This window comes from Gopherus flavomarginatus, chromosome 1, assembly GCF_025201925.1.
Source record: "Gopherus flavomarginatus isolate rGopFla2 chromosome 1, rGopFla2.mat.asm, whole genome shotgun sequence".
Lineage (NCBI taxonomy): Eukaryota > Metazoa > Chordata > Testudines > Testudinidae > Gopherus > Gopherus flavomarginatus.
Window position 1 is genome coordinate 50,647,494 of NC_066617.1, and position 72,089 is coordinate 50,719,582.

The following is a 72,089-nucleotide window of genomic DNA, read 5'->3' on the forward strand; positions in this document are numbered from 1 at the left end:
GTTTCATGCCCAGGTATATCGAATTGCTGTAGTCCAGCTGAGAGGCAACGAAGGCACAAACATCTAGGCCAGGTCTAGCAAAAGAAGAGAGCCAGGCTGGCGTGCTTGAGAAAGTGAGCTCGTTACAACAAAACACTGGGCTTCAGCTTGACAAGTTTCATTAATAACTGTCAGTCAGTCACTCATTGAGAAAATGAATGTACATTGCCTCAGTTTGGCAGTTTTGTCTAACCCCTCCACCCCCCACAGTGTCATCTATAAACCTCAAGGTGTGCAACTATCACTTATTCATCACTACAACCAGCTCCTCTGGGATATCTGAAAGTTGTCATTGCCCTGGGAACAGCAAAATCACATGACAGTTGAAGGACAGAAAGTGAACATCTTGGCCAATTAAAGAATCATTTAGGGAGATCACATACTATATTACTAGAATGGAATTTGGTTAGACATCATGGCAGATTCACCCAACACTTGCAAAAAAGCAGCAGTTACATCTTTAGAAGCGACTGGGACCTTGTTTTATTCTCATCCAACAGATGGCGCCTCCACCAGCATAACAGGTCTTTGGTTCAGTACTAATTCCAGTTGTTCATGGGAATCACCCTCACCACTTCCTATGGCACATTTTTTTCCTTGGATGTCTCCCATCTAGCTAGTGACACAGTCTGAACCTGTTTAGCTTGCAAGATCACAGTCCATGGTGGTACAGGTTCAGAGACATGCACTTTAGGTATGTCCTCTTGGGCTGTTAGGATGTCTCAAGCCCAAGGAGAAGGTTGTACAATTTTCCATAATAAAGGGTCCAGGGAACCTATGTTTGTGGTCCTGCTAGACCAGTGTTTCTCAAACTTCTGTGCTAGTGACCATGTTCACAGAGCAAGCCTCTGAGTGCAACCCTTCCTTATAATTAAAAAACACTTTTATATATTTAACACCATAATAAATGCTGGAGGCAAATCAGGGTTTGGGGTGGCAGCTCACGACCCCCCATGTAATAACCTCACAACTCCCTGCGGGGTCCCAACCCCCAGTTTGAGAACCCTTGTGCTAGACTGTAATACTAAATTGGTTACTGTTCATGTAATTCCAACTGTGATATTTTGAAGCACACTCACAGGCTCTCAAAGCACTTTACAAAGGCCTCAATGCTTTTGTGCTGTTCTAGCATATCATTCTCACTCAGCAGACAAGCTGAGAGAAATTACAGCCCTGAAGGCTCCCAGTCCTGTGCCTTAAACACAAGACCTTTGATACAAAATTGGAACTAGTGGTATTTGAACAAAGTTGTATACATTCATATCAAGATCATGATCAATACATGGTTTGAACAGACCTTTCCCTTCCGTATTCTAAAGTGCATAAAAAGACAACAGGAACAAGTATTGTCTTCAGAACAGTGTGAAGCTTAAAATTGTTACCCAAAGACTACTTTTTGTCCTTGACATTAACTCCCCCTGCTGCAGTAAAGGCATAATTACAGCAATTAAAAGAGTGGAATAAAAATTATGCAACTGAAGTTGAGCAAAGCTTTTTTATTTGTGAGCATTAAGGTACATACATGACATGTAATTCTTAAAGAGATGAATTCGAAAATTTGCATAGTTTTTTACAAGACCAACATCTCTTTCATTCATGTTTGGCACCTGTATTACACAGATTAAGACATTTCAGCATAGAACTTATTCTTAGAAAGTAAACAAATGTATATTTCAGCCCCCCCATCAGATCTGTCTACAAAATAATCACAATATTTAATCCATTTTGAGTTCTAGAGTAAGTAAAGTTAGTATGCAGCTGTAAAGTTTTTGTTCAAATACAAATACTGAAAGGGTCTTGTGAGAAAACTATCCATTTGTTTCTGCTGCTGCTAAGAATTTACAACATATGCCACTAACTTCTGGATAAAAATTCAGATCATTCAAAATGTAAAGTCCTTCACCTTTCGTAGAATGCCAGATTCTCAGAATAAAATGGGTGTTATTGTGTGCCATGCCCCTTGATAAACTGTACAAGTTAGGAAAAGGGCATTCACAAATACTGGAAAAGCCAGTTTAAAATTCTTTACAGAGGAGGAGAAAGGATATGCTCAAAAATCAGACTGGCCTAATCTTGTTCAACTAGAAGAATGAATCCTCACTCATATATTCCAGCTTGACAACAGTTTTCTTTAGTTTTCATGTACACCTACTAAAAAGTTAAGTTGTTTTCAGGGAGAGTAAATTAAGAAGATTAAGTGACAGATTGCATTCCGCTTTTATTGAGTTATTCTATAAATCTGGGTGCATTTTTGTTTTAGACAAAATGTGTGGCTTTAGCAAAGTGCTTGATGAAAGCTGGAATGCTTTTAAAACCGTTAAATTTAATTTACTGCCCTAACTGGAGTGAGAAACCTGTATGATTCACTTACATAAAGAGCAACACCCAGGAAATATGCTCTGTTAGTTCTAAGCTTGTTTTCTATCCTACATTTTACAAGAGAAGGATAAAGGAAAGTCTTCTTGGTGAAGACAGCTCTTAAGGTATGTAGCTCACATCATATTTTTCTACATATCTGGGATATGAAAAAGTTAGTATTAAGTGCTCAAAAGCAATACCATAAAGAATAGAGAAATATGAAACTTTCACAAAAGTTTACTCATAGTTAAAGAAAGTAAGTTACAGAGCAAGTTTCTTGGTTATTCATTCAGAGTCTTTGGGAATATGCCAATTTTTAAATGCTCAGCTATTGCATCTTACAGTAGAAATGCAATGACTCTGAAACACGGGGATACTTAGTTTCATGTACATATCCCCCCTCTTAAGACATCATTTTTTTCTTACATTCTACTGAGCAGAAGACCATTCCTTCTATCGGCATGAATTTCTGGCCAATTAGACTCTTGCTACAACAGGAACACAGGAAGCACTCTGTTGTGGCATGCCAGTTGAAGTTGTTGTAGGTTACACGCTGAACTTCTGGATCAATAGCATTATGGCAGCCTTGGCAGACCTGATGAGTGAAAACAGCAATCAAATTATAAACACAGTCTCTCTCCAATTTGAGGAAAAGATAGAATTCATGGAAGGCAATAGAATTACTGGCTGGGAATGACACAAAAGGGAAGAAATACTATAAGAACTCTTCTAGGCCAAAAGGAAGCTTTAAAGCCTAAGTCAGCTATCAGATGGTTTCAAGGAGTCAGTGTACATGTTTAAAAATAAGCGAACGAGCAAGCACTAGTGTTTAAAAATTAAAAAAAATAAAAATAAAAATGTGAAGAATCCATTGCAACAGAGCCTAAACTTAAACATTTATATAGCGATGGTGACGTGAGGGGCCAACCAGGACAAGCCCTCATTGTGCTGTTTGTTGTACACAGCACCATATTAAATGCCATGTCCAGGGTCATTGTCATTATTGGAACAGCTTGCCACTGACAACACAGCACAGAGACCTGATGAATTGCATAGCCAGCGTAGGGGAAGTTACCTCACCCCATCACTGACCTCTGCAATTACTTGCATTTTTCACCCACTGATTTCTGTAACACAATCCAGTACGGTCAGTAGCTCCTGTTGTGACAGAAATGGCAATTTCCTGCAGTTTTCTGGACAAACCGTACTGAATTAAGTTTAAGTATCTTAGGAGTTCATTGCATTACAAAAGCAAACGTGTTTGTATTATTGTGGGATTGTATGTAAGGTCCGTGGGGGTAGACCTGACTAATGTAAACCCTGGAAAGTGTTAGGAACATCAGAGGACTGTTTGAAACAATGTACCCTCTCCAGTTATACAACAGCTCAGCCTTTGGCAACCCCGCCCTAAGGGGGCCTTTGTCAGCTGACCACCTGTTACATGAGGACAAATCAGAGTCCCAAACTGTATAAAGAAGTGACTTAGATTCATGAACATTCTTGGTCAGAGCCAAAAGGTGTTATGAACTTGTGACCACAGAGCACTCTTCATATGGGATTTAAGGACGGTTCATCTGCTAGACCCCTTGTTGGAACTGGAGTGAGTGTTGGTAAGCTTATTAGCATGTGTGTCGGTTCTTTCACCTTAAGAATAAATGTGCTTGCTTAGAAAGGGCGGTGCAGTAGCCTAACCGTGGGTAATTATGCTGTTTATAGCCTCAGAGGAGAAAGCAAAGCAGGGCTGCCTAGGCAATCTGATCTGCTGGTGAACTCACTTCCTACTTCATGATGATCTGCACTATTACTTTGTGTGTAATCAGTAATACTTGAAAAGTAATGATGACATCTGAGATAAAAAACCACTGATGGCGTGGTGATGAAACTGACAGTGTGAAAGTGTGAAAATGGAGGTAGCCATAGTTTATGTTAGCAAAATGACATAATGTCTCCTATATCTTAAAACCATCCAGCTAGCCTACTAAGTTACACAAGTCGTCATCATTGTATACAGCATTGTTGTAGCAGTGTTGGTCCCAGGATATTAGAGAGACAAGGTGGTGAAGTTAATATTTTTTACAGGACCAGCTTCTGTTGGTGAGAGAGACAAGCTTTTGAGCTTACAAAGAGCTCTTCTTCAGATTTGGAAAATGTACTCAGAGTGTCAAAGCTAAACACATTTCCCAGATCTGAAGAAGAGCTTTCTGTAAGCTTGAAAACTTTTGTCTCTCACCAACAGAAGTTGGTCCATTAAAAGATATATTACCTCATCCACAAAATCATCACTAGCCCATTTTCAAATCTTTCAGTTTCTAGGTAGTCTTGGCTCAAGTTTACATACTAAATGCACTGTAAGTTGTCTAGTAGGTTACCAGATTGCATTCTTTTAAACTGCTTCTATATATACACAAATTAGAAAATTATTTCAGTATCAAGTGAAAGTAGAAGACAACTGATGGACTTTGACCCAGACTGAAACAATTCATACCTAAGATCGTATGGATGAGAATGTGATTGTATACTGTACCATCAGAAGTTATTGTAGTCATTCTCATGTCTTACAAATCAAGATAACTTCAATATCTTACCACAGCATGGTTCTTCACGTAGCATGGTTTGCAGACAGGCTTGTCATTTACCATGACATAGATTTCCCCAGCCAAGATGCAGTCACAATCAAAGCAGCAAAAGTGTTTCAGGTGCCAGTTTTGACCCTCTGCCTGGGTATATTCATTGCTGAATATCAGCTATGGGAGAAAAACAACACAAATGTATGATCTGAACAGTATTTTTGTCTAGGATACTTCATACCACTAACAAGGCATGTTTCCAGTTTTCTAAAAATTGGTCATTTGAATCCACTGTTTCTGAATCCAGATGGTTCCTGCACATTTAAGTGTCTATTTCATGGACATTTAAAGTTACATTTGCTTGGCTTTGTTTCAGAAACCCTCTATTGACTCCTTTAATGCAGCAGATTCCAATGGCATTAATCAGTCTGCTCTCTGCATTTTGCATTAAGATATTTGTATAATTTAGCAAGGCACTCCACCTAGCGTCCTTAGCAAGAAAGACTTAAACAAGACCAAGCTAATTGCATTGTATTCCACATATATGTCATCTCTCATTTAACTTATGATTAAAAGGTATCATTCATCCCTTTGTAAAGGACTGGTTTGTTAATATTCAATTATTTTCAGAAGGAAAGACTGGTTTGCAGTAAAAAACCTGTATTCTAAATATGAACACGGGAAGGGGACTGGGGCTTTCCCTACCTCATCACATCCAGCACATCGGGGTTTCTCACTGTCACAGTAATGTCTTCCACAATATAGGTTTCCATTCTTCCAGAAGTAGATCATGTCCACTAGAAGTTCACTACAGGTGCAGCAGACAAAGCAAGCGGGGTGCCACAGTTTGTCATATCCAGCACGCTCAGCATAAACAGCTGGATCGCCTTCTTTCATGTTTAATTTGCAGCGGTAGCAGGACTACAATGAAGCCATCCAAATTAAGTTAGATATAAAATGAGGATATATAAAATATCTATAAAAAAATCCCACAAATTTGTATTTCAGTAAATCCTAATTTCCCAGCCTAAAATTAAGGAGGTGGAGTTACTCCCAAGGTCAAGGTTAGAAAGTTTGATCCCAGGCCAAACAGTAGGTTTAATTAAGCAATAATACAAGAAGAAAAGCTAATTCACTGGATGGTGGTTTTTGCAATGTATATATTTATCCACTAGAACTGGACTGAGACCACCAGAAAATTTCACATGGCTCATGGAACAGGATGAAAGTAAATTAGTACATATTACTACAGGTGTTCAGAGAGTTGTGTCATACAGGAGGTTAGACTAAATGGTAACAGTGGTCCCTTTTCTGGCCTCAGAATCTATGCAGAATCAAGAACAGCACCCAAAAAGCGAGTGACCATTATCCCATTAGCTAATCTAGTATTCTATGGACCAACTCTTTGTGAGAATGAGGAATAACTAGTGAAACAGCTGCTGGAGTAAAACTGGATCACACAAAATAAGAATAAGGCCATTACTTTTAAGTCTTGAGAAGAGATTATAAAATAGTGGCTGTATCTGCCAAACATAGAAGGCACATATTGTTCTTACTTCAGAAATCTGTGTGTTAAGCCTACACTCCTGTGCTGCTGGGCCACTCATGGCTGTTCTCCAATTATCTATCTTTGGGGAGAGGGAAGGAAGAGAAAAATATAAACACAATCATACTACAAATAGGTGCCAAGAAGTCTAGGCATATTGTTTTACTAATATTTATATTCTATACTGAAGTGGTTTTGTCCACCAGTTGGACATTATAGATGGTGTATGCTATACTGTTTATTTATCACTTACGCACTTGTCTGTATTGACTGGTTTTGTTTCATGGTGTGCCTCTTTTCCTCCCTCCAATAGCTATACTGTGAATATGAAACTCTCCACTGACTAGCTGCTGCAATCCCTCTAGTCTGATTGGCTCCTTTCATTTTCCCCCCAAAACTGAAGTCAATAAAATATTCTACTCTGCTTTTCACTCCTTTCAAATAAAACATCTCCAGGAAGCGTTCATGAAAGGGAGAGTCCAAATAACAAAATGGGGCTGTGAAACTGCTGAAGGGGAAAGCACTAGAAGTGCTATTCTTTTGGCTCATATTCTTACTTCAGGCCTGCTTCTGCTCCCATAGGAAAACTTTCCGCTGGCTCCAATTAGTTTCAATTTGAGCCAGAGTAGGATCTCCATGTACTACACTTCCCCTACAACCCACTAGCCCCTGTGGGACAAAGAGGGGCAAGATTTTTTCCTGCACCTGACAGATAAAGTTTGATTCACTGAATCCTGACTATCCAATCTCCCTGCTCTATAAGACTTCTTATTTATAGCAAAACAAAAAGTTCATTTTAATGAAAATATGTACTTGGGTGTGCCCTGATACAGGTAAAAATTAGGTTTCATCAAGATATTGGAAGAGTCCCAACCATCCCCCCTTAAATTCAGTTTGGAAACACACAAATATATATGGGTCACAATGTCACTATCTGACCCCTTCTTACCAGGGCAAATCATGCTACACTGAGGTGCTTCAGCTTACACACTTCTAGGAGATTTAAATGGGAGAGAACTGCCAGCAGGGCATTTTCTGTAAATGCTCCTCCACAGGGGGTTGTGAGCTATGTTTCCCTTGAGCCAATGTAATCCAGAGCAGTTTATCATTAGGGTGTGTTGCAAGGTATCACACTTTGCACAAGGGGGTGCTACTAAGAAAATATTAGAGAATTTATTCTGTAACACAAAAGATATTGCTGCTGCAGTATCACAAGAAGGTGGTTCTGACTGCATGAAGTATCTTGTTGTATTATAGCTTAATTTTATCAGGGCCTGTCAAGAGGTGATTTGCGACACATGAGCACGTTATTTTAACACGCGGCAATAGCAACCATTATTGCAATGGCAGTCTTATTTATTTATTTCAAAAAGTTGTTACCAATATCTAGTTTGCTGCAGCAGTTGAATAAGGATTGCAGAGAGGGTCAGATAGAGTTCCTTAACTGCATCAGTTCACACTTAGTTTATAAGCTTTGAATACACTAGACAAAATGCTACAGAATCTAGTCTTATGTTAGGAATAACTCTTATGATACACTTATAGAGAATAAACTCTAAAGTTACAGATTCCTTCCCCACCAGCCCCATGCCTTATTCCATGTTTTTTTCCGAGATATTCTGAAGTTACTAAAAACACTTTCATTCAGTTGTAGCAGTTCCTTGTAAATAGTTCAGGTGAATAATATGAATTCCAGTAATTTCACTATCTGCTCTTTGAACTCCAATACCAAGGGTAGGAGGGGCAACAAGTAAAAAGTAAATGGTAAAGTCCTAAATTCTAGTAACAAGTCACCTGTGGCTCAGTTTAACCCTCAGTTAAATTGAACTTCTTTATACACAGGTATCAGAGATACACACAGCAGGAGTTTGCAATCTCTAATCCTAACAAAGCAAGTATGGTTAAAACATACTTGTATAAGAATATAAAGGAACACAAGAGTAGTATTTATTTGCTTCATTTTTGTGGAATTGTCAACTAAGATATCTTATTCGGATCCTTGCTGAGACAATAAAAATTTACTACCAATACTGGCAATTAATGCCTTCCCTTCAAACTGCATAGAACTGAAGACCATACTAGAGAAAGAAAATGTAGTTCTCAACATGCAAATCTGACTAGTCAAAAATCAATTACTTATACAGTCTGACTGGTGAGGAAACTTACTTTATTAGGAATATATAATATTTTGGTCTTTTAGTTCTAGGTAAAAATCAGCAAGTTAAGTTACCTCAGAAAATCTTCCCTTCCCAGCAAGAAAAAAAAGAGAGAGAGAGAGAGAGAGAGAGAGAGAGAGAGAGAACAGACTACTAAGAATATTCCTTTCCCTTGGGAGATTAGTTTATAGCATAAAGAAAGAACACTATTCTCATCCATGATCACCTCATTATGAACCACACTGTTATATTATTTATGAGAATAAGGTATAATAGTCTATGTAGTTAGGAGGCTTAGAGGTATCTGCTGTATACTTTATTTAATACTGCCAAGAGTCATGCATTTCAATTAACGGATATTTCAAATACCTCCAATGTACAAGCTCAGTAAGTTAAAATAGTAGTTTGAATGGTATCTGACAGCAGTCTACCTGCAGCCTTTGCTATTAGCTGCTGCTATCTTTATACTTACATACTGGGATCCTTTTTGACCTGATGACTTGTCCTCCATTGCTCCTACAGCTGCTGAGGTGCTTCTGTCACCATTATTTGCATTATTCTTGTCAGTGGTTTTAGCTTCCACCTCACTAGGGAACTTGACATCTCCAACACCAAGTGCCTCATTCTTGTATTTCTTCACAAACTGTTCCATCTGCTTCACCTCATTAGGAGATAACTCATGGCATTTTGAAGGATCCTGATCATGAGCAGGCAGCTGCTTAGCCAACTGTTTCTTCCTGTACTGAGCACCTTCTGAGCCAGCCACAGGCTGCTTCTCCTTTGGAAGCATCTGCATATACTGTCTAGCCTAAACCAGGAAGATTTAGATATCAGATGCCACTTCAATTATGGAATCTAGCTTTTTAAACATGTGGCTAAAACCAGCAACAGTGAAATTAACCACTAGCAAAATCTTCTATATAAACATTAAGCTCCCAAATTTTAGTAGATCAAGATGAATGCAGTAGATTAACTGATTTCTGCCCAACATGAAAGACATGCTTGATTCCAAGTGTATTACTACATTAAAAAAAATAGTATTTACTCCTGTAAGTAGTCTCCAACAATGCTTAATATTTATATAGCACTCTGAAAACATTGGCAACATGTATGTAAAGTAGCTAAGCATTTTACAGATGGAAAAACTGAACCAAAAGGCATTAGGCAGCTTGCTCAGGGCACAGAACTGGTTACAAATAACTGTAGCAAAAGAGGAAGATATAGTTTCAGGAAAGCAAGTACAAAACGAAAAATACAATCTGTAAATGAATGTTAAGTACTGAAGGGTTAAGCCTATGTAATTTTAAGCAAGTCACTGAAAAAAGATACTGCATCCTATCATAGTTAGAAGCAGGCCATAAAGAGAGAATCTCCAGCTACGGATCAGATTGCACTCCAGTACATAAAGTCAACAATTCAGTAAAATAAAAATCCCCAAAAGGCTATCCAAGTGTCTCATCTGGTTGAGCTGCTAACAAACTGAGGGGAGCTTTTCTTTTAGATGTCAACACTGAGCTCGTTCTTACCATATACAGTAACAGAAACGTGCAGCATTGAGTGTTTCCCTTTAAACAATGACATAAATTATATATATTTTTTAAACAGTACATCCCATTTCTTTCAGTCCTTCTAGCAAGGACAGATTTAGAGATTTGTAAATTCTCTTAAGCGCCATTACTAAAGGCATATGCCTAATGCAATGTTTAATCCTAACTATTAGACAAGAACATGACCTCTTCCCCACCACTTCCAAAGTAAAAACCTCACAGACGGACAGTGTGCAGTAAACTATAACATACTGAGATCTGTATGAAGACATAGATGGGGCAGGCTGAATACTAGCACACTTATTTGAGAGGTGGAGGGGGAAAGAGGAAGAGAAAATCAGGTTTTGAAGCAACTGGGAATTTTAAGAGCTATAAAAAAAAGATCAGAGATACAATCAAATCAAAAACAAGGACTTGATCCTATGCAAGATCCATAAATGCTGACCCTTAGTGTGGATTCCTACTGCCTCCTCCTCAACCATCAAAACAGAAAACAAACAAACAAAAACCACAAACCCACACCCCAGGAAAATGTTATCACTAAGCAGAAAGTAAGTTCTGCATTTCTTACCAGTGTCTGATTCTGAACAGGAGGAGCCCATTCATATGTCACAGTATTGATGGATATATTCTTCTTGGCAGACACCGGATTAGTTAGTATCATTACGTTGCGTTTATACATGGGAATTCCATCAGTTTTCAGCTTTGCAATAAGGGTCGTGTATTTTGTATCTTCAAAGAGCTTCCCCACTTTTCGATCTTCCTCGTTGCTTGTGAGGACATCATGTTCTTCCTGGCCACATTTGCAGTTTCGACATATTTTTCTATAAATTTGGAGGAATATAGGCAGTTAGCACCATAACTGCAGGCCACATCTCATGTTAGTTACACGCATCAAAGTGAACCATTCAAAAAGCATATCTGCTGCCTTCCAAAAGTGTACATCTACACCTATAAAAATTTAGTGTTTTTAAAATAGGAACAGAGCAAAAACTGGGTGACCCTTCTGAAATTAAAGAGGTTTTCCATCATTCCCGTAGTAATCTTCTTTGCCCCTAAAAGACCCAATCTTTATAAACTTCAAGTGGTAATTTCTTTACCAGTTTCCACACTTCCCTTTTATTGCACATGCCCACAGTGGTTTGTTATTATAGAGTTACTAATAAGTACTTAAAAACAAGGTCAGATATTGCAATATTCCCTCCAGAGGACAAATGCAAATCTATATCTGAAGTAGCTACCACAAGAACAGAACATAAGAATCGCCATACTGGATTAGACCAGTGGTCCATCTAGCCCAGCATCCTGTCTTCTGACAGTGACCAGTGCCAGATGCTTCCGAGGGAACAAATGAAACGGGAAAATTTATCGAGTGATCCCTCCCGTCATCCAGTCATAGCTTCTGGCAGTCAGAGGTTTAGGGACACCCAAAGCCTGGGGTCCTGTCCCTGACCATCTTGGCTAATAGCCACTGATAGAACCTATCCAACATGAACTTATCTAGATCTCTTTTTGTACCCTGTTCAAAGAACTGTGGCCTTTACAACATCCCCTGTGTGTTGTGTGAAGAACTTCATTATATTTGTTTTAAACCTGCTGTCTATTAATTTCATTGGATGATCCCTGGTTCTTATGTTATGTGAAAGGGTACATAACACTTCCTTATTCATTCTCCATACCATTCATGATTTTATAGATCAGTTCCCTCAGCCTCTCCTCATAAATCAAGTGCCCCAGTCCCTTAATCATTTCTGTTGCCCTCCACTGGACTCTCTTCAATTTGTGCACATCCTTTCTGTAGTGGAGAGGCCAAAACTGGATGCAGTACTCCAGATGTGGCCTCACCAGTGCCAAAGAGAGAAGAATAATCCTCTTCCCTCGATCTGCTGGCAGTGCTCCTACTAATGAGGACCAAAACTCCATTGGCCTTCTTGACAACAATGGCACATTGTTGACTCATATCCAGCTTTTCTTCTAGATTGGATATGAATAGCAATTCTCACTCTAAATGGTGATTCAAGCAAGCTACAGAGATTCTTAAGGGGCCAGCTGCACTTGCTTACAGTTAAAAAACCCCACGTGTTCCTTTCACAGGCTAAAAATCACTTTAGGACCCCTCCTCCCCCCAGTTCAGTCTTTGTTCCTCAGGTGTTTACTGACTCCCTGCCCAAAGAGACTCCTGGAAAGAACCACGCTGATGTCACTCCCCTGCCTTAAATAGCTTTTGCATATGGCAAGAACTCTGTCTCAAAGCTTGGTTCCCATGCCAGTGGAAAAACACTGGTATTCCAAGATGGAGTCCAGTACCAGGTGACCTGGTTACATGTCCCTGTAGTGCCACAGCAGCCATTGCTCGGAGGCATTTGTAGCATCCTCAGGAAGACCCTCAGGTGGGAAATAAGCTCCTTCAAAGGCAGTGGGTCTCAAACTCTTTTTTTACTGGCGATCCCTTTCACATCGCAAGCCTCTGAGTGTGACCCCCCCCCTTATAAATTAAAACACTTCTATATATTTAACACCATTATAAATGCTGGAGGCAAGAAAGGTTTGGGGCTGACAGCTTGCGACCCCCCCATGTAATGACCTCATGACCCCCTGAGGGGTCCTGACCCCCAGTTTGAGAACCCCGGTTCTAAAGCCTATTGTTCTCCCTAATGGTTTGTTAACTTGAATGGGCCCTTCCTAGTCAGCCATCTAGATTGACAGGTTTTTTGCCTAATGGGTGTTCCCCAGGTGTAAACACATTTTGGTACAGATACAGAGTCAATATTCCTAACTTCAGATACAAAAATGATACATATATAAATAGGATAACTATATTCAGTAAATCATAACCTTTCCAATGATCTCATGACCTATCTTGCATAAAATACATCAGAATTATGCCATAAATCATATTATAATATCATTGTGAAGAATATGGGGTGCAGTACCACAAGAGGACATCCCCTCCTATCTCATGACGGCTTACTTTGCTTAAGAACCATTGGTGAGGGATCTTGTCAAAGACTTTGAGAGTCCAAGTATACTCCATCCATCGGATCACCCTTCTGACCATAGAAGAAAACCCACCATGGATAAAAATCAATAATTTTTTAAAAAATTGATATTTTTATTTAAATAAAATGTTAGGATTTAATGTAAATACAGGTTTATTTCTAAGAATAAACCTATATTTAAAATTAAAATTGAAATAATGATGACCTATGTTAAGGCCTAAAGTCACTGTAAACTATTAAGATCATGTAAAAATAAAAATATGAAGCAGTACGTTTGCTGCCAAAGCTGCAAAGAAACCCAAATCACAGAACTGGTGGAAGTCACTGGCTCAGCACCTGGACCCAGTGTTTCTTGAAGTGCTGCATCAGTTTTGACAGCAGCAGCCTGTTCTGGTGCTGAGTAAATGTTTTCTTCATTTCAGTATATTCAACTAGTTCAGACAGTACGAAGTAGCACTGTTCGGTTTTCTTGGCCATAGGGGCCAGAGAAGCGGGGGTCTGCCACAGATTTTTGGACGTGTCCACTACTGTTTTTATCAGTGGCAGAGCAACCCTGGATGGGCCGGAGGGAAAGAGGATGTCCACAGCAGGGTCCAATTCCTCCTCCACCTCCTTGGCCTGTATCCCCAGGCTTTGAGTGGCCCATCTCAGTAGCTGCTGGAGAATACGGTTGTTCTCGAGGATGAGAGGACCAGTAGCGGACCCTGCATGCTACCCTCAGCCCATTTGGGGTCCCTTGGCACATGGTACATGAGCTGCGGTGCAGGTGCTGATGGGGGATTTGGCATTGTGGCTGGTGCCGAGGCACCCAGGCCAACCCTATGGACTCTGCTAAGGGAAAATCTTCTGGCTGGCATGTACGTGGCACACACACACCTGGTTGGAATGGACATGAACAATCACTCAAAGAAGAGGTGTTCCTTCTCAGGAGGAAGCTGCGTTGAAGATGATGAAAGGAACATGTTTGAACATGCAGGATCTTCAGGTTGGTAAACTTTTTTATTTCATACTTCATAAGGACTGCCTATCTTCCTTCTGGACTATTCTTGAATTCTCATGTTTGAGCAAAACATATAGTTGTTACTCTATGCTACTATCATTTTAGATGCAGTTGTGATAAAATATAAATAGCAGTGAATACAATGAGTAATACTAAGTTATTATTACCATACTGCTAATTAAGTAATTGCATTGACTTATTTTGTTTAGGAGAAACTATCCTCAACATGCAGGATTCTGAAGACTATCCACCTTCAAGATCACCATCGTTTTCTATAGTTTCAGAGTTATCTGCCAATGATGGTATTTCAGTATGTCACATAGCCACAGTATATCACGTGTAGAAAAAAAAATCTCCATCATCCACAAATCATAGATAAGTTTGTGATAAGAACCAGCAGATTACAAAAACTGATGAAAAAAATGCCCGCTTTATTTATGCAACAAACTCTCCTTTCTGTATGATTGAGAACCCACACTTCAACAACATGGTTCAGTCATTAAGACAAGGATATAGTCCACCCAACAGAGCGGATATTGCAGGCAAATTGCTGCATAGAGTGTATGAAAGAGAAATTGAGCTATGTGCAAAAAGTCTAGAGGGTGAAATTGTTAACCTGAGTCTTAAGGGTGGAGCAATATCTACAATGATCCTGTTGTATGTGCTTGTGTGACAACAGAAGAAGGGAATATCTACCTTACAGAAACAATTGATACATCAGAAAATGCACACACAGCAGAATACTAACAAGAAGTAGCAGTAAAAGCTATAACAAACTGTGAAAAAAACTCAAATGTTTAGTATGCAGCTTGGTCACAGACAATGCTGCAAATGTATCCAAGATGAGAAGAAATTTAGAAGAGAGTCCCAAGCTAATAACATATGGTTGCACCTAGCCAAAGACTTCACTGCTCCAGAAATACAGTAATTCCTTGCTTAACGATGTCGTTATGTAGTTACGTTCCTAAAGAATGCTACTTTAAGCGAAACGATGTTAACTGAATCCAATTTCCCCATAAGAATTAATGTAAATGGGTGGGTGGGGGGTGGTGTTAGGTTCCAAGGAAATTTTTTTCCACCAGACAAAAGACTATAATCTATTATATATATATATTCATTCCCAGGGAATGCCTTACTGCTAAATGGTGAACTAGTACTCTGCTGTGCCCTCAAGGGTTAACACATTCTTGTTAATGTAGCCTCACACTTTACAAGGCAGCATGAATGGAGGAAGGGGAGACAGCATGGCAGAGAGAGACAGAGACACACACCATGTGAGAGAGAGACAGACACTCGCATTGCCCCTTTAAGTACGCTGACCCCACTCTAAGTACCTTGCCTTTTTAAGTAGATCAGAAGATTGAGACAGCAGCTGCTGCCAGCAAGCTCCCTCCATCCGCAGCCCTGTCATGTACCACCCCCGCTCTTTGGAGATGGGGGTACAGGGGTGGGGTGCAGGAGCTGGGGGGGAGCAGGACACCCTGACATTAGCACCCCTTTTTCCCCCCCACCCCTTGCACAGCAAGCAGGAAGCTCCCAGGAGCAGCTCCAAGGCAGACGGCAGGAGCTGCACAGGTCAGTGGGGGGAGGGACAGCTGAACTGTCCGGTAGTCGATAGCCTGCTGGGTGGCTGCTGCACAAGGAACTTAGGAGGATGCAGAGCTGATGGGGGGCTGCCGGTCCACTCTGGTTCCAAGCCCCCACTAGCTAGCTCCAATGCGCTGCTCTTTCTGCAAGCTGTGATCAAAGCAGGCGGCTGCCAAACAATGTTATAAGGGAGCATTGCGCAACTTTAAACAAGCGTATTCTCTAATTGATCAGCAATGTAACAACAAAAGAACGTCAACCGGGATGACTTTAAGTGAGTTGCTGTAAAGGCTAATGTTGTTGAAATTGCAAAATACTTCCGAAACAACCACTTTGCAACAGCTACTCTGAAAAAAGTGGGAGGAACCAAGCTAACTCTTCCACAAGACGTGCGATGGAACTCAGTAGTGGACTGTTTTGAGCACTATGTCAAGAACAGGCCAAATCTGATGATAGTTTGTGAACAAAATCAAGAAAAAAAAATAGATGGCACTGTCACAGCCAAAGTTCTCAACATTGGGCTTAAGGGAAATACTGAACACATGCTGAGTACCCTGAAGCCTATTTTTGTAGCTTTGAACAAAATGCAGGGAAATAGCAGTTTTATTGCTGATGCTGTTGACATTTGGAAGGAAATGAATGAGATCTTATAAAGAAATACGCAATGACAGAGTTAAATTACAAGCATTAAAATAACGAATGGGCCAAGCACTATCTCCAGCTCATTTTCTTGCAAATATTCTCAATACTTGGTACTAGGGTCAAACCTTAACTACTGAAGAAGAGGAGTTGGCTATGACATGGACATCCAGCAATCATCCCTCCGCAATGCCAACTATAGTAAACTTCAGACCTAAGGGTGAACCATTCAAGAAATATAATGTTTGCTGATTATGTTTTAACGAAAAAGTCACACCAGTGAACTGATGGAGGTCACTTAAGGACTTGGATTCAGAGACTGTTCAAGTGATAATCTCACTTTTAACAGCACTAGCTTCTTCTGACTGTGCAGAAAGAATATTTTCTTCCTCTGGACTAATTCATTCCAAATTGAGAAATTGTTTGGGACCTGAAAAAGCAGGAAAACTTGTTTTTCTTTTCTAGATACAAACAGGAAAATGAAGGTGAAGATGACTGAGTTAGCTGCAGAAGCTAATATTTTAAGTTTCTCATGTTAACCTGGTTGACAGTCACTTTGAAATATTAAAGAAAAAAATTATTCAACTATAGTAGTTAAAAACAAAAACAAACCTGATTTTAAAAACTTTAATGTTTAACTAAATTCAAAAATTCATATGCTTGTTTTGTTAAAATATTATAAGTTTGCTGTTGAAGAAAGAAATCCAGAATACACAATATTGTTTTAGTTAAATGAAACAACTTAAATGTCTGTCTGGTGATATTCTCCCCCTAATACAGCATGGCAAGAAAATCCTCCAAATATTAATCATTAATTAACCTGTTGAAGTGGAGATATTTATGAAGTCATTGGGAGGTGAATTATTTGCTTAAATTACTTTTGGTAAATGAAATAAGCAAACAATCACTCATTTTCTGATATAACTGTAAAATGAATCTGAAAAGTTTTCAAAATAAATCACTTTAAAAATGTATAGTGTGTACCTTCTAAAAATGAAATCTACATCTATCTCTGAGTTGTGAAGAATATGTATTAAGGTTATAACAACCAACAAGAATGCACTTTCATGTAGAAATCCATGATTAAATCGAGTCTTCCTTACCAGTGATTTAAATGATGATTTAAAAATCAATATGATTTAAAATCAAATCCACCCTATTGCAGAGCCATTGGCCATTATTTTTGAAAACTCGTGGTGACTGGGGGAGGTCCTGGATGACTGGAAAAAGGCAAATACAGTGCCTATCTTTAAAAAAAGGGAAGAAGGAGAAGGAGAAGGAACTACAAACCAGTCAGCCTCACTTCAGTCCCTGGAAAGATCACAGAGCAGGTCCTCAAGGAATCCATTTTCAAGCACTTGGAGGAGAGGAAGGTGATCAGGAACAGTGACCATGGGATCACAAAGGGCAAGTCATGCCTGACCAACCTGATTGCCTTCTATGAGGAGATAACTGGCTCTGTGGATATGCGGAAAGCAGTGGATGTGATATACCTTGGCTTTAGCAAAGCTTTTTACATGGTCTCCCACAGTATTCTTGCCAGCAAGTTAAAGAAGTATGGATTGGATGAAAGGACTATAAGGTGGATAGAAAGCTGGCTACATTGTCGGGCTCAGTGGGTAGTGACAATGGCTCGATGTTTAGTTGGTAGCTGGTATAAAGCCGAGTGCCCCAGGGGTTGGTCCTGGGGCCGGTTTTGTTCAGTTAAATGATCTGGATGATGGGATGGATTTGCACCCTCAGCAAGTTCGTGCGGGAAGAGGGAGATTCGCTGGAGAGTAGGGACAGGGTCCAGAGTGACCTAGACAAATTGGAGGATTGGGCCAAAAAAAATCTTATGAGGTTCAAGAAGGACAAGTGCAGAGTCCTGCGCTTAGGACAGAAGAATCCCATGCACCACTACAGGCTGGGGACCGACTGACTAAGTGGCAGTTCTGCAGAAGAGAACCTGGGGATTACAGTGGACAAGACGCTGAATATGAGTCAGCAGTGTGCCCTTGTTGCCAAGAAGGCTAATGGCATATTGGGCTGCATTAGTGGAAGCACTGCCAGCAGATCAAGGGAAGTGATTATTCCCCTCTGTTCGACACTGGTGAGGCCACACCTGGAGTACTGTGTCCAGTTCTGGGCCCCCCACTACAGAAAGGATGTGGACAAATTGGAGAAAGTCCAGCGGAGGGCAACAAAAATGGGGAGTGGGGCACATGACTTATGAGGAAAGGCTGAGGGAACAGGGCTTGTTTAGTCTGCAGAAAAGAAGAGTGAGAGGGGATTTGATAGCAGCCTTCAACTACCTGAAGAGGGGTTCCAAAGAGGATGGAGCTAGGCTGTTCTCAGTGATGGCAGATGACAGAACAAGGTGCAATGGTCTTAGGTTGCAGTGGAGGAGGCATAGGTTGGATATTAGGAAAAATTATTTCAGTAGGGGGGTGGTGAAGCACTGGAGTGGGTTACCTAGGGAGGTGGTGCTTGACAAAGCCCTGGTTGGGATGATTTAGTTGGTGTTGGTCCTGCTTTGAGCAGGGAGTTAGACTAAATGACCTCCTGAGGTCTCTTCCAACCCTATGATTCTAATCCTTGAGCTGGCAACAGCACTTACAGTGTGTATGCTTGGGAGTGGAGGCATGAGGAATGGAAATCAGCTTCTTTCTTATACTTTCCACCAGATCTACATGTTGCAGAAAGTGTTTTCCCTTCCCTTCTACTCTCAGGGGATAAAGGATGGGTTTATTAGCTCAAAACAAAATTAAAAATTCATGAAGGACAGGTTCAGTGCCTCTGCCAGCACCTTCCCCCTTCCTGGATGTGTGTGTTAGGATGGGGTGGAGGGAAAGATGGGGACTGAAGAAGCTGAGACAGCTGACCTTTTAATACAATTCTGGGCCACATTCTCATTTTTACCACATCCATTTTGTGCTGGCTCCTGGCACAGAGCAGACATGAAGCTGGCAGATTCAGCTGCCCAAGAAGAGTTCCATAGCATGCCCTCTCCTTCCCCTCACTAGCACAGGTTTGGTTTAACAGCCCTAAATCTCAGGGTCCTGGCCTTCAGTACAAAGGGCATACAGGTACTCCAAACCTCTTCCCCCTGTAGGCACAGAATTTTTATTTATTTATTTATTTGGGGTAGCAAAATCCTTTTAATAAAGGAGGGAAACAATACGACATTATGTTGGAGAAACACCACAAACAGGATTCATAACACAAGCCATGAGAAAAAGACCCATCCCCAAGCAAGTTTGGCAGTATCCTTTTCCCCTTAGGGTCTTAAGTCCAGCAACACAAAAAATCACCTAAAGTCCCAAAAGTCCAACACCCCAAAAGTCTCTTGAGTCCAGCAACCCATGAGTAAACTTGAGTGCAAGGTTAGACTATAAACAATGGTGTGACAGGCTGTGTGCTAGAGATAGTGTTTTCAGGCTAGTTGAGATAAATGTGAACACCCTGAACAGATAAGCTTGAACTGTAGATAAGGCAAGGACATAAGCAGTTATCACACAATCTGCCCAGTGTCCAAACCATTTAAATTCAAGAATAGATGTTCTGAGCTAAGAAAAATCTATATAAACAGTGCAGTGTGACAGGTGATTTGGTATTATGGTATCACCTTGTATGCAAATCCCATGTCTGGGCCTGGCCAATCTGGGCATAGAGCTGTTACGTGCCTAATTAAAGTAACATGAGTGACTAAAAGTTTTTGGATCCAAGAAAACAAGATGAAATGTTCTCCCAGAACTGGATGAGGTGTTCTGGGTAAGCCGAGTGGAAAAGGGTCTTGAAGAAAATCCTAAAGTTCCCCTTCTACTGGTATAGCCCCTTGGAGCCAGTGCAATTTAAAACCTCCTCAGGGCAGCTGCAAGATGTGCTTAAGGATCTGCCTTTTGGCCCCAGAATGAGAGAAGATATGAAATGTGGCTTAAATTACCATATTTCCCACCCTAGGCTGTACCAGGTGCTGAAGGGTTAGATGACCTGGAGGAAACTACTGGTCCAAATAGCTTTTTTGTGAACTTCACAGGCTATTCGTATCTTTTCATATTCACAGGGCATTGTGAATTCTCAGGGTATGTCTACACTATGGGATTATTCCGATTTTACATAAACCGGTTTTGTAAAACAGATTATATAAAGTCGAGTGCACGTAGCCACACTAAGCACATTAATTTGATAGTGTGCGTCCATGGTCCGAGGCTAGCGTCGATTTCTGGAGTGTTGCACTGTGGGTAGCTATCCCGTACCTATCCCATAGTTCCCCACAGTCTCCCCCGCCCCTTGGAACTCTGGGTTGAGAGCCCAGTGCCTGATGGGGCAAAAATCATTGTCGAGGGTGGTTCTGGGTACAGCCTCACTCCTCCCTTCGTGAAAGCAGCAGACAACCATTTTGCACCTTTTTTCCTAGGTGAACTGTGCAAACGCCATAGCACAGCAAGCATGGACCCTGCTCAGATCAATACCGCAATAGTGGACGTTGTAAACACCTCGCGCATTCTCGTGCAGTCTATGCTGAACCGGGACCTGCAAAGCCAGGCGAGGAGGCGGCGGCAGCTACGGCAGCGCGGCGACGAGAGTGATGAGGACATGGACATAGAATTCTCTCAAACCATGGGCCCCTGCGCTTTGGAAATCCTGTTGGTAATGGGGCAGGTTCTAGCCAATGAACGCCGATTTTGGGCCTGGGAAACAAGCACAGACTGGTGGGACCGCATAGTTTTGCACGTGTGGGACGATTCCCAGTGGCTGCGAAACTTTCGCATGCGTAAGGGCACTTTCATGGAACTTTGTGACTTGCTTTCCCCTGCCCTGAAATGCCATAATACCAAGATGAGAGCAGCCCTTACAGTGGAGAAATGAGTGGCAATAGCCCTCTGGAAGCTTGCAACGCCAGACAGCTACCGGTCAGTCGGGAATCAATTTGGAATGGGCAAATCTACTGTGGGGGCTGCTGTGATGCAAGTAGCCAAAGCAATCATTAAGCTGCTGCTATGAAAGGTTGTTACTCTGGGAAACGTGCAGGTCATAGTGGATGGCTTTGCTCCAATGGGATTCCCTAACTGTGGGGGGGGGGGGGGCGACAGATGGAACCCATATCCCTATCTTGGCGCCGGAGCACCAGGGCACCCAGTACGTAAACCGCAAGGGGTACTTTTCAATGGTGCTGCAAGCACTGGTGGATCACAAGGGACGTTTCACCAACATCCACGTGGGATGGCCAGGAAGGGTTCATGACGCTCGTGTCTTCAGAAGCACTGCTCTGTGTAAACTGCTGCAGCAAGGGAATTACTTCCCAGACCAGAAAATAACAGTTGGGGATGTTGAAATGCCTATAGTTATCCTGGGTGACCCAGCCTACCCCTTGATGCCATGGCTCATGAAGCCATACACAGGCAGCCTGGACAGTTGTCAGGAGCTGTTCAACAACAGGCTGAGCAAGTGCAGGATGGTGGTAGAATGTGCATTTGGCTGTTTAAGGGCGCGCTGGCGCACGTTACTGACTCGCTCAGACCTCAGCCAAACCAATGTCCTCTTTGTTATTGCTGCTTGCTGTGTGCTCCACAATCTCTGTGAGAGTAAGGGGGAGACCTTTATGGCAGAGTGGGAGGCTGAGGCAAATCACCTGGCAGCTGATTACGCGCAGCCAGACACCAGGACGATTAGAAGAGCACACCACGAAGCGGTGCGCATCAGAGAAGCTTTGAAAACAAGTTTCATCATGGGCCAGGGTACCGTGTGACTGCTGTGTTTGTTTCCCCTTCATGAACTCCCCCACCCTTGATTGACTCCTTCCTTGTAAGCAACCCACCCTCCTCCTTCGATTACAGCTTGCTTAAGGAAATAAAGTCACTATCGTTTAAAAATCATGCATTTATTATTAAAAAGTAATTATAAAAAGAGGCAGAGAACTGATAAGGTATCCCGGGTGTGGTTTGGGAGGAGGATAGGAGGGAAGGAAAAGGCTATTAAACACATTTCAATGTAATGACAGCCTTTTGGTTGGAATGTCCACGGGGGTGGAGTGGGCGGGTACACAAAGCCTTCCCCCACACGTTCTTACATGTCTGAGTGAGGAAGATATGGAACACGGTGAGTGGTGAGGGTGGTTACACAGGGGCTGCAGCGGCACTCTGTGACCCCGCTGCTCTTCCTGAAGATCCACCAGACGTCGGAGGATATTAGTTTGATTATGCAGCAGCTCCAGCGTTGCATCCCGCCACCGCTGATCTTCCTGCCGCCACCTCTCAGCTCGAGTGTCTCTCCTCTCCTCACGTTAGTCCCTCCTGTCCTCACGTTCACTGGCATCTTTCCTGTAATTTGATACCACGTCCTTCCACTCATTCAGATGAGCTCTTTCATTGCGGGTTACTTCCATGATTTTCGAGAACATTTCGTCTCGCGTCTTTTTTTTCCTCCACCTTATCTGAGATAGCCTTTGGGATGGAGTAGGGAGGCTTGAAAAATGTGCAGCTGCATGAGGGAGAGAAAAAAGGGAGAGAAGTATTTAAAAAGATATTTTACAGAACAATGGTTATACTCTTTCACAGTGAACAACACCATTTACCTTACATAGCACATGTGATTTCACTACAAAGGTCGCATTTTGCATCTTAATATTGAGTGCCTGCGGCTGTAGTGTTACAGATCTCACAGACGCAGGTACAGGCAGCAGAATTCAGCTTGCATGCAGCCATGGTAAACCATTGTCTTTCGGCTTCTCCAGCCTTCATATACACAGTGCCCTCTGATGCTTCTTCCCTGTTAACATGCAGCAACAGAAGCCAACCCCCCACCATCCAATTCTCTAGGATGATTGCTTTACCCCTCCCCCCACCGCATGGCTGGTATCATGGAAGATTACTGCTAATCAACCCCCTTCCCCCCTCCCCCACCGTGTGGTTGGTAGCTGGGAAGATTCCTGCTAGCCAAATGCAAAAAAGCTCAGCGCTATCCTTTCTCCCCTCCCCCTGCTTGGCTACGTGCAAGGAAGGATTTCTTTTAAGCAACAGCCCAGCAGGAAAATGACCATCTCTGTCCCTTTAATTAAATTCCTTAATTTCAACCAGGTTACCATGAACGATATCACTCTGCTGAGGATAAAAGAGCGAGATAAAGAACAGATGTTTCTTGAATGCCAGCAATCACTGGGACCATATGCAGCTATGCTTTGTTATGCAATGATACCCGATTACTTCCTACATGCATGGCGTGGTAAAGTGTCCTACCATGGTGGACGGAACAAGGCTGCCCTGCCCAGAAACCTTCTGCAAAGGGTTTTGGAGTACCTCCAGGAGTGCTTCATGGAGATGTCCCTGGAGGATTTCTGCTCCATCCCAGACATGTTAACAAAACTTTTCCATTAACTTTACTGGCCGCCAATGCATCCCAAGCTCTCATGGCAAATCAATCATTAAAAAACGCTTGCTTTTAAACCATGTTTTATATTTACAAAAGGTACACTCACCAGAGGTCGCTTCCATGGCTTCACTGTCTGGGTTAGTGGCTTGGGAGGGCAATTCCGTCTGGGTCACAAAAAGCTCCTGGCTGTTGGGGCTAATGGAGTGCTGCGTGCTTGCTGCAAGGTCGTCCTCCTCTTCCTCCTCCTCCTCCTCCCCCTCCGCAGAATCCTCAGCCATGGTTGAGATTACAACCCCCACCTCGGAATCCACGGACAGGGGTGGGGTAGTGGTGGCACAGCCCCCTAAAATTGCATGCAGCTCAGCATAGAAGCGGCATGTTTTGGCCCTGACCCGGACATTTCGTTTGCTGCTTTGATTTTCTGGTAGGCTTATCTGAGCTCCTTAACTTTCACTCTGCACTGCATGGAGTCCCTGGTGTGGCCTTTTTCCATCATAGCCTTGGAAATTTTTTCAAATATTTTCTCATTTCGTCTTTTGGAACGGAGTTCTGTTAGCACTGAATCCTCTCCCCATATAGTGATCAGATCCAGTACCTCCCGTGCGGTCCATGCTGGAGCCCTTTTTCGATTCTCAGGAGACTGCATTGCTACCTGTGCTGATGAGCTCTGTGTGGTCACCTGTGCTGATCAGAGCTCCATGCTGGCCAAACAGGAAATGAAATTCAAAAGTTTGCGGGGCTTTTCCTGTATACCTGGCCACTGCATCCGAGTTCAGACTGCTGTCCAGAGAGGTCACAGTGGTGCACTGTGGGATACCGCTCGGAGGCCAATACCGTCGATTTGCGGCCACACTAGCCCTAATCCGATATGGTAATACTGATTTTAGCGCTACTCCTCTCGTCGGGGAGGAGTACAGAAACCGATGTAAAGAGCCCTTTCTATTGATATAAAGGGCCTCATAGTGTGGACAGGTGCAGCGTTAAATCGGTTTAACGCTGCTAAAATCGGTTTAAACGCGTAGTGTAGACCAGGCCTCAGATTGCATTTCAAAAGGCAAGTCAGAACATTCCCTGCTGCTTGTAATAGGTTACATTTCATGACTCCAGTCTAACGCTCCCATCTAGTGGGAAAGTATGTGATCATACTGTAAGGGCTAGTCTACACTGGCAAGCCTCTACACTGGCAAGCCTCAGCAAAGCCTTAACGTGGCTTCTGTGGTCGTGGCAGAGCACTGGGAGAGCGGGATCCCTAAAACATAAATAGACAAACCTGCAGACCCCAACTAGAGCACCACATACCCCCCTCCTCCTAATTTCTCCTTTCCATTTGGCCCTGCTCCCTGAAGTGCTGATGGAGCAGGACAGAGCAGTGGTGCGTCTCCTTGGCTAGTTGCTGCCTGCTTGTGGAGTCAATGGCTGTGAGGCAACCCCTTCTGACAGCAGGGAAAGATCTTTCTACTGCAGTCATTTTGAAAATTTTAGTTGCATCCCTCCTCAACCCAGACAGGCTGGGTGGCCTGCTGGGGTGAGTTGGGGGTGGAGATGGCGCTACCTCCCCAAGTCCTGCCACCCGAGGCTGGAGCCCGAGTCTTGGCAGACTTCCTGAAACCAGCTCATGCCCAGAGGTGAAAGTAACCCGGTGCGGTCCAGTACGGCGTACCAGCAAGAGCCAGTACGCCGTGCTGGACCACATCGACTTCCATGGTGGGGATTGAAAGGGCTCTGAGAGCCCTTTAAATCCCAGCCACGGCTGAGATTTAAAGGGCTCAGAGCTCCCCGTGGCTGCAGGCAGCCCAGAGCCCTTTAAATCCTGGCTGCGGCTCTGGCAGCAGGGCTGGGGCCAGGATTTAAAGGGCTCCGGGCTTCCCTCAACGGCAGGAGCTCTGGGCCCTTTAAATCCCTGCTCCAGCCCCACAAAGCTTGGGGTTCCCCCTGGCAGCCAGAGTCCCGGGCCCTTTAATTTGCCCCTGGGCCCCGGGGGGGCTCCCAGCCACCTCTGCGGCTGGGAGCCCCTGGTTGATTTAAAGGCTCTGGGTCTCCCAACCACAGCTGGTTCGCCAGGGCCTTTAAATCTTGAGAGGCCACGCCTCTTCCAGATGAGGCCACGCCCCCCTCAGGACTCCGGCAGTACCGGTAAGTCCTGTAAATTACTTTCACCCTTGCTCATGTCCCCCATCCCTGGTTGAGAAGCAGTGCTGTAGAAGAGAACGCCGCTCAGTGTATAAAGTTTTTTCCCCCTTGCAGGGTTTTTTTTCCAAGTTTATAGAAGTCTGCATTTCAACACAATTTCCTTGCCTTCCAGGAGTGGCAAAATCCTGCAGTAATGAGTCTAGCATCAATTCACACCATACTTTAATTTGAACAGTAGATTCCATGCTGCCTTACTTTAACAGTTTTTAAGTCTTTATTTTACCTAGGGTTTTTAATGGTTCTCTCTTAAAAAGAAAAACCCTGACAGTGATAGTGGTTCAGACATGCCAAAACAAAAACAAAAACCCAAAACAATTAGCCTGATAACGCTAAACTGCTCTGAGAAAAATAAGTGTTGTGGACAATTCTGAAGTCTTAAGACTACAGTATTATACTCCACTGAGAAGAAGTGAGTGCATCCCTGCCACACAGAGTATTGTTATAGGCTATTTGCAGACACTACTACATTGACTTACACTTAGTTGTTATAACCTTGAAGCCTAGACAGTTTTTTTTTTAAAAGCTTAGACTTCCAAATAGTTCTGCAGCAATTCAAAAATAACCTGTAGTTACATGGCTTCACAATCATACCATACACGAGGCCCTATTTATGACATAGATCCTTTCACCTCTGTCTCCCAAGACATCCTGTGCTCTGGATAGAAAGAGGCTTATAGTTTCCAAACCTGGTCTGTTGCACACAAAGGAAATGGCCTGCCACAAATCTCAGTCTTGTTCTCCAGAAAGCCTATGGGGTCTTTCACACAAACATAAGGAGAATCCCCAGCAGCTCTTTGAAGCATGTTATATCGTTTTCAGGCCTGCCACTACAGCAGGGGTTTCCAAACTATGGTCATACCATCAGCAGCTGGGGTGGCTGCAATCCCTAGTATGTGGAGGATATCATTTTGCTCTTCACAATGTGACTTCTTATGTATGGTGCGCACAAGATCATGATGCATGGAGGATACCACTTTGCTCTACAAAATGGCATCCTCCACACAGTGTGAGCTTGCAAATACCACACATACAAGGTCATGTTGTGCAGAAGATGCCATTTTGTAGAGCAATATGGCATCCTCTATGTGGCATGACCTCACAGTATGGGCATCCAAGGTCATGCTGTGTGGAGGATGCTATTATGCTCTTCAAAAATGGTATCCTCCATGCTGTCTGGGGTCCTGGGAGGAATTAATTACAATGGGGTCACAGCAAAAAGTTTGGGAACCCTTGCACAAGAAACCAAGGGAAGCCAATTAAAACTGAAACACTGGAGAGCAGATTCAATTCCATCCAGTAGAGGGTAGTGCTACACTGGTATCATGTCAAATGTATTCAGACAGTAGAGCAGACAGATGTTAAAAACATCCAAGCAGAATAAAACAGAGTTGTTGGGTTCAGAGATCAAGTTTAAGCCTCCCAACCTTAACAGCAACTCAGACTGCAATCCTCACCACTCCTGTTGCCCACATTCTCTTGTCTCAGTGAAAAGATAACTAGTAGATTCAAGGTTAACATAAATGAAAAGCTGATTGGGTTAAGGTTTTGTCCATTTGTGGTTACATCCTATTTAAAATAAGAGCATTTTTACTTCAAACTAGTATGATCAACTGAATGGATTTTCAGGTGTGTTTCTTCCTCTTGACTGATGAGCTGCTGCGACACATACTCAGAGGTCTGCATTTCCTTTATCATTAAAACCTGGACTTTTTCTTTTCCTTCAGTACCCATTTATGCAACATGATTCACTTTACAGACTACTTGCTTCACTTTTAAGAAGATTCAAGAGAGGAAGGATGGGTCAGCAGTTAGGGGCAATATACTGAAATAGTTACACAGGTAAAAGCCCTAGTTTGGATCCAGAATCCAGCAGACTGAGTTTAATCTCTGCTGCAGTAGAATGTCTAAATAGAGTGGATGTGTCCGAGACCTTGTCTACCCTAGAGACCCACCCAGTGATATATGTATAAAAGCTATGTTAGCATAAGCACTTATTTCAGTTCAAGAAGCAGACTAAACTATATTGATGCAAGACCGGTATTCTGCATCCAAACTAGGGCTTTTACCAGTGTAACTATTTCAGTTAAGAAAAATCCACATTCCTAACCGACAATGTTATACTAGTAAAATTTAAGTGTAGTCAGGCTTTAGTAGAACCCAGACTCCGGTTTCTGGGCGCAGGTGGTGGAAATGACATATGGGAGAAGTGGAAGTTTTTTTTGCTGAGCAGGAGAACTACAGAATAATAATGCTATACAAAGCCTCAAAGCACTAACAAGCCACTATCTGTTTATTACAGAGAAGATAAAGGCAATAGCCAAATCTTGGATTCAGGAACAGCATACCAGCAAAGTTCAAAAAATATTTCAAATAAATTACATGAACATGGCAAAAGTTAAGCTAGCAATTGTATAATACTACACAAACATTAACTCAATTTCAACGTAAATTAATATTTTAACTACTGCTGATTTCAGACAAATGCTTATGTATTTTGTTGGAAGCAGGGGCACAACACATTTTGTTATTAAAACAAAGTTTTTTGGTTTTTTTCCCCCATTTCTCTCATTGTATAAGATAAAGGAATGGAGTTCCTATTTATGGCCTTGATTCAGCAGAATTCTTAAGCACGAACCTAATTTTTAAACACAAAAGTAATCCCATAGTCCCTGTTGAAGACCACTCACATGCCTGAAGCTAGGCACTAGAGCGGAGTGAATTCTTTCAGACAAAATTCCTTTCTTCCCCAGTTCAAAAATTCAGGTTAAGCAAAACATTTCATGAGTTTGTGCTGAATTTACCAAAAATTGTTCCAACTGCCTCCTGAAACATTTTATTTAAGACTTTTTTTAAAAAGTTTTGATTTTTCCATTCAAAAAGGCTTTCATTTCAAAATTTACTTCAAATTTTTTACAAAGCTAAAAAAAATTTGGTTTTAAAGAACAGCCAGCAAGAAAAATAAAAATAAAAAGCTATTATTTGTACAGCTCTACAAGGCGCAGCTCCAGTACCTGCCAAATTGTTGCCCTCATCCAGTAAACACTTGAGCATATGCTTTAACAATAAAGCATTTGAACAGTTTCATTGAAGACAACAACATTACTGTACTTATACCCAAGATGTTAAGTATGTGCATGAGCGTTTGTAGGATTAAGGCCTTGTCTACACCACAAAGTTGCAGCGCTGGTGAGGGGGTTACAGCGCTGCAACTTAGGAGGTGTACACATCTGCAGGGCATTACCAGCGCTGCAACTCCTTGTTTGCAGCGCTGGCCGTACACCCGGTCGAACCTCGGGTGTAGAGGATCCAGCGCTGGTGATGCAGCGCTGGTCATCAGGTGTAGACACTCACCAGCGTTTTTCTTGACCTCCGTGGAATAAGCAGGTATCCCAGCATACCTGAGGAAGCCTCTCTGGTAATCAAGCAGGTCTCCTTCCCCGCGGTGTGCTCTCGCGTTCCCCGACCCCCCCTCCAAGCAGGTCTCCTTCCCCGCGGTGTGCTCTCGCGTTCCCCGAACCCCCCTGCAAACCGCGGGGAAGGAGACCTGCTTGCAGGGGGGTTCGGGGAACGCGAGAGCAAACCGCGGGGAAGGAGACCTGCTTGCGGGGGGGTTCGGGGAACACCGGAGCACACCGTGGGGAAGGAGGCCTGCTTGCGGGGGGTTCGGGGAACACCGGAGCAAACCGCGGGGAAGGAGACCTGCTTGCGGGGGGGTTCGGGGAACACCGGAGCAAACCGCCGGGAAGGAGACCTGCTTGCAGGGGGGTTCGGGGAACGCGAGAGCACACCGCGGGGAAGGAGACCTGCTTGCAGGGGGGTTCGGGGAACGCGAGAGCACACCGCGGGGAAGGAGACCTGCTTGCAGGGGGGTTCGGGGAACGCGAGAGCAAACCGCGGGGAAGGAGCCCTGCTTGCGGGGGGGTTCGGGGAACACCGGAGCAAACCGCCGGGAAGGAGACCTGCTTGCAGGGGGGTTCGGGGAACGCGAGAGCACACCGCGGGGAAGGAGACCTGCTTGCGGGGGGGTTCGGGGAACGCGAGAGCACACCGCGGGGAAGGAGACCTGCTTGCGGGGGGGTTCGGGGAATGCGAGAGCAAACCGCGGGGAAGGAGACCTGCTTGCGGGGGGGTTCGGGGAACACCGGAGCAAACCGCGGGGAAGGAGACCTGCTTGCAGGGGAGTTTGGGGAACGCGAGAGCACACCGCGGGGAACCTGCTTCCCCGCGGTTTGCTCTCGCGTTCCCCGGACCCCCCTGCAAGCAGGTCTCCTTCCCCGCGGTTTGCTCTCGCGTTCCCCGAACGCCCCTGCAAGCCGCCCAACAGCGCTGCAGTGTGGCCACATCTAACACCACTTGTAGCGCTGGTTGCTGTAAGTGTGGCCACTCTGCAGCGCTGGCCCTATATAGCTGTACTAATACAGCTGTAACAACCAGCGCTGCAAAATTGTAGATGTAGACATACCCTAAGCCTTATATTTTAGCCAAGTCACACTTGTACTCACCTCCAGAAGTGTAGTTCAAATCCTTCACATTTATCCTTGCATTTTAAGCACGGGGCACCAAATCCTTGTTCATGACCTAAGCCCATCTGTTTAAAAGTAAAGTGAAAGCTTTTATGAAACTTAAAATTGTTTTTTAAAGAGACTATATTTTGTATCTCTGTTTCCATTATTTTTCCCTTACATTTTATGATCAAGATCTTAAGTGTCAAAGAAAAGAAGTTTGAATAATCAAATGACAACTTATGGAGGATGACATTTTAGTCATTGAACCAAGAAAAGAGCCATAAAAGCTATTCCATCTAGTTTTGACAGGTAAATACAGAAAACATTTAAACTGTACATATGTTCAAATGACGGATATAAACTACAGTCAAGAACTCCCTCAAGACATTTATATGCATTAACTTCAGTCAGAGGTCAAGAATAAAAGAATACAAACATCACGAGGATAATGCAGGATATTGCTTAGATGTTATTAGCCACTGAATAGCTAAAAGTGTGGCATATCCCATCCTCAGTAGTGTTGTAGTTAGTGTAGCATATTCTGTTCTCAGTCATTACCATTGGCCCACCTCTCTCTGACACAACAGAAACAGAATATATCTAGGGAAGGGCAATGAGAGTAAACAGTAGGGGAATGCTTTCATATATGGAGAAAATAGAAGTGGCTTGTCTTTAATTTGGAATGCAGAAGAACAGAAGAGAGTATAATAAGCGGTATGATAAAGGCCAACAATTGTGTGATATTTGCTATTCACATAATACAGCAAAATAGCAGTGAAATTAGAAAGTTGAATAATTTTTCAGCCATCAAAAAAGGTTAAAGGGTGTATTAGAGTAATTCATGGAATCACCAACATAGATTACTGCTAAGGAGTTTAAGATTCCAAAAAATGACTAGACACTTGAAAGAACAGAATTTTTATTTACATTAGCTAGAACGACAATGACCATCAATCCTTATTGTCATACAGTGCAAAAAATGCTCCTTCTCTACCCACTAGAATGCATGTGTACACACACCATTCTTCAGATTGCTAGCAGCATATTTGATGCAGGAAGAAAGGAAGCAGTGGTGTCAAATACCACTATATCAGATTAGACTAAATTATTGGTTAACTGTAACATGGTAATTCTTTTGCCTCAAATAAGGAAGCAAAGCAAAGCAAATCTTTTTATAGTTTAGTCCAGGGTTTCTCAAACTTCATTGCACTGTGACCCCCTTCTGACAACAAAAATAACTACATGACCCCAGCAAAGGGGGGGACCGAAGCTTGAGCCCAGTTGCCCTAGGTGATTGGGCCAAAGCCCAAGCCCCAATGTCCTGGGCAGGGGGGCCAAAGCTGAAGCCCAAGGGCTTCAGCCCCAGGAAGGGGGCCTGTAACCTGGGCCCTGCCACCCAGGGCCGAAGCCCTTAAGCTTTGAAGCCCTGGGCGGTGGGGTTCTGGCTCCGGCTTTGGTCCTGGGTGACTGGGCTCGGATTTTGGCTTTGGCCCCAGCAAGTATGAGCCAGCCCTGGCAACCCCATTAAAATAGGGTCATGGCCCACAGTTTGAGAACTGCCTGTTTAGTCAATGGTTCAAATTAATTACTCAGCAGCTTATGTTGCAGTGTGCCATCTTAGACAGAGCTAGTCATTCTTACTGCATTATTTGTGATATGAGTAACATATCTGGAATTAAGAAATCTGCACTTATGTCAGACTGATGAACAAGCCTTCCAAGAGGGAGCTAAATAAACTAATGTCACAGGAAATGCCATTTCTGGCAGCTGAAAGATTAATCAAATGTCTATTAGTGGCACCTTATTACTCTTGAACTCTTCTGATCTGTGGTCTTTGAGCTTTTCCCATGCAGCCATAGTATGGGAAAGGACAAAATATGCCATTTCCCACTAGCTACTGCCCCACAACTTAACATTCCTATGCAAAGCTCTGAAGCTATTTCATCTACTTTTCCCAAAAGCCTAGCATTTCAAAGGTGCATCCTTTAGATCAGGCCTGCACAACTTGTAAAGCGGCGAGGCCCACATTACTCCAAAGAAAACAGCTGAGGGCCGAAACCCCCCGGCCCCGCGGAAACCTCCACCCCCTCCGCAGGACCTCCCAGCCCAGTGGAAACACCCCGCACTCCTAGGCCCAGCAGAAACACCCTGCCCACCCACGACCTCCCGGCCCTGCAGAAACAAACCCTCCTTCCCCAGTGCCACCCCACCAAAACAGCTGTGGGCCAAAAAGGAAGGTTGGGGATGGGGAGGTGATACTTGATTTTAAATCAACCAGGGGCTCCCAGCTGAAGATTTAAAGGGCCCAGAGCTACTGCTGCTGAGGGGAGCCAGAGTCCTTTAAATCCCAGCCCCAGCCTCATCCGCTGGAGCCGCCGCCGAGATTCAAAGGGCTCTGGGCTGCCCGTGGCGGTGGGGAGCCCTGAGCCCTTTAAATCTCAGCTGCAGCCGGGAATCTCTGCGCGCAGCCCAGAGCCCTTTGAATCCGGGCCGCGACAGGGATTAAAGGGCTCTGGGCTCCCTGCCGCTGCAGACAGCCCAGAGCCCTTTGATTCCAGGCCGCGGCTGGCAGGGCCGGCTTAAGGAAATGCAGGGCCTACTTCGAACATTGTCAGCGGGGCCCCGGCAGGGATGACTGAAAAAGTAAAAAAAAAAGCCTTTCATTTCTTAGCAACTGGTTCCCGATAAAAAGTTCTGCCACAGTATGTATTTTTTGTACCAATAGGGTTACCATACGTCCGTATTTTCCTCCCGGATGGCAATTTAAGAACCAAAAAGCCTGACATGTCCGGGAAAATACAAATGTATGTTAACCCTACCTAAATTTCTTTTTTAAAAAGATGGGTCTGAACTAGAAATGAGCTCCGCCACTCCCTGACGGTGTGCTAGGGTGCACATGTGTGGGTCCCAGCTGCTCCCTGCCCACCTCATTGAAGCAGGTGTGCAGGGTTACTTCCCTGGGAACTGCAGGGCACCAGTGGACATGGGGCTGGCTGGAGGTGGAGATGGAGGGGGCTGGAGGTAGGGTCTGGCTGCAGGCTGGGCAAGGGGTGTGGGGCAGGCTGGAGACGGGGTGTGGGTTGGGCTGACTGGCTTCAGGCAGGGCCACAGGAGTGTGCGTCATGGCTTGGCAGGGCTGGAGACAAAGGAGTGCGGCAAGGGTTGGCTGGAGACAGGGAAGGGGGTGCAGGGCTGGAGGCAAGGCAGGGGGTGCAGGGCTGGCTGCAGACAGGAACTGGTGCAGGCAGGGCAGGAGGTGCAGGGCTGGTGCGGGAAGGGAGCGCAGCAGGAGTTGCAGCAGGGGTTGGCTGCGGGCAGCTGGTGCAGATACAGGGGGTACAGCCCATCCTGTATGGTGAGTGCCACCTCCTCCTGCCTCCTCCACCAGGGTAGGAGCAGCAGCCTGGGGCTCAGGGGCTATTTAAAGGGCCTGGGGCTCCTCTGCCCCAGCCCTGTAAATAGCTGCGGGAGCCCTGGTGAAGTGGTGGGGCTCCGGGGGCTATTTAAAGGACCGGGGCAGAAGAGGCAGCTGGAGACCCTCCCCCCGCTACCCCAGGGCTCTGGGGGCTATTTAAAGAGCTCGAGGCTCCCCTTCTTCTACCGCCCCAGCCCTTTAAATAGCCACAGGAACACTGGGGAAGTGGTGGGGCTCCAGTGGCTATTTAAAGGGTTGGGGCGGTAGAAGCGACGGGAACTCCGGACTTTTTAAATAACCCCCAGAGCCCCACAGCCCTACCCCAGGGCTCCAGCAGTGGTGCTCTGGTGGCAATTTAAAGGGCCTGGGGCTCCAGCCCCTGCTTGGAGCCACAGGCCTTTTAAATTGTCCCCTGGGGAAGCTGGGCCATCCCAGTACAGCGTACTCGCTTTTGTCAGTACACCGTACTGGGGTTGGGCGTGGGACCCTCTTAGGGGCGGGCTGATTCAGGGGAATTGGTTGAATTGGCCTAAAGCCAGCCCTGGCAGCTGGGATTTAAAGGGCTCTGGGCTCCCCGCAGCCGTGGGCAGCCCAGAGCCCTATGAATCCCTGCCGCGGCTGAGATTTAAAGAGCTCTGAGCTCCCCGCCACTGCGGGCAGCTCAGAACCTTCTGAATCCCGCCGCAGGCCGCACAGTGAGCCTCCGCGGACCGTGTATGTTGTGCAGGCCTGCTTTAGATCATGACTGCATCTTCATCACCTGAAGATTCAAGATCCTAGTTTGCACTGTCAGGTACCTCTCAATGGATGTGCTAACCTGAACCCAGCTCAGCAAATGTTTAGAAGATGATGGATTTAGAGACAAGGCTTCTCTCAACCGTATTCTACTCTATTAAATAGAAGTGTGACAAATAAACATCAAGCTCACTTGGCTAAAACAGGTCCCAGGAGGGGGCCTTCCAACTAGGGTTCAGGGATAAGACATGCTGATGGGAAACTCACTGATCATTTAATTGGCAAATCCTAGCCCATCTGATGGGGAGGTAAGGTGACTTGCTTAAGTTTAAATGGATTTCGCAAGCCAACCTGAGGGCAGAGAGAGGTTTGGAAATACATGGCTTGGGACTACTGAAGTTCTCCAAAAGCAAGAGGATTTAAAAGCCACTTAAAATAAACCGTGAAGAGTTTCATGAATATTTGATAATCTCCCTCCCAATTCTTCTCAGTCCTAACTCAAACTGCCTGCAGAGAATGCAAACTAATGCTAAGCAAGGTCACTTTCCCTGTATGTTACAATAGGCAAAATCTATTCTTCCTTTAAAACAGAATGCCAATAAACATTATTTACCTTCATATTAGAAGCTTTTAGAGGATATCTAGTATCACTTACTTGCATGTCATTTTTCTTTACATAGTACACTGAAAAAAAGCCTTAATATTGCAGGCATTAGCAAGAGATGTATCTGAAAAATATGCGAGAAAGATTTTCTTATTGAAGATTGCCCGGTCTGGGAGGAAAAGAATTTAGGATTTAAGATCATCCCTGTTTCCTGCCCAGCTCAATGACCCGATAAATGAACAAACCATTCGTTATAGAGCCATGATTATCTCCATTTTATCTTGACCAACTAATCATGATTATCTGTGGTTAATTTATTTTAGTGCTAGTTTAACATGTCCAACCAAACAGAACCCAACAAGCATGATTGCACAACACCCCACATCTACTATCACCCATCATAGATGAAAGACACAAAGTCAATGAAGGAAAAACCCAGTTTTAAACAAGGATCAAGAGCAGTAGTGGGCAACCTGTGGCCGGCCAGAGTAATCTGCTGGCGGGCCAGACGGTTGTTTACATGTACACGGCCGCCTGCAGCTACCAGTGGCCTCAGTTCACAGTTCCTGGCCAACGGGAGCTGCGGGAAGTGGCAGCTAGCACGTCCCTGCGTCCCACGCTGCTTCCCACAGCTTCCATTGGCCGGGAACTGCGAACCGCAGCCACAAGGAGCTGTGGGTGCCTGTGCAAATGTAAACAAACTGTCTGGCGACCCACCAGCAAATTACCCACCACTGATCAAGAGAGCCATTTAACTTAAAGACCCAAAGTCCACCTCATTACTGGGTGCCTACACTATTTCACAAAACCTCTGCTGTATTATGCACTTGTTTTATGCAAAATAAGATTATGGTTGACAAAACCTATCAAAGAATACAATCAGAAGTTTGGTTGATAAAGGAAACTGTGTGGATTTAATATGCCTAGACTTTTGTAAGGCATTTGAGTTAGTACTGCATAACATTCTGAATAAAAATTAGCACTATGCATTATTAATAGAGCACACGTTAAATGGATAAGAAAAGTGGCTAATGGTTCCCAATTGATGTCTACTTTTTGAGATCCATCTAATCAGGGTGTTTCTAGTAGGGTAACACAATCACTGGGGATACAATCTGCAGATGACACAGATTGGTGGAATGGTAAATAATTATTAGAACAGGATAGTCACACAAAACGACCTGGATTGTTTGGTCAGATGGGCCCATTGAAACAGAATATGCTTTTTAAAAACACAGTTATATGAACGTTAAACATCTAGGAACAAAGAATAAAGGTCATACCTACACAATGGGGGACTGCATTCTGGAAAGCAGTGACTCTAAAAAGGATTTAGGGGTTATAGTGAACACGCAACACAATAGGAACTCCCAGTGCATGGCTGTGGCAACAAGGGCTAATAAGATCTTTGGATATACAACCTGGGGAGTAGCGAGGAAATTTTATGGATAAATGGATAAAAATATGGGAAAGAGTTAGATAGGCACAGCCTAGGGTCCTCGTGAACTAGTTACTTTAGATAATTTGAGTTGTTTGATACTTAATCCCATTTCCATTTCCACCCCAGCCAAAAAAAAAAAAAAAAAAAGAATTCCGACGTTTCTGTAAAGAGGTTAAGCTTATAAATTCATATAGATTCACAGGTTCCAAGGCCAGAAAGAACTATTATGATCATCTACTTTTACTTCTTGTATAACACCGGTCATTAAATTTCCTCAAAATAATTCCTAGAGCAGATCCTTTAGAAAAACATCCAATCTTGATTTAAAAATTGTCAATGAGTAGCAAGGTGTTCCAATGGTTAATCGCTCTCACTGTTAAAAATGTGTGCCTTATTTCAGTCTGAATTGGTCCACCTACGACTTCCATTCATGTTTAGAAATGCACTAGTCTCTATTCCACTATATGGTCATACTCCGTGTCTTTGTTGACAGTATAACTACTTATTCCACCTCCCAAAATAGTTATTTAGCATCCATAAACAAAATTGTTGCAGAGTTTTGTCCTTCATGTGTACTCTGCACTTGCCAGCATGTGTCAAGTAAATAGTCAAAGAATATTTAGCAGATGTGTCTTTTGCTTCAGCAGTAAGGACTGACTATATACACAGAACTGCAGTCAATATTCATTAGCTGACTACAACAGACCACACTTGGTGCATTCAAACATTCCCCAAATTGGAAAGTGAAGCTAATGAAATGCATTGCATTTTCTCCATTCCTCTTCTCAAAACGGCATGCTTCTGAACCTTCTGAATAGCACTTTATGCTGGACCTGTGACGTCGTTACTCTATGCCAGACTAGCCTGTCAGCATATCCAAAAATATAACAAAGTGGACTGAATATGCGCATAAGTAGAGAATGAGAGTTTGAAAAGAGGATGGAATCAATTTCTCCATAAATGGAATTATGGAAGAAACTGGATAGATAGGTCAAATGAAATGCTGCCAGAGGAAGGTTTCTTCACGTCAACTGCTGTTAAAGAAAATGTTTTTTAAGAAAGCTATCCAAAAAAATCTGGTATTTTAAACAAGATTGCTGATTTAGGGACAGGTTGGGTATGGAAGATAGTATAAATATAATGAACATCTGCTTCATGCTCCTTTCATGACTCCTTGGCACAGTGTTTTAAATGGTTACAGCTAAGCAAGTGCTACCAAAAGTAGAGAAGTAGATAAGGAAGTGTTGTTTATTACTTCTCAAACACAAAAACAGAGGTCAGCAAATGAAATTAATAAGCAGCAGGTTTAAAACAAATAAAAAGGAAGTATTTCTTCACACAACGCAATGTTCTTAAAAGACTCCATTCCAAGCTGAATCAACTGTCGCAGTTGACCATCTATCTATTTGAAAACTTTTAGCAAAATTTGCTGCTACTCTATAATCTCAGTGGCTGTATGTAAGCATTTAATAGTTTGTTCATATGTGTGATATATTATAGCAGCCCTGAATGTCTACTATTAACCTGGATTATCAGGGATTTATAACTAAAATCGCAAATATTTGACGGAGGCTGAAATTTAGCATGAAAGACTTCAGAGTCCCCCATCACCTTTTTATCAGATATGATTTTAAATCAGGCTGACAGCATTTTAAAGAGATTTCAGCACTTGCAAAAGGGCCACTACACTGGAAATCGAGAACTTTTGTTTTTAAAAACAGAGTATGGACAGTGGATGCTTCCCCACATTGTTTCTCCAGTGCCTCAGTGTTTAAGTAGGTAGTCCCACCGTAACAGGCAAAAGAGCAGTTTAGTCTCTGTGACCATTCAATCTGTAGTCGATAAGCCAAAGTCACTAATGAAAGGAACAAATTAGAGTGCAGAACATCCTGACATTTCCGGATTCAGATACATTGTAACGCACCTGCCTTGGTGATAATCTATTTCAGGTCTTAGCATGTTACTATCAAGTATCACTTTCAGTTGCCATTGCTGTTTGTGATTATTCCTACCCGGCACAATATGGATGACCAATGCAGCATAGTGGTAGAAACAAAAGTCATTTGTAATCACTATATTAGTTTTGTTTTTGTTTTTTATGTTCATGAAATACAAGCCCGATGAGTTATCACTTCTAAAGTTAGGTACAGAAGAGATAGAAGTCACCTTAGAGGAAAACAGACCATCCAATGGTACCTCATCTGAGGAGATGTAGTCAAGATACCTGAAATTTAACTGAAATTTTCTATTACAAATGAAAATTTGAGAAGAGATATTCCACCAGAATGGTAGCACAAGCTATTTGGAAGTCTTTTTAAAGATGAATATAGTCAGAGTCACACCCTCTTCCCAACATAGTACCCACACCTAAGGGTTAGCGTTCAGTATTCTGACCTTTCCTTTGTTTTCCTTTATGCTTAATTGAAGAGAAAGAGCTAGGGGAGGTGGTAAAGGACAGAAGAGACTTAATTTAAAATGTCATTTCTAGAGAATTTCTACTGCAAGGCCTCCTTTCTCACTCTTAAGTGCCTCTCTTCCTTTAAAAGCCTCTTCTTATACTGGAGCCACTGAGGCCTATTTGATCTGGCTGCCATCATGAATCACAGAAACTAAACTAAACTAGCTCCATGAAAATTTCAACCTCTAGAATCTCCGGAAACAAAGGTACCTAAATATTTCCACTGTTTTCAGATCTCTTCAGAATTTAAGAAGTTGTCCAAAGTTCTCAACCCAATGAAAACACAGGTTTTTCCTCAACTGTTAAAGCATCCACACAAGAGGAAGTGTCACATTAGGGTACACAATAGTTCATGTTGGAAGAATCTTCAATATGCAGTATTCTTGGATATATTATTTTGCTCGAGAGAGAATCATCATCCACATTATTCAAGTCTTCAAAGCAAACAAGAGGGAACATACTTTAAGTTCATTCTTTTATACAGGCATCCCTGGGAGCTTTCTAGAAAACTACAAGTTCTTCTGCTTCAAGCATCAACTTTTCATCCATATGGATGTGAAAGAGTCAGGAGAAAAAGAAAAAAACAAACAAACAAAAAACAAAAATCTTTCCACGGTGCCCCACCACAATTTAGAAAAAGTCACACAAAACAAAATCACCAACAGACCCTAATTTAGTTTAAGGAATGTCTAAAATAAGTGTAAAGACATGGACAAGAGGACAAATCCACACAAGAGATTCAGCTGCTGGGAGTACCATACTAATGCAATTTTGATTGGGTGATTACGTTTACCCTCATTGTTGAATTGGCTTTTACAGTAGATAAACTTAATGAAATGGAATTTGAAATAAAATCAAGCAACAGGTAAGAGTTGTATTAGATATCCCATTCTATTTCTTAAGATTGCAAGTTATAACTACAATTTATGGGCAACCCACCAATAGAAAGAGTTAATGTCTTGATGTAGACCTTTCCTATGTAGGTGTAGGCTTCTGAGACAATGCCTATGAAATTTAGTGGCAGGTATATGGTCTGTGACAGATTCAGACCAGAAGAATATAAGAGTGCTGGAAGACAGGTATATCAGCCTTCAGAATGAGCAGGCCCTTATTCCCTGGATAGCCAAACAAAGGCTACTCCAGGTAAATTAAGACACCTGATGCCAATTAACCAGTTAAGGCTGTTAAGCTAAAGGAGACAGCTGGAACCAATCAAGGTCTCTTATATACATTTAAAAGCTCTCCTTCCAGTACTCTCCAGGAGGCTGAGGTGAAAGGAGTTGGAGGAGAGGTAGCACTGCTGAATCCTGAGGTAAGGGTGAAGTGGCCCAGGGAATCAAAGTGGTGTCAGTGGTGAAGGGAAAGCCACCAACAGCTGCTACCATTAGGGTCCCTGGGCTAGAACCTGGAGTAAAGGGTGGGCCTGGGTCCCCCCCCTTGCATACTCTACAGAGATCTCCTGGAGAAGGGAAGTAGGACCTGGTCCAGGCAGGAGACTGAATTGTGCCTACTGAGCTCTATGGAGCAACAGAGACTGTGGGGTATTCCCCCTTCTCATCTCCCATACTGGCTGGTGATGAAAGTAACTCAATAGTGACTCTTGCTGCTACACTGAGGAAGGGAGGTCACACTGGGGCCTTTTTGAATTTAAGGCCACTGAAACTACCTAGAAGCATAGGACTCACCAATACAGGCTTGGGACTTTGTCACAATGTGTAATGAGGAGCATCATGTTACACCCTTCCCTCCTTCCCCCTGTACATGCCACAGTTTTATTATTGTAATCTGTCTTAAAATAGGATGCTATATACCTCTGTAAAACTAAAAAAATACCAAAATTTGCCTAGATTTAGATTAGGTCCAGTTCTGCTCAATATCCTCATCAACTCTACACTGATAACTCCTCAGCTGGAGTACTGTGTCCAGTTCTTGGCATCACATTTCAGGAAAGATGTAGAAAAACTAGAGAAAGTCCAGAAGGGAGCAACAAAATTGATCAAAGGTCTAGAAAACATGACCTATAAGGAAAGACTGAAAAACCTGGGCTGTGTTTCTTCTGAAGAAAAGACTGAGGGGTAGACATAACAGTTTAAATACATAGAAGGTACTTTGCAAAAAAGAGAGAAAGTGTTCTCCTTAACCTCTGAGGATAGGACAATAAGCAAGGGGTTTAAAATGCAGCAAGGGAGGTTTAGGTTGGATATTAGGAAAAACTTTCTGTCAGGGCGGTTAAGGATTGGAACATATTGCCTAGAGAACTTGTGGAATCTCCATCATTGGAGGTTTTAAAGAACAGGTTAGACAAACACGTCAGGAATGGTCTAGTTATTACGCAGTCCTGCCTTGAGTGCATGGGACTTGACTAGATGACCTACTGAGGTCCCTTTCCAGTCCTACACTTTTATGATTTAGCATTTGTGGAAAAAAATCCATTAAACAATATTAAGAGATGCCCAAAAAATGTTTGTATCTAAGAAGAACATTAGTGAGGATGATCATAGCAGCACAGACAACAGTATAAATCACGGAGCTGGCTGCAACAGAAAAGATTAGTGCACAAGTAGTGAAATAACTCACTTGTTACAGCGTTCTCTAGCTAAAAATTGTATGTAAGTCAGAATGTAAACATTAAGACATTAGTACACTGCTTGCAATAAAGCTTAAGGCTATTAAGGAGACTTACTTCTTAAAATTAGCAAAGAATGCTAGTTGTGTGTGTTCAACTCTTACAAGTATTTGCTGGCTACATACACATCCTGCTGTCAGAGGTGGGAATTATAACCATGGTCATAACACAATACAAAACCATTGTCCACCTTTCAGTTAGATTCTAGTGATTTTTCTCTCTCTCTGAGTACTCATCTTTGACAGGGTGGGGAGGGGGGCATAGGCAAAAACTAACTAGCCACATACACACAAAGCAGCATGGCCAACAGTTTTAGTTTATTCCCACTTTAGTGAGTTTGGTAGCTTGCATTCTGTACAACAATCAATAGAAATTGGACAATTCAGAGACTTTTTAAATACAATCTTAAGGGGGGGCGGTGCTTGATTTAGTGTATTTAGTAAAGAAAAATATATTTCCTTCAAGTTCCCCTCATGCTTTGTTCAGTTTCAGTAACTAAAAACATCATGAATCTGACAGATCTATTCTTTATTACAAAGGAAGATGTTAAGCATTATTCTCTTAACAAATCTCAGCACCAAACATTGTTAGTGATCTTGTTTGGGCCTAGTTACTTTTGCTTGTAAGGAAAGAAATGTGCATTATCTTTTCCAAACACACTTGGAGGTAATCATCTTTTAGCATCTTAGCCTAAGCATAAGACAACTTTTTCACTTCAGAAGTGATTTGCTGATTGGCAGAACACACACTTCAGACAGCCAGTCAGGATGCACCATGTGAGCATTTCCTTATTTTTATTTTCTTCAAACGAAAAGAAATTGCTGTAAGATCAATTAACAAACAATGGAATTAGTCGTCGCCCCCCTCCACCTCCTTTCAGTTTAGTTTTTTTTTCCAGGCAGGCAAAATTGTTAATTTGCACTGAAAAGTTGAATGGATTTTTTTTGGGGGAGGAACACTGCACTGACAGTGACTGGGCTGAGCTTTCTGTTGTAAGTGGTTTCTATGGCAGCAGTAACCAAACAACTGTCACAAACAGGAAGTGTATTTCAAGAGCAATTACTGAACCATGCCCTGAAAAACACAAAGTAAACTGCTCCCATGTGTACTTTAAGTGTCAAGTTAGCGCTGAGATTTCTCAAATACCTTTACTAATTTCCAAAGTTGTTTCTCCATTTGCATTCAGTTTTACAATTTTTTTTGGAGGGGGGGGGAGAAGAAAGCAGACATTCCACATTTAAGAGCAGTGCTTTGAACTTTTTCTAACATAACTATGTAGACATTTTTACAAAGCAAGTACTGTACCACAGAAGACATATAGAATAATAGTACTCTGACAGCTTTTCCTTTCCTCTGGAAAGCCATGCTTACAGCATTATCACATTGTTTGTAATGCAGGATGGACTATGACCTACTGACTCATTTTACAAAGTTCACTAATGTTACAGACTGGGCAAAGCCAATTCAGACTTAGGCTTTGGCTACACTGAGGCTTTTAGCAACACAGCTGTGCCGCTACAGCCATGCTACTAAAAGGCATGCAGTTTATCTGCTGTTTGCTGGCAAAAGAACTCTCTCCTGCCGTGCGACAAACTCCCCCCTCCTCCTCCTCCTCCTCCTCCCTCGAGCAGCAGCGACTTTGTTGGCAGAGAGTGCCAGTGTAGACAAAGCCTTAGAACAAAGCTCGTAACAGGGAGTTTAATGAAGTGTAACTGTTCCGTTTTCTTATGTCCCCATAGTAAAGTTAGTTATAGAACAAGACTAAAACTACTATGTCTATCGAATACAATATGCCTAATGTTCTCAAATATTCAGCTTACTGTATTTCTTTTAGGCTACTTCTATTGCATAATTTTCCAGTTCCCCCTCTAGATACAAGGCATTTTCATTATCCCTAGTTTAATAATTTTTTTAAAAAATAACTATTGAATTAAAGTGGTGTTGTGGGGAGTAGAGTGGAAAGATGGAATTTTTATATTTAAAAAGTGAAATTAAGAAGTTAAAAAGAAGAGAACCAAGTTTACTTATAACAGTAGTTGGAATATTGTCAGTGCTGCAATTTCAGGGCAGTTTTGGGGGATTCAATCTCATGAGTACACAGGTAGCTAGCTCTGGAACTCCTAGTTGGGAAGTAGTGACTTCCCTCCCCCAACACGGTGCAGGGAGGAGTTGTTAATGGAGGTAACAGCCCATGGGAAGTCCCTTCCCCTGTAGCCTGGAGAGCAGCTGCTGGAGAAGACAAGGGACTGGGGAGGAGAGAGAGAAGAGACCTGCATTTTTGTATGGTCACATTCAGCCCGTGGTTTACAGGCTGAAAATTCAGCTTGCAATTGTCATAAAACACACAATGGGAGTAGTTCAGAAACTAGGATACAGACTAAAAAACCCTACCATGTTTGTTCTTTTTAAAATTATTTCATGGTTTTTAGGGCAAATCTCTTGAATTCTAGGATGCTGATTCAGTCTTTGAGCTCATGGGTTGGTAAGATATCAATCACACACAAGATTCAGTTAGTGATAGCTGAAGAATTTTACAGTGCTCAGGGAGCTGAAATGAGTACTACAGAGCAGGCAGATTCATTACTATTTTACAATGAAAAAGCCAGAGCCTGATCCCAAATTGCTTGTGCCCCTAGATTCTCCACTGCAGTTATCATCAAAGAGGATTTTAAAATAACTGAACTACAGAACTGATTTAAGAGAAGGGTGTGGATCCAGAGCACAGCTTCCTGCCACTTTGTATCCTCCATCTCAGAGCTCTTGGTTTCGAGGGGAAGTACAGCCTCTGGGCTTGTGTATATTGGGCTATGCCTGGGTGTGATCTTCCCCACTTCAAAGATCTACCCACATTACTGCATCCTCACCATCTGTGCACTTGCCTGAGTGTGTCTGGAGAACATCCCATGGTTCTTTGTTCTGAGATGCACTAGGAACTTTCCCAGTCAATTGTGAGAACACTTGTCTATCCTTGGGGGTGAGGAGATGAGAAGAGAAACTGTGGGAAGTGCATAGGATTCAGTGATTTTTTTTTTTATCTTTTTGGCCTGTATCCTCTCTGGAAAGTGAGCAGGTACCAGCCCAACTTGAAGTGGAGCAGAGGCTCTAACCCATGGCCCCCACTCAGCCAGCTAGCTTCGACTTAAAGCACCTCCAAACCTGGATAGATGGTACCCAGTTTTAGCCTTAACCCCTGTAAGAGCCCTGGTTAATTGTCCAGCATAGCTATACTCTTAAAGCTGTGCCAGTGTACCTATTGTTAAAATGGATCCAGTTACATCAAAGCAAATCCCTAAAACAGCATATTGGAACCAGTTTAAAAAAAACAAAACCCACACTTGAACCAATTTGGCAATTCAGTGAGCATTTGCTTTATTATTTTAGTTTAAATTAAAGGCAATGAAATTTCATAAATGGTCCACCTAGTCCACTATCTTGTCTGCCGATGGTGGCCAATGCCAGGTGCTTCACAGGGAATGAACAGAACAGATAATCAAGTGATCCATTCCCAGCCTCCGGCAAACAGAGGTTATGGACACTTCAGAGCATGGTTTTGCATCCCTGGCCATCTTGCCTAATAGCCATTGACGGACAGGAAAAACAATGTGTGTGGGAGTAGGGAGGAAGAATAAGCACTGATTTTGTTCTTGGGAGGAGCCCTAGAAGCTTCATCCCTTGATGTATTTAGTAGAGTAAACCAGATACTCAATATATTGCAGAAAAACCAATACTGAGTTGTCAAGGGATGTCTTTTCCATTTCCAGAATCTATTAACACTATTTTTTTTTTTGGAGTTTTCATGCCACACTCTACTCAGTCCATTGTCCCTTGTTCTTCTTAGAACTGAACTTTTTCAGGTCAAAGAACTACTGTTGTGCACAACTACACGGTAGATTTAAGGCACCAGATACAACCACATCCATCTCTAACTTCTGACTAGACACCAGGCCAAGTTTCTCCCTGAAAAAATGAGAATGTTCTTCAGTCTGAACATATTGATTACTCAATTACCTTAACTCTGGGGTGGCAAACCTCACTGGCATTGTTGTTTTGTTTGTTTTAGACAAAGACAGTTGGAGAAAAGTGCTAAGAAAATAAAGTGAAAAGGGGCTTGGAGAGAAATTGGAGAAAATAAAACAGGGTTCAATACAGAGTAGAGAAGGCCTTAGGAAGAAAGGAGACAGCAGGGATTCATTTGTTGTGTAATGTGGAAACTCAGGGCTGTAGCCTTTGTAAATTCATGGCAATATAAAACAATTTTAATCAAAACACTATTCTCCGCCCCCCCATTAGGGAAAGAAAAGCAGTTGCACAACAAGTGCTGGTGATTTACTACTAAACATAGGATCATGCAATGAAGCTTTCAGTTCATCTTGTTGATCTGACAGGGGGCACTTTCTTTTGAGAAATGTAAATATTCTTCAACCATTTTTAAAAAATTGAGACAAGGTGATAAACAGAACGATGGAGAGTTTCTTATTAATGTATACATTTGGGAGGGTCGTGAGGAGTCTTCCATATCCCTGACTTCCTATGGTTAACTTATGAAAATGAGCTATGCTGTTTTTTTTTATTGTCAGCTTAAAAGTTTGTAGGTCTCGGATATCTGCAGAAGTCTTTGGTGAAAGACTAGCTTGGGAGTCTGAAAGAAAATGAAAGTTGGGTAAAAACAAGACAGAACAAACCAGAGAAGCCCTGCATGTAATATTGTCTCACTATTTCCATTACCTATTGTATGATTTAGAGCTGGTGCTCACTCATGACAATTTTGCTCAAACCAATACCAAACTATTAAGCAAAAATAAGTTATCAGGTTCTATCTGTTTTCATAACTGATCTATTAAAGTATGAAAACATAGGTATGAAATTTTAGATTTACTCTTCCCCCAGCTAATCTTACATAAAGGTGAAGTAATTTCAGAAAGTGGGGACCCTGAAGTTGTCCAATATCTAAATATTGTACAGGGCCCTAGAGTGCATTTCATAACTGCATTCAAAGTTTGGGATTTTTTACTAATTAAAGTTCCATCATACAAGAGATTGTGAAGGCACATCTCTTCTGTACTGTACAGCTCCATTAAAATCAATGGATCTCTGTGGCAGCACCCACCCACAGTCAACTGCAGGATCAGAGCCTAAGTAATGTTGTATGCAGATTCTATAAAAGGCTTTTCACAGAGAGATCACCACACACTAACTCAGTGTAAGGTTGAGAAGTTAGGCAAATTGGTTATTTGACTATGAGTCAAATGAGTTGTTAACCCACAGTCCCATGACACCCTTGTCATTTTGGTAAGTTTCTCTCTAATAGACCAACATTTCTTAAATCTTTTATAAACATTTCCACTCCTTTCTAAATAAAGGAACATTCTGGATGTCTTCAGGTTTGGATAAAAAAGAGCAATAAAATCATTTATAAATCCCTGTACCTAGCCAAATATAGTACAGCAAAAGTGTCAAACAGTCATACCTGAACACAACCTTTGTTCCTCAAGACAAGTTTTGACATAACTATTTAAGATGCTTCCAGGGTTATCACACATGCATTTGTCACTAGAGCGGAGTTCTCAAACTTCACTGCATCGCAACCTCCTTTTGACAACAAATTACTACATGACCCCAGGAGGAGGGGCCAAAGCCTGAGCTGCAGCATCATGAGCTGGGGGAACCAAAGCAGAAGGTCAAAGGCTTCAGCCCCAGGCAGGTGGCCTGTAACCTGAGCCCCACCACCCAGGGTTGAAGTCCTGCAGTTTTGGCTTCAACTCCAGGCAGTGGGGTTCGGGCTTCAGCTTTGAGCCCCAGGAAGTCTAAGCCAGCCCTGGCAACCCCATTAAAATAGGATCCCATCCCACTCCGGGGCCCCAACCTACAGTTTGAGCACCTCCAAAGTAGATAAAATGAAATGGCAAGGTTCCTTTTTAAATGACAGTTTAAATTAAGAGCACACTGGGAAAAAAAATGAATAATGAGTCCTCAAATCTATTTACAGCATCCTTGTTACAGAATTCCACATACAACTCTACCCTGATATAACACTGTCCTCCGGAGCCAAAAAAATCTTTTTGCGTTATAGGTGAAACCATGTTATATCGAACTTGCTTTGACCTGCCGGAGTGTGCAGCCCTGCCCCCCTGGACCGCTGCTTTACTGCATTATATCAGAATTCATGCTATATCAGAGTAGAGGTGCATATGATATTCCATCTGCCTTTCCAAAATTCATTACTGAAGACATTTGCATTAAACTAAAACTTTGACTCTCCATCTGCTTCTCTTACTTATCTACGGATCAAATAATTTTGATGTCCCAAAGAAAAGTTTGATATCACATAGCAAAGAGCCTGTTTTCCATGTCAATAAAACAAGGTCATTGACATACAGAAAATGAAATCCATAACTGACTCAAAATGGAATATTCTCCCCAAAGTGAGTCAATTGGTCTTTAGCTAATTCAGTCAGTATAGTTTAAGGATACTCTAAAGATTTAATTGAAGATACCCTTTATACATGGTGTATACATGAACACAGGTTAGCATGTCAGGTATTTTTATTTTTTCAGGGTTCAATTGTTGTAAGATAGGAAAAACCAGAAGTGTTAGTGCCATCAGATAAAAAAAAATCTTATGGGCTGCAGGACCATAGGCCTGCAGGCTGGAGAGTAATTTTCTGTATTTAAACAATTGCCACTGCAGATGGAAAGAAACCTTCTTTGGTTTGGAGGCTGGGGAAGGACAGTGAGTGATGGCAGTAAGGAGGTTAATAAACTAGTCGTTCAGTGCGTCTCATTTTGTAGGAGTTTAATCTGGTCACATTAAACAACCCTTCCTATAATCTTCTACTTTAAGAAACGGAAATAAGTTATCAGCTTCCTTCCAGCCACCACTTTCACACATACCGGCCACCACTACCCACACTTAAGAATCTCTGAAGGCTAACAGCGAAGCTAGCAAACCTGAGCGAGAACAAGGGAGGGGCCAGGCATCATGCTCTGTGGGTCTGGAGATCTTCACCTCGTATTCTAATAAGAGCCAACTCAAAGAGCCCCAATTAACTGGCACAACTCTCACTCCCTTGAGAAGACAGCAGCAGTTTGAGGGAAAAGTCAACATCATTCAAGCAGATCCTGCCCAACATAAGATTATGGTGGTGGGTGGGGGTCCCACTCCGTTAGCTATGGCTGAAACAGGAGATGCATACTCCTGTGTATCTATCCCCTCCCGATCAGACAGGACAGCGGCTGCAATGGAGAGGAGAGCAGCCAGCGCTGCTGCTATATAGGAAAAGAACAATGAGGAGCTGGGGCGTTGTCCGCCCCAGGAGCGCCCGGGGCAGGTAAGCCAGCAGCCCGCCCAGTGCAGCACACCCCTCCCTTACCTTTTTCACTTTGCTCTCCAAGTCCATTGTCTCTCTCCGCTAGGAACGAGCGAGGGTTCAGCGGGAGACGCTCACCGGAGCACGCGGATGTGCCTAGGGCTGCGCTAGCCTCACCCCTGCTTGCACCCACCCAGCCGGAGTAGCCCCAGCACTCAAACTTCCGCTGCCCTGCGGCAGCCGCTGCCGCCGAGGGCGTGGCAAGGGAACAAAAGCAGCTCCCCAGCCAATCCCGGTGTAGCGGCCCTCTGGTCTGCGAGCCAATCAGAATCTCACACCGGGCTCTTGCTGGCCTGCTGGCTGAGCAGCAGCCTGGGGTTTGCAAAAGGCTTGTTTCGGGGGTGTGGTGCCTCCCCGGTTGAGCGCTGTGCAGCCGCAGCCGCAGCCGCAGCCGCAGAACAAGGCAGCCTTCTGCGTGCTCGGAGCCTGCTGCCGGTCTGGGAGGAGCTGCGAAGTTGGATGGGGGCAGAGAGGTCTGTGAGTTGGGCTTTTGAATCATTCACAGACTGAGCCAGCTGATAAGGTCATGGAGAAGGTATTTGCTGACACAACTCTCCAGCTTTGGGCAAATCCCCCTGGAAGTCTGCTTCCTCCCAAAGAAGGGGAAATGGCCTGAAATCCAGTGATGTATTTTTGCAGGAGACAGGATAAGCGCCCGCCTCTCTAAAATTGCATTCACATGTTCGATAACTTCCCAGGCTCTGTTTTCTGGGGATTGTCTTGTCCTTTGATAAATGTATTTCCTCTCCCTTCAGCTCTACTGCCTTCGAGCAGTTTGCCCCACTGTAAGGAATTTCACCAATTAATTACTGCGGTCCGAGGTTGACAAAGCAGCTCAACCGAATGTCAAGATGACACAAGCTGTGTTTAAAGAAAATATCAGCGGGTTAGATTTTTGGCTCTGTCTATGCTACAGTTTGGGCCATCTGGCTAATTGCAGGTGGCTTGGCTGGGACATCACTTTTTTGCTCTTTTGTGGTTTGTTGTATTATTTGTTTGTATTCTAGTAGTGCCTAGAGGCAATTAGAAAATTGGGGAGTTAGGCACTGAGGGATTTAGAGCCAGATTTTTCAAGGTATGTAGGTGCATAAAACTCCATTGGCATTTGGCACCCAGGCACTTCTAAAAATTCTATTAACAATGGGATTTACGAAAGTACTTAGGGGTGGAATCCACAAAAGGAATTAGGCATTGCAACACTTGCCTAATTTGTAGGCACCTACAAAATCACAAGAAGAGCCCTGTGATCTGCAAAGAAGAGTTAGACACCTAGACTCTCTATAGAATGAGGAGAGATAAAATGTGATCTCCAAAAGAGCATGCCTGAACTGACTAATGGGAGATGCTGATGTGTTAAGCCTTGCCACTTTCTCAGAAATAGGCACCTAAATCCTGGCTGCAGGGAGGTGCCTAGCTCTGCTAGTGATCCACATCTGGGACCTGTCTCCGTGCATAGGTGTCTACATAGTTTCTTGTGGGAAAGAGTTATGTGCCTGCCTTGCACCACACAAAGGTAGAGGTGGTGCCCACCTTATAGCTTTTTATCCCAGTGGCTAGGCACTCATCTGGGAGGAGGAAAACCCAGGTTCAATTCCCCCAACCCTGCCAGAGAAGAGGATTTGGACAGGGGTGTCCCACCTCCCAGGAGGCTTCTCTAACCACTGAGCTCTTTGATAGAGGCTCCCTCAGTCTCTCCTGGTGAAGGGAGAAATAAAAAATGTTTGGCACAGGGGAGACTCAACACATGGTCTCCTAGTACCTGGGACCACTGAGTCATTCCCACTCTTTTCTCTCTGTGGTCCATTGACCATTTAAGGATTTATCCACAGTGGAACAGTTTCAACTGGATCTATTGAGAGAGCCCTGCATCAGACTATCGCAGAGCTCAGTTATTACAGCACACTCTTGAGAGTGGAAAGAAGCACTCTGTATCCATTCACTGAGGTGATATATTGTTGAGTAGGAGTGTTTTTCATGAAAGATTAGATCCTGGTTCCTGTGAAGCCAGCCAGCCCTGCTCCACCCACGCTCAGCCTCTTCCCCCTGAGACCCCACTTGCTGCTCACTCCTCTCTACCCCCTCCTCGCTCCTCTCCCCTCCCCACTGTGCAAGCGATTGGCAGGGCCTCGGAGGGAAGAGGTTGAGCAGGGGCAGGGCCTTCAGGCAGAGAGGGGGACAAGGTCATGGTCCGGGCACTGGGGCCCACCAAAGTTTAATCTGGCCCTGCCTGGGACTGTGAATTACCTTGTTATCCCCTCCCTCCAGAGTGAGGGAGTCTGGCTTGTGGTAATTGGCTCTTAGCTCTCTAATACCACCAGCCTCTCAGTCACCCAGAGTTTGGACACCTAACCTGGTACTGGTCCTAGGTACCCTGAGAATCATCACAGTCTCCCACATCCCTGGTGACTAGTCCAACCACGGGGCTAAAAGTTATAGAGTGGGTTCCATCTCCTTTGGATAGCTTTTAAATGGGGCCTGACGCCTGTAGGTGCCCTCTGAGCATGCCTGATGAAGCCCCATGGGCAAGTTAGGTGTCCAAATGCCTATGTTCCCTGGTCTCAGACTTAGGCACCTAACTTTTAGGTGCCTAGAAAATCAGCCAGATTCACAAAGCCTGAGTCTGGCACCGGGGCAGTAGTTTACACAATCCCATGGGTGCCTATGGGGGATTCCAGCGAGAGGGGTGTGTCCTAAATTACACATTTCTCAAAGAGTTCAGTGCCTAAGTATGGGCTGCAGGGAGGTGACTACTTCTTCTTTGGGTTGTCAGTTCTATGGTACCTCTATGGATAATTAATGAAAGAAGAAAAATCAAGTATGAATGCCTCTGTAGCCTGGTGGTTTGTGCACTTGGTTGGAAGGTGAGTGATCCAGGTTTGAGTTCCCTTGCTACAATGACTTTTTAAAGCTTCAACAGGAGAGACTGAAGGAGCCATCCCCATCAGAATAGCCCAATGGTGAGGGCACTCACCTGAAAGGTGACAGATCCCTTTTTCCCCCTCAAGCAGAGGGGATTTGAACTGGGGGTTTCCCACAGCCTGGGTGAGTTCCCTAATCACTGGGCTAAAAGTTCTGAGATAAGTTCTCCTCCTCCTCTAGCTGTTTTGTGTAAGCTTTTCCAGAGGCGCTGGATTCAGTAGGCAAGCTCTGAGCATGCTTATTGGATTGGGCCCTGAGGATCTTTGCATTTAATAAAATGCCTTTTGGATAAGGCTCTTGGCATGGAAGCAGCTGTTCTATTTATTTAGGTCTGAAGCAATATATTCCACCTTTTCTGATTGTTTAAAGTAAAACATTTTTGTTTGTCATAGTTACTCTCTGAACTCTTGAAATTTGTAAAGAAAGTGGATATAAACTAGGAAGGTGTGTCAATTGTTCCTATTTACAAAGAGGGCGGAGGGAATCAGAGTGACTTGTCAGGAAATTAATATTTCAACTTCTAAAAGGCAGTGTTGTAAATCAGCCTAAGGGCTTCATCTTGCACTCTTTAAAGTTAGTTTAAATTTAGTTGCTCTGCATATTTTAAACATCATACCAACTTTTCCAAACACTAGCTAGGCCAATCACTACTAGAGTAGAACCTGTGAAAAGAAATGGTGTACTATCTATGTTATCCTGCCAAATTCTACTTTGTGTTATCCGTGCAAATCTGGAGCAAATAAATCCATTGGTTCGATTCATTAACTTCATCTCCAGATTTACACCAGTACAACTGAAAACAGAACTTGGAGTCATGGTGTCTTGTTGTGATTCTTTGTGTATCAGTGATTTTTTTGTGTAGTTGCTACCAACAAAAATGGTGTGATTCAAAATATTAGTATTCTTCTTAGCAGTTGGTATGCATCTTTGAAAATGTAGATGCATACATTTGTACACAAATGTAGATTGTGGTCACAAACTAAGTTAGGTACAGACATAAACATTTAAAGAGTCAGTCCTTTGCCTTTCATCCTAAAGTGCTCAAATGAGTAAGTCCCATATACATCTTCTATTTTCATATTTTCCTGTAATCTTGGGGGTGGGATGGGACATGACTACATATACACAGTTAAACTGCCCTATATGGCATTTACCAATAATTTGGCAGATTGTTTTATTTCACCTCATTCTCTCAAACACAAACTGTTCTTAAATAATTGTCAGATGCAAAGTGTTCTGTTTTCTCCCAGAGAAGCCAGACATGTCTGTCTTCTAATGTGTGGTTTTTTTTTTTTGTTTTTTTGTTTTTTTTAAATTTTACTACTGCTATTGTTTGAGACATTATTACAGGGAAAGGAAGATTAACATAGGATCCTTTGGATCTTGGCCACATCACAGCAGCTGTTGAAGGCTCAGTCCTGTTCCATTTGAAGTAATGACAAAATTCCAATTGACTTCTATTCTAGTAGCAGGCAGCATGGCACAATGCTAATTATGCCAGCAGCTCCTAGTAAGGGATCTATACAGTAGATGCAACCTAGGTCTATGGTGGCTTTTTAGGTCATCTCATGATGAGAAATTAGAGAAAGGCCCATGTGGAAGACACCAGCTGGCCATTGTGATGCTGACATAACCTGCATTTGTATCATGTTCCACAGTGATGAGGCTGATGGTGGAGTGTGTTTTTTGAGGAGGGCAGGAGGGCTAGATGCCAAAGTAATGAGTGCATTTTAAGTAACAATTCAGATCCATTAGGTAGATTAAACAGATGCATTTATAAATACAACCCTAAGTCTGGTGTAGGATGATGTCATAATGGTTATTCATAATGTTTAAAATTCTCTTCTTGTGAAGCTGATATTTAATAAACAGTTCTTTTATTTAAACATTTAAAATGGCTGTGTCACTTTAACTTGCAGCTGAATTCCTCTAGTTGTGCTGTTTACTCAAAGCTTTATATGTTATAGAAAATGACAGTGTTGTGCTTTTAAAATTTTTTTCTTAAGTATAATCTGAAGTGTAGCATAAATACAGATGTCTGTTTTGCCTCAACATGGATTAATACACTAATTTAGTTTTCAGAAAACAATTCAGCCCGAAAAAGGGATGACATTGTCTTTTTGTATCTATTTAAATATAATACTGGTGTAATGGCTTGAGGAGAGATCAATTATTGAGGAAAATGGAGCTGCTGCTTTAGTCCATTTATTAGTGCCCTAGCTTTTATTCCTAGTGGAAAAAACAGTAGTTATGTACATTCTGAAGTGCACTTCTCCTACCAGAACACGATTTAATACATTAAATCGGTCTATAATCTAAACAAATAAAGTTAGCCAAAATATAATGTCAGAAAAGTACCAAATAAGGCCAGAGATACTCCTTGGCTCTGTGAAAAGCTGATTGCACAATGCGTTTCCATAATATTTCATTTGTTTTTTGACAGTGCATAAAGATGTGAGAAAATAACCAAGAGGCAGCTAGGTTAGTTTTATCTCTGCTTTTTGTTGTGTTGTTGCTTACCTTGTTTTCATGTATTTACTTTATATACATACATCTATCTTGTCTTTATTATGAACACTTATCTAGTTTTCTGCATCTTTTGCCCTAAAAAGCACAAAGACAATGAAATAAAAAGAAACTGGCTTTCAGAAATGCACTGATTTTTAATCAAGTCAGTAACGTAGGATTTTTTCTTGTTACAATCTGGACCACAGGTCTCTGAAAGAATATCCAATAGCAAAAAACAGTAATATGAAATCACAAGAGCTTACATTTAGACTCCTTCCCATGCAGGGTGACTCCAGCACTCATCATTGCTCCCTTATTTTTTCACTAGTAGTAATTTAGAGATTAACTTCATTTGTTTTCATAAGGGGATAGTGTAACACCCAGCTAGTCAGAAAAATAGAGTTAATAAATAATACTTTATGGCATGAGAATAACTATCTGGACTGCCAGAAGGTCTCTGATGCTATTTAAGAAGTCATCACCTCACATGAGATCATGCTTCATGGCTACAAATGCTAAGACAAACAGTAATAGACTTACCTGGCACACATTCTGTCCATTCAGTATTACAGGCTATTGTGAGCTTTGCCGGCCACACCCTAGCAGACCCAGCCAGCTAAGTCTTAGGAAACAGCTTCTATGTATCAGTCCTCCTAAATACTGATTCCTTTTTTAGCCCTAGGAAAAACTCCAGGCTTGGCTGCACAATTAGAGCATTTTCTTGAAGTGGATTAATAATGCCGTGAGGGTCATGCATCGCCAAGCTAGTACTTGAAATACTGAATAGCTCAAAATCTCTCCCTCTATTTATTTCATTCCCAGAAAAACTAACACTAGATTGGAAAAAGATTCCCAACTGAGAAGTGGCCCCCTGCTCTGCCCAAAAAATCAGAGAGAAGTTGTAAAATCATAGAGCAGTCCTAGAAAAAGCTTTGATCAGAATGATGAGTAGTTCCCTCCTAACATCTGCAAATAAAATGGAAGTAGTTATCTAGGGTAAACTCTAAAATGTTTCCCTCCTTTCATATCCTTCAACCTGTTATTTCAGTACTTTGATGTTTACTGTCACACTCAGATCTTTCTTCATACTCACATGACAGAATGGTAAGGCATAGTTACCCTAATGTAGCTATAGGTCAGAATGGTAATGCATAGTTACCCTAATGTAGCGATAGGTATCTTCTTTGAAGTACATATTTAAGCCACAGTCCTGCAGATTGCTCTGGGTGGACAGAATCTTGTACCTGCAGAACCCTTTCCTGTGAGCACCAGGACCCATCCATGGGAAACATTTTGCCATATTTCGGTCTCAATTAAAATTTAAAACTGGAATTATGTCAGTTGCTGTAGGTAGCAGTAGTTGCTTTTTAGCTTCTTATGTGTAATTCATCACATCCCTCATATAGTGAAGTGTTTCTAAAGGCAACTTGGACAGCCTCTTGTTCTTAAGCCTTTTGCTAGAGAGACCTCTAGGTCAATGATGAATTGAAAAAACAAACTCAGTATTAGGGTTGCGAGGCATCTGGTTTTCGACTGGAATGTCTAGTTGAAAAAGGACCCTGGCGGCTCTGGGCAGCACTGCTGACCAGGCCATTAAAAGTCTGGTCAGTAGTGCAGCGAGGGGCTAGGGCTATGGCAGGCTCCCTGCATTCTCTAGCTCCGCACAGCTCATGGAAGTGGCCACCAGGTCCTCATGGCCCCTAGGCACATGGGTGACCAGGGAGGTTCCGTGTGCTGCCCCTGCCCCAAGTCCCAGTTCTGCAGCTCCCATCAGCCAGGAACCACAACTAATGGGAGCTGCAGGGGAGGTGCCTGTGGACACGAGTTCAGTGCGCAGAGCCTTCCTAGCCGCCCATACGCCTTGGGCCACAAGGTCCTGGCATCTGCTTTCTGGGATCCACGGTAAGTGCTGCTGGGACCTTGCACCCCACCATACCCCAACTCCCTGTGCCAGCCTGGAGCCCCATCCTTTACCCCAAACTCCTCATCCCTGGCCCTCACCCCCCTCTTACACCCTAACCCCATGTCCCAACCGAGTGAAAGTGGGTGAGGGTGAGGGAGAGCGAGTGATGGAGGGAGGGGGGATGGAGCAAGCAGAGAGGAGGGCTCAGAGAAGGGGCAAGACAGGGGTGTTTGGTTTTGTGCGATTAGAAAGTTGGCAACCCTAGTCAGTATCTTTCTTCTAACACAGAAACCTCTCACAAGCAGTCATGAGCCTAACCACACCATCAAGTTTTACACTCACTTCTTGTGCCTTGTCTTTAGTTAGGCCTTGATCCTGCAAAGACTTATGTATGTGTTTCACTTTATACATTTGAGTAGTCCCATTGATTTCAAAAGGAGTATTGACAGGCATTAAGTTAAGCACAGCAGGTAGGATCCATGAAAGGACTTAGGCATTTGCAATGCTGAGGATCACAACACCTAATTTTTAGTTGCCTAGAAAATCACAAGAACATCACTGCAGTACACAAAGCCAAGTTAGATACCAAGTCTCCCTATACAATGAATGTGATCCACAAAAGTCAGCACACTAGGCGGGGAGCCACTTAAGTTACCAATGGGTAATGCCAACAAGAGAGGTGTTTGCTAAGCCTTGGCTCAGGGAGAGGCATCTAAATTTGGGCTGCAGGGAGGTACCTATTTCTTCTTAGCGATCCAGGAACCTGCTGCCTGGACGTACCTATGCCACTTCTTGAGGGGATGAGTTAGGTACCTGCTTTGCTTCAGACACAACAGCTGGAGGAAAGAGAAAAAGGAGGAGCCCCCAGAACAAAAAATCCCATAGTTCAATGGTTAGAGCAGCTTCCTAAGAGGTGGGAGACTCCTATTCAAATCATTTTTCCTCCTCTGGCAGAGAGGGGTTAATTGAACCTGGGTCTCCCACATCTCCAGCAAGTGTTCTAACCACTAGGCTAAAAGGTATATAGTGAGCAACTCCTCCTCCTCCAGCCAGACTTTACGTGGGACCTGGCTGGATAGGTGTGCTTAGAGGCTATCTACTGAATCTGTCCCCACATATGAGCTAGGCAGCTAAATGCCCATCTTCCCTTGGTTTGTGATTTGCTCTGGGGTTTAGCTGGGAGATAGGCATTTGGATGCCTAGAGGGAGGCAGCAGTGCACATGCTCAGAGGCAGATACTTAAGAGTGGAGGGAACCTTTACCCTTAAAACTTAGGCACCAAGTGAATTTAGGCACCTATGGAGTATGGCAGGAGTTTTGTGGATAACAGTGGAGCCAAAACTGGGATTTAGGTGCCTAAATCTGGGGTGTAGGTGCCTATGTACCTCTAATACTGACTGTAATACGTTAGTAAGATAAGACAATAAAGTCAAAATAAGGGTTTTCTCAACCTTTGCTTTGTACTTCCCACAATCTCCTCTGTCCTCCTTGTCCATGTGCTGCTCTATTAACTGCATCTAAATTCCCTTGTCTCTCTAAAGAAATCACTAAGATCTGAGCTCACCTATCCCATCCACCTTTTGATTGCTTCATAACCAACACATTTTAAATATAATTTTGTAGCATCAGTTCTTTATCACCAAAACAGCTGATAAAGACTCAAAACGCAATGAGGAAAGGAAATATTTAGCTGAAGCAGTGTTCCCAAGGACAGGCCAACCTCATTGTTTCTTTCCTCCTACCCTTCCCCTTAATCGCATAAATGAAAATGGCAGTTCAAGTTGCTAAACACTTTTCATTATAAGGCCTTGTTTTCAAGTTGCTTTTAACTTTGCCATACAGAATCCCTTTGGGGTGAAATTTTCCATGCCAGGTATCTGCCTATTTCTTTTTTATTATTTTCAGCAAAAAATCTCAGCTGTTTCTCAGAATGAGAATAGGGGGAAATACTTTGTTTTGCCTATGTAATCATGCTCAGAGGTATGTAACTCTGTTACAGCTAAATTTTCCTGAGCATGCTCCAGCCCAGGAGATGAGCAGGACTTTCCCTGCAATTGCTGTTTCCAGCTGCTGTGGCTGGAACTGAAAGCTTGAAGGCTGGATCTCCTGTGATCAAGGTACCCCTCCTGGCAACCAAGAAGCATGCAAGGAGGAGAAGGCAGATGTATCTTGACTGGAATGCAGAGGTCGAAAAGCCATGCCCGGAGAGCTGGTGAGGGAGAAACTTAAATCGTGGATGGTGGTGGTAAAGACCTAGATGGAGGATTGGGATGAAGAACTAGTGAGCTGAGGAGTCGAGGACTGGTGAGGAGTGCTCTAAACCCTGCTGATGAACTCTGCTAATGGCATTTCAGAACTTTTCTTTCCCTCCTTCAGTCTGCTTTTTTTTTTTAGAGACCTAGGAAACTACATACAAACTGCTACATTAAAAGAACATTCAGGTTGCAAAGCCAATCACTCAAGTTAGGAAATGCCAGAAATAAGGCTGCTGATGTGATCTTAATTTGGCCCCCTTGTGCATAAGTTTTACTATAAAGTGATTACATGATCACATACTATTCTTTCCACAGGGTCATGGCCTCATTCAGAATAAATGGTGCTTAGATAATGAATCTGGGTTGTGTGTTGGATTCCTGGATTGAGGCAGTGGATTGCAGGGTAAACAAAGGATGGTCTTATGGCTTAGGCAGATGAATGCCACTCTGGTGAACTGTATTCTATCTTTGCCTCTGCCATAGAATTTTTATGTGATTTGAGGTATGTCACTTACACCGAACTCTTCATAGGTGGCCACTAAAGTGTTCCTCGTTTTCTGAGTTCCCAAATTGAAAGAGTAGCATGTTCCAACCCTCCAATGATGAATGCAGAACCAAGGGTAAAAGTGATGTATTCTGAAATACCTTTTGTAGTCCCATTTCTTGAAGAACAATCACAAAAACAAGCAGAAATAGTTGTGATTGAGCTGGGAAATAAGTTAATTAACCATTGGAACAATTTACCCTGAGTTGTGGATTCTCCATTACTGACCATTTTTAAAATGAAGATTGAGTTTTCTTTTTGTCAGAGATGTGCTCTAGGAATAATTTGAGCAATTTCTATGGCCTGTGTTATACAGGAGGTCAGACTAGATGATCACAGTGGTCCCTTCTGGACCTTGTAATCTACGAATGATTTGTCATTTATTTATTTAAATTGATACATTCTCTAAGTGTAAAATGTTTAGCCAAAAAGTAAAGACTACAACGTAAATGTCAGACGTAGGTCTATAATATAAAACTATAATCCACTAAAAATGGTTTTTTCACAGTCAGCTACCTTACTTGTATATTTCCTATCCAATTTTGCCTAGTTGTACCAATGGGGAAAAAAAATGACTAATCAGTACTAAAGACAAAGATGTATATGGACAAGATCCCATAAATTGATGAATTTTTAAGAGAATTAACCCATCACTCTTTCATCTAGGACAAGCAGGATTTTTTTGTCTTGATAGGTGAGCGGCATACACACCAATTTGGTCAATTTAATGTACCCTCTCTGCACATATGCACATTAAACATTATTTGAAAGCTGCTTATGTCTATTTTAAGATGAGGTATGATGTGGAGCTGTCAAGTGGTGCTCTTACCATAGAAATGCAGATAAATAATGACATAATCAACATGATAAAATGACCACTTTGGAATATTTGCATTAGTTTCAGGTAGTTTTTAATTACTTTTGTATTTCAAGACATAAAATTAAATTTCTTTGACCTCAAAGCAACACAACAATCTAAAGGGTAAAACAAAATCTAGTAATTTTGTGCATTGAAATTTAATTGCACTGTTGACACTTCTAGTTCACATCATTATCATCATTTTGTTCATTGTTATCTCTGAGAGTGCGTGTGCTACCATAATCTTCATTGCCTTGGCATGTGTACAGTTCTGTGCAGGGAAGATTGTTCTGACTACAGACAGAGTTGATGGTGCAGCAACCCCTACTGGTACATGCACAGATAAGGTCTTGTAGAAGCTCAGAAGCCATTGGGCCCTTGAATACAGGAAATGGCTAATCATCCATATTTTTCCACCCGTGTTGCAATGGTGATCCAGTAACTAGTTTATCTATGCATGAAGACATCCAAATCTTTATTTGCCAAGATGCTTTTTGATATGACTTGTCCTTTTTGATGGCTAGATTGAGGCACAAGCAACACAGGTCTTCATGGGTCTCCTTTTCTTTCTCTCTCTGATCATACAGCATTGCTACCAACTTCCTTGCTGTAGAAATCACAGCTTATCCATCACACTCCCAATTTGGCAAGATATCTGAAGTGGTAAGCTCCCTTTGTTTTGACAACATTAAACAGATTTCTTTTCCCACTAACAAATAGGGATGACAGTCACATCCTTAATGCGCATACAGCAGGAAGTATGTTGTGGAAGTCAGAAGTGAGTGTATCACAAATTGTTAGCTTGTCAGTTGTGCTGTTAACAGTGCCTGTGTCAATCTGTTATCTAGGTATTCCATTCTTGGAAACAGTGAACAGTAAGGGCGAAAGCATCTGTATTAGGTGATCTAATTACTGATTCCTTTGACAGCAAGTGATCCAAAAGCCATATTGGCACATATAGCGTCCAGAAGCATCTTTCTGTCCACTTTCTCTTGAGTACTGCACAGGTCTTAGGCTTCTCCAGCTCCTTTACTGGTGATGGACTTTGCTACTTCACTATTGGAAAACCATCCAGTAATGAGGAGTGCTTTTGCTAGGTGTGCTACTACACTTTCAAGTGCATTTTGAACCATATATTCACAGAGGAATTTTACAAGTGACTGCTTATTGGGTGCCATGTTAGAAACTTTTTCCATGGAGGCTCGGGATATCCATCAATCACCTGGTATGTCTTGCATACAACCCTAGATCCTGTCCAGTGCTATCTTTTGTAGTTTTCGTAGAGTTACTTTTGTCAGATCTGTGAAAGACTGAGATTACAGAATTAGCTTTGTCAAATTCTTCTAGGACCTGCCTCAGATATGCAGCAGCCAATTCACTGAATGTGTGGAATTTGTCTTCAGCCATCATTTGTGTGACAGCTATGGCATCTCTGCACACAGTGGTTTCTTTGTTGCATGCTCTTAGCTCATGGATTCTTTCAGCTTGAACTTCCAGCTAATGCCATAATTCAACTTTGTCCTCTCTGTTCCATCAACATGGAAGAGGGACATAGGCACAGGTTCTATTGGGTAACAAAGAACAGTTGCCATTGAAACATCATCTTTGCATCTTTCTATGGACACAGCTCTATGGGAAAACAATTTATAAACTGATAGTTGCTGTGATTGTCTGTCCCTTGCCAGACTTAAATTTGGTCGTCTTGTCCATGTCAGCAAATGTTTTGATGCCAGATAGGGCTAGAGAAGCTATCAAGACATATGTCCCATCAGAATCAAAGTGCATCTCTCACAAATCTCTCCATTTGTTCTTCACCAATATCTGCCATTTTCAGAAGGGATTCTTGTATGTCTGTTATACTCCATGTATGTTGATAAGCCACCTCTGGATGTGATTCACAGTCAAATGGGTTTGTTATATTGTTGATGACATGGTTGGCAAGAGCTATAACATGGTGTTCATCCCTCTTCATTGCAGAGGGTTTGTGGATTTTGGTCTTCATTATTTCTTGTTCATTTCTTTCTTTCATAGTTTTTGCATATTTATAATATGGAGCTGAGTACTGTCATCTCTAACACTAAAACTGACCTATGCATAAGTGTCACTGACAGCTAGTTTCTAGATTATTCCAAAGGCTAGTATTGCATGCCTAGGCAATTTCAACTTAAATCTTTTACCAGGCAGAGTAGATGCTACATTGTATGTACAAAAGCTTACACACAGAAGCATTACATTAGGAGTTTATGTACCTTCATGTCTACCCACTAAGAAGTACAAACCATGGGCACACAGTCTATACTGCTAGGGGTGCACAACCTGATCTGGTCAGCAAATTTCACTTGAAAATATAGACAACTATTATCACTTGTGAGATACTTTGACCACTAGGACTATGTCCTGTGAAAACATATCATGTTAGTATATTGCACAATGTGTTTATTCGCCACTTTTGCCACATGCTAAACAACTTAATCAAAAGACTGGAAGAGATCTCAAGAGGTCATCTAGTCCAGTCCCCTGCACTTGTGGCAGGACTAAATGTTATCTAAGCCGTCCCTGACAGGTGTTTGTCTAACCTGCTCTTAAAAATCTCCAGTGATGGAGATTCCACAATCTCCTTAGGCAATCTATTACTACCTTGACAGTTGGGAAGTTTTTCCTAATGTCCAACCCAAACCACCCTTACTGCAATTCAAGTCCATTGCTTCCTATCCTCAGAGGACTGGTTCTCAATGACAGGCACATGTACTCTTGGGGGACGGGGTATGCAGAGGTCTTCCATGGGGTACAGCAACTCATCTAGATATTTGCTTAGTTTTACAAAAGGCTACATAAAAAACACTAGAGAAGTCAGTACAAACTAAAATTTCATACAGACAATGACTTTATACTGCTTATATGCTATACACTGAAATGTAAATAAAATATTTATATTTCAATTGATTTATTCTATAATTATATGGTAAAAATGAGAAAGTAAGCAATTTTCAGTAATAGTGTGCCGTGACACTTTTGTATTTTTATGTCTGATTTTTGTAAGCAAGAAGTTTTTTAAAGTGAGGTAAAACTGGGGGCTGGGGAGGGGTACACAAGAGACTCCTAAAAGGGATACAATAGTCTGAAAAGGCTGAATGCCATTGTCTCAGAGGTTATTCTCCCTCTTCCTTGTAACAACCTTTTATATACTTAAACTGTTATCATATCACCTGTCCAGACTAAACAAACCCAGATTTTTTTCAATCTTCCCTCATAGGTCATGTTTTCTAGACCTTTAATCATTTTTGTTGCTCTTCTCTGGACTTTCTCCAATTTGTCCACATCTTTCCTGAAATGTGGTGCCCAGAACTGGACACAATATTCCAGGTGAGGCCTAATCCGCGCAGAGGAAAGTGGAAAAATTACTTCTCATGTCTTGCTTACAACACACCTGCTAATACATCCAAGAATTGTTTTTTTTTTTTTTGCAGCAATGTTACACTGTTCACTCATATTTAGCTTGTGATCCACTGTGACCCCTAGATATCTTTCTGCAGTACTCCTTCCTAGGCAGTCATTCCCATTTTGTAGGAGCACAATTGATTGTTCCTTCCCAAGTGGAGTACTTTGCATTTGTCCTTATTGAATTTCATCCTGTTTACGTCACACAATTTCTCCAGTTTGTCCATATTTTGAATTTTAATCCTATCCTCTAAAGCACTTGCAACCCCTCCCTACTTGGCATCATCCGCAAACTTTATAAGTGTACTATCTATGTCATAATCTAAATAATTGATGAAAATATTGAACAGAACCAGACCCAGAACTGATCCCTGTGAGACCTCGTTTGATATGCCCTTCCAGCATGACTGTGAACCACTGATTACTACTGTCTGGGAATGGTTTTCCAAATAGCTCCTACCACCTTATAGTAGTTCTATATAGGTTGAATTTCCCTAGTTTGTTTATGAGAAGGTTGTGCAAGACAGTATCAAAAGCTTTACTAAAGTCAAGATGTACCACATCTACTGCTTCCCCTCATCCACAAGGCTTGTTACCTTGTCAAAGAAAACTACTGTATTAGGTTGGTTTGACACAATTTGACAAATCCATGCTGACTGAAAATATTTGCCCATACAAAACCAATACAAATCTTTTAACACATTATTGTTTGGTAGCTTTGACCAATAAACATCAAATTAAGATGCTGAAATTAACTAACAGTAAAAACAATAGTTATAGTCATGTTGCAGTGTTTTGGGAGCTATGTTAAACAATTACTTTCTTATTTTGGATACCATTGTTTCACCTTGTCTGCAGGCTTACAGCACCACCTGAGATCTTCATGTAAGACCTCCTCTAAACATCCATAAAATAAACTTTCAAATGATATGTGATGTGGGTGTATGTAGGGTGGGTACATTAAACTCCAACAAACAGCTCTTTCTGGAGAATTATGACATTCCTATGAAGGTTTATGTGTGAAGTGATTTATGTTGGAAAACAATGGTCAGTTGAGATCACATGTAATTTCAAGTTTATCTGCATTCCTGCTTCCCTAGGGCATAAGAGCCATCTCTTTCAGTATTGAAATTGTCAACTTCTCTCACCTAGTTTCAAAATAGTTTGAGTAACAGTGCATGCTATCTTATCCTACTTGTCTTTAAAGAGAGATGACATTGTGAGTTATGTTTGCTTTGAATGCTTTGAAGTAAGACAATCGTTAAGTATGTTAGTCTAAATGATCTGCCAGTGAATCTAAAATGAAAATTTACAATTTAAAATAATACACTGAATATATGTCTCCCGAATACCTATGGTGTGGGAATAAGGGTAAAAATCTTGATACACAATGTTCCTGATTCACCATTGCATTACTCCAGTTTTATGGTTGTATAAAGCCATTCTGGTTAATGGAGAGGCAGGATTGTCTAGTGGTTGGAGAACTAGCCTTAGAAAAAGGAGACCCAAGTTCAGTTCTATGGTCCATCCCAGGCTTCTTATGTGGCCTTGGAAAAGTCACATATGGTAAAATATTTTCAAAAGGAACTTGAGTGCTTCACAGGGTATCATGGGAATAAATACATTAGACTAAAAGTTGCTCAGATAATGTGGTAAACAGGTTCAATATAAGTATCTCAAATAGGTTATATGGCAGTAATGAATCCCAGAATTTGACAATGACCTAATATTAGAAACAGCTGATCAATGTTTATTTAATTCTGCTGGTACAGCCTATGCTCCTCTTTTGAGAGGATAACATTTTAATGAGGAGAATTCAGTTGAGGTTTGATGCAAAACCTATTCAGATTCACAGAAAAATTCCCATTGATATCTACAAGCTTTGGATCAGATCCTTGGCTAGGTCAAATTAGTACAAGTGATAATGGGACTTGATTTATCCCCTGCCCCAATTACAGAGGTCTGCTCATTGATATATACTGTACATTTGGAAAACCTATATTTTTCCTTTTGAATTTGAGTTGCAGTTTTAAACCCTGTCTTCAAAACAAGATTATCAAACATGAAATATAAGCAAAGCTCTTAGTAAATCTGAATGCAAGTTAGCAGTCATTCATTGCACATTATTAAACATTTTTCACAAATCAGTGTTGTCACTGTAATTAGAAGCCTCTTTATACTGCATTACTGGCATGTTAATCTGACAGATGTTGTTAATATCAAGGTCTTAAATATGACATTTACATTAAAAACATTCTTGCTCTTGAGACATCTGTGATTATTCTGTTTACTTTAGAGACTTTCACATCATTTAGGAGAACTTCATAATATATTAGTGACTTTGTATTAACCTCCTGGTATAATTCTGATTTAAATTTGTAAAGCAAGTAATAGTCTAGGCTGATTATATTTGCTAATTTCATATTATAATTAAGGCTGGACTTCTGGCATGGCCGCCATAAGTTTTGGAACTAACAATTTTTACAAAAAACTAAACAAACTAACTAAAAAAACAAAAACCCCCACCAACTATGGGCTGGCTTTTTTTTTTTTTTTTTTTTTCTGCCTGTATATGAGTGGGTGGGAGGAGGGTGAATGATAAATAGGGGAAGAGATTTCAATGAGAGCCTTGAAAGCTGCAAATTTAAGTCTTGGGCTGCCTAAGGGGTTATTGGAGAAAAGGAGCTTACCTACAACTATCTTCAAGAGATTAAATCCTCCATGGAGTCTTAAAGCTCCACCCTCCCCCCCTCCAGAAAAAAGATCTTGAGAGTCAGACTGGGTTTCAACATGTAGTTCCAATATAGCAACACGTCTGTTCAGAATTGTCCACTGTTACCCACAGAACTGTCCACTTAGCACATTTTGTGATTCGCAATAAAAGTAATTGGAAAAAATGAAGGTTGGGGTGAGTGCAAAATAATGCCAAGAACTTTTTAACATTTTAAAAATGATATTTCCTTGACTTCTGCCCTTCTTCCCATTAAAACCCCTCTGATTCTCTCCATAAAATAAAATTAAAAATATCCATGAGAAAATGATGGTCCTAATTACAATATAAAATATATGGATCAGATTGTGGCCCAGCTGTTTAGGGAAGTAAAACACACAACCTCTGTGGTTCTCCAGAACTTGGGGTTCCTTTCTTTCACAGCTCCCGCACCACCCCTTGCTTAGGGCAGATTGTAAATGTCAATGCAAGGTTAAAGTTAGAAATAAAAATGCCAAAAATTAGAAAACAGGGACCAGGAAAACAAGAATGTCACAGTAAGATTAAGATTAACTCAGCCACATTCAGTAGTGCAAGTGGAATCCATTTCTTACCGGTAGGGAGGGCATGGGGGGCAATGACCACCTCACATACCCTCCATGTGACTCCTCCCCACCCTGCCCCTGGGACTCCCATGCTCTCCCCATCCCCTCCCCATGATCCAACCCCCTTACCTGGGGAGGGGCTGGGGTGGGTACAGCCATGCTGGAGGCTGCCTGCGTTCTGCTCCTTTCCCCGCTGCGGTTCCCACCAGGCTCTTCCCCACAGTGGGGAAAGGAACAGAATGCTGGCAGCCTCTGGTGGCTGTACCCGCTCTAGCCCAAGTCCTGTCCTCCGATAGGGGCTGCTGTATAGATGGGAGACACTGCGTGGAAGGTCCGGGGACAGTACAGCTGTGCCGGAGGGGCTGCCTGTGTGGGGCCATCCAGTGGCCCCACATTCTGCTCCTCCTGTGAATTTCCGGTACACCGTACCAGCTATAAATATCTGCTGGTAAGGCATACCAGACCGTTCCGCTCTACTTGCACTTTTGTCCACATTACATGTACAGGCCAAGTTCAGCCAAGATGTAAGTGTATCTAATTCATATTGACTTTGATGGGAGATGCTCTCATTTATGCAAGGGCTGAATTGGCCCTATGATAAAAATATTTCTGTTACTAGTTAGGTTGTTGAGTGTATACTTTACTATACAGTGGGCCAAATTCATCTCTGATGTAACTCCACTGTCTGCAGGTGAGTTTTTTACCGGGGATGAATTTGGCCAAGTACATGCACTGTGAGGCAGAGTGTCTGATTTTGAATGTTTGAACTTTGCTTTTGTTTGGAAATAGCTGATTGAGCATAAATCTCATTGAAATCTTGGTCCAGACTTTGAACTGACCGTATCTTGTATACCCCAATTCCAGATGCGTTGTGTACAATATTGGCTTGACCTTGGCTTCAGCCTCTACAGGCCTCTTCAGGATCCTGGGCCAGAGATGTCAGTGACCTCCAACAAGTATGCTAGTGATGGTAGTATTTTTGATGTACTGCTGCTCCTCCCTGAGAGTCTACCTGTACAGTGTCACAGGTTCAATCCTGTCATCTTTAATCAATATAATTGTTAGATCAGTAAGGCAGATTCTGAGATACTGTCTACATCCACATTGTAACAGAGTGGCTTGCCCTTTAAGGCCACTGCCTGGGCCCACCAACCCATGTTACTAAGGAAGGTTGAGCAGCGATTACCCAATGCCCCTATAACAAGAAGTGGGAAGTTGTGGGTTTCTGAGGCAGAGCAGAATGAAGCAGAGCGGCTGCTGGGAGTAAGCAGGATCTGTCAGAGAAACCTTGGAGTTGGGGAGTGAAACTACAGGTAGGAAAGGCCTGGGAATGACTTAATAAAAAGGTAAATGCCTCCATTGAGAACTTTGTTTTTGAACGTTTATTATTTTAATAAAGCAAAAGCTGAGAAGGGGCAGGAATGGACAAAATGACTTGTGATTTATTGAAGTCCCTTGAAGGGGGAGACTGAGAGTATGGCTACACTGGAGAGTTGCAGCGCTGGTGGTGGGTTTACAGCGCTGCAACTTACTCACCGTCCACACTTGCAAGGCACATACAGCGCTGCATCTCCCTGGCTGCAGCGCTGGCTCTACTCCTGCTCTGCCTGGGGAATAACAATTACAGCACTGTTCTGCCAGTGGGACCACCAAAAGCACTGTAATTGGCCTCCAGAGTATTCAGAGGTATCCCAGAATGCCTATTCAGCCACTCTGCTCATCAGTTCGCACTCTACTGCCCTGGCCTCAGGTGACCTGCCTTTTAAATGCCCCGGGAATTTTAAAAATCCCCTTCCTGTTTGCTCAGCCAGGTGTGGAGTGCAGTCAGAATCTTTGCAGGTGCTCATGCCTCCACGCGCCAAACAAGCCCCAGCATGGAGCAATGGCGAGTTGCTGGACCTCATCAGTGTTTGGGGTGAGGAAGCTGTGCAGTCACAGCTGCGCTCCAGCTGTAGGAATTACAATACCTATGGGCAGATCTCAAAGGCCATGCTGGAAAGGGGCCATGACTGGGACATGGTGCAGTGCAGGGTTAAAGTGAAGGAGCTGCGGAGTGCCTATTGTAAAGCCCACGAGGGAAACCGCCACTCCGGTGCTGCCCCCACGACCTGCCATTTTTACAATGAGCTGGACGCGATACCAGGGGGTGACCCCACTGCCAATCCGACGACCACAATGGACACTTCAGAGCAGGGGGGGAAGGGTGGGGGAGAGGAGGGGAAGGAAACAGAGAGTGAGGGTACTGGGGTGGAGGGAGACACCCCAGAGTCCCAGGAGGCATGCAGCCAGAAGCTCTTCTCAAGCCAGGAGGAAGGTAGCCAGTCGCAGCAGCCGGTACTTGGTGAAGGACAAGCAGAGGAGCGGGTTCCAGGTAAGCAGCTTTTAGTTTCAGGATGGAAATGTTTCAGGAGAGGAGGGGGCGTTAAGACTGCATGCATGCATGCCTAGATGGGGAATAGCCCATTGATGTGGTCTATCACGTCCCGGTAATAGGCCTCAGTAATCTCTTCAAAAGTGTCAGCCAGAGCGTGGGCAATGCGCTTGCGCAAGTTTATAGGGAGAGCCACTGTCCCAGTCAGGCTAACGCATCCACTCCACTATGCCGCGAGGGGTGGGGGGACCATTGCAAGACACAGGCAAGCTGCCTAGGGGCCAGGGCGGAATCAGCATTGCTGTATAAGACCCTCCTGCTCTTCCCAGGTGACCCGCAGCAGCGAGATATCTTCCAGGATTAACTCCTGTGGAAAATGTTGGGAGACTGTTCAGTGTAGATGCCCCCTGAAGCAGTTTGCTTTCCCCAATGCACAGAAACCCCTGCACATCCCTGAAGCAATCAGTCCCCCTTACTCACCATTTTGTGGCTCCTGTGGGTTATGTGCGCTCTGTTTGGTATGGGAAAAGTATGCTAAAGTGAAGACTGTAAACTCCTTCACTGTGTGGGAATAACTTTCTGGGTGAGATTATAAACAATGCAGCCTCTGTTAACTGTTGCCATTTTTGCCGTTCGAAAAGTGTCCTTGACTACTCGACTGCCCGTATCATCCACTGCTCAGAGGCTACAAAACCTCAGGAAGAAGCCGCGAAAAGCAAAGAAGACATGCTGAAAGCAGTTATGGATCACTCTGCCAGAGAGGCTAAAAAGCTGGAGGGAAAGCAGGCTGCACCAGAGAAACGCAGCGGCTAAGAAGAAAAGTACGAAACAGCTGATAAGCATCCTGGCGCGCCAAGTGGACTCTATCCAGTCACTCGTAGCCATGCAGGCAGAGCACTACCGTGCCGCCTCCGCCTTCCCCCCACCCCCATCCCAAAGCTCTTTCCCTTGTGCCCCAATGTCAGCTCCAAACTCCCTTCCCCAGCATCCAGGTTCTTACCACCACCAGCTGCCCCAACACCTGTATGTTCACCAACAGCCCTGAGAACTAAGACCCTTACCCTCTGCACTCAACCCCCATCACCATGCAGTATAGGTATCCTGAAGTGCAGCAGTCATTGCATAGCACTCCAGACAGGACATATTCAAAACTGTGACTGTACAGTTCACCACCCCACCCCCCTGCCCTTTTAGGTTCCCAAAATTTGTCTGTCAATAGTTATTTTCTTTTCAATAAATGAATTCTTGGCTTTGAAAACAGTCTTTATTATTGCAGAAAGTGAAAGATACCATAGCCCAGGAAAGAAACATGCACTGCAAATCATTTCAGGAAAAACAGATTCCTACTAACATTGTAACCACTGCACTTCACTCCCGTGCAAGGCACCAAACATTACTGTTGGTTTTCAGCCTCAAATTCCTCCCTCAAGGCATCCCTAATCCTTGTAGCCCTGTGCTGGGCCTCTCTAGTAGCCCTGCTCTCTGGCTGTGCAAATTCAGCCTCCAGGCGTTGAACTTCAGAGGTCCATGCCTGACTGAATGTTTCACCCTTCCCTTCACAAATATTATAGAGGGTACAGGACACGGATATAACAGCAGCGATGCTGCTTTCCCCTAAGTCTAGCTTCCCATACAGAGATCTCCAGCGCCCTTTTAAATGGCCAAAAGCACATTCCACAGTCATTCAGCACCGGCTCAGCCTGTAGTTGTATACTTGTAGCTTTCCTGTATACGGTTTCATGAGCCAAGGCATTAATGGGTAAGCGGGGTCTCCAAGGATCACAATGGGCATTTCAACGTCCACTACTGTGATCTTCTGGTCTGGGGAAAAAGGTCCAGGCCTGCATCTTTCGGAACAGGCCACTGTTCCGAAAGATGCGTGTATCATGCACCTTTCCAGGCCAGCCTCTGTTAATGTCAATGAAATGCCCACTGTGATCCACAAGTGCCTGGAGAACCATAGAGAAATACCCCTTCCGATTAATGTACTTGGATGCTAGGTGGGGTGGTGCCAGAATAGGAATATGCATCCCATCTATCGCCCCTCCATAGTTAAGGAAACCCATTTGTGCAAAGCCATCCAGAATGTCCTGCACGTTCCCCAGGGTCACGGTTCTTCTTAGCAGGATGCGATAAATGGCCCTGCGAACTTGTATCAACATGATTCCAACGGTCGACTTTCCCACTCCAAACTGGTTCATGACCAATTGGTAGCTGTCTGGAGTTGCCAGCTTTCAGGTTGCAATAGCCACCCACTTCTCCACTGTCAGGGCAGCTCTCAGTCTCATGTCCTTGCGCCGCAGGATGGGGGCAAGCTCAGCACACAGTCCCATGAAAGTGGCTTTCCTCATCCGAAAGTTCTGCAGCCACTGATTGTCATCCCAGACTTCCATGATGATGTGATCCCGAGTGCTTGTTTCCCGAGCTCAAAAGCGGCGTTCCACAGTGCTGAGCATTTCCGTGAATGCCACAAGCAATTTAGTGTCATACATGTCAGGTGACTTGATATCGTCGGACTCCTCACTGTCACTTTGGAGCTGAAGGAATAGCTCAACTGCCAAATGTGATGTGCTGGTGACACTCATCAGTAAAGTCCTCAGCAGCTCGAGCTCCATTTCCCACAGAAATCGCACTGCACAGAAACCGTTGGGAGACTCACAATGGCGCCAAACGTGGACAGAAAAACAGTGACTGCTGGGATGTGAAATGATACATAACGGGGCGTTGGGACAGGAAGCGGAATGACCTGCACCCTTCCGTCCCCTTCCCACAACCCACGGCACCAAAATGGGATGAAGTGCTCTGTGGGATAGCTGCCCATAATGCACCACTCCCAACAGCGCTGCAA

General features: G+C 43.0%; 1 protein-coding gene across 3 annotated transcripts; it reads right to left on the reverse strand.

The window, feature by feature from the left end:
* Positions 1–1,520: 1,520 nt before the first annotated feature.
* TES (testin LIM domain protein) lies at positions 1,521–55,192 on the reverse strand. Of its 3 annotated transcripts, none has more exons than XM_050936279.1 (8): positions 55,097–55,192; positions 30,481–30,566; positions 10,785–11,037; positions 9,139–9,474; positions 6,521–6,592; positions 5,670–5,885; positions 4,983–5,141; positions 1,521–2,992 (listed from the first exon to the last, which is right to left on the reverse strand). In XM_050936279.1, the coding sequence occupies exons 2-8, from the start codon at positions 30,564–30,566 to the stop codon at positions 2,801–2,803; spliced, it is 1,314 nt and encodes a 437-aa protein (XP_050792236.1). In that variant the 5' UTR covers positions 55,097–55,192; the 3' UTR covers positions 1,521–2,800. The 3 variants fall into 3 exon arrangements, with proteins under 3 accessions (XP_050792236.1, XP_050792235.1, XP_050792238.1); XM_050936278.1 differs by lacking the exon at positions 55,097–55,192 and adding an exon at positions 49,133–49,274; XM_050936281.1 differs by lacking the exons at positions 6,521–6,592; positions 55,097–55,192 and adding an exon at positions 49,133–49,271.
* Positions 55,193–72,089: the final 16,897 nt, after the last annotated feature.

What these genes read in the sequence shown, in the direction of transcription:
- TES (XM_050936278.1), bottom strand. Translation starts at nt 49,159, where the DNA reads ATGGACTTGGAGAGCAAAGTGAAAAAG. An exon ending in TTTGAACTACACTTCTGGAG is followed by an intron (nt 11,038 to 30,480) that starts GTGAGTACAAGT and finishes CCAAATTTATAG; the next exon opens with AAAAATATGTCGAAACTGCA. An exon ending in GATGTGCTGGATGTGATGAG is followed by an intron (nt 5,142 to 5,669) that starts GTAGGGAAAGCC and finishes TTTCTCCCATAG; the next exon opens with CTGATATTCAGCAATGAATA.